Below are 72089 nucleotides of genomic sequence, written 5' to 3'. Positions count from 1 at the left end.
CATGAGTAGAAAATTACATAATTTAATACATTTTACAACTTTATTACAGTTGTAAGATAAATGAACTTATTTACATTTATTAATACAATTTTAAAACATATATTGGTGGAAATAGACTCATTTTTCTAATATTGTTTACAATTACGTGCATTTGCGTAGTTAATGAAATTCCATAACAAGGAAACGAAAACTTTCATGTTGTCATAAACAAGTAATAAAGTGATAAATAGAGTGTCGAACCCACAATGACTGAATATTAGTTACCAAGAAATTCAATTCTAACTATATTTGGTAAATAGATTTTTAACAAAAATTAAGAAATAAATTAAAGAAAAAAAATAAAACAAGAAAATAAATAGGAATATTTGCATAAAAAGTACCCAATGTTTGGGGTTTGAAACTAACATAGACCCAATCTTTTTTTAGCAAGTAAAGTACCTAAAGTCAGTAAAATAGTAATTATGTCAGTCTCCGTCCATTACAGTCTATTAGGTGCTGACCGGACCAACACGTGTCACTTCGTGAATGGTCTAGCTCATAAATATTTTAAAAAATTAATTTAAATAATTTTAAATTAGCTGCAAAAGTACCCAATATTTTCAAAAACTTATGAATTAGTACCCAATCTTTTTTTGTGGCAAAATTACCAAATGTCAAGTTCCATTGAGATCCGTCAGTACCTAGTACATTAGGTTCGTTAAAAGCTGACTGTGTAAACACATGTCAGCTTTTCATTAGTTAACCTCATAATTTTTATAAAATATTTATTTAAAATAATTTTAAAATAAAAATAAATAAAAAAATAGAAAAAAAATCTTTAAAAATTAATTTTAGTCATTTTAAAAATCTTAAAATTAAAGATAAATAATTTAGTTTTGTTTCTAAAATAAAAATTTTTAAAATGCATTAAAATCATATTATTAAATAAAATAATAATATAAATTATATCATACACAATGATTATTAATTGAAAATTAAATTCTAAATTTTTAATAATCTTTCTTGTTTTCAATTTAGAATTCAAATTCAATATGTGTTTTGAAAATTAAGTAAAAACGAAAAGAAAAAAACATATAACCAAACTTTCTTTCTTCTTTGCTTTAACATCCAAATTAGAATAGATTCAAAGCCAAGAGCACATAATCAACAAAACTCAGTTTAGAAAAAAAAAATTAATCATCAAATTTGTTAAAAAATCTATAAACACTGAATAAAAAGCATCTTTACTTTCACTCCATAAATATCCTATCTCTCACAACCCATAAACCCAAACTCAAGATCATACACAAACATAAATCGATCTTATTGCGTCTAAAAAAATAAATCCAGACAAAGCTTCATTTGATGAAACCTAGGCACAAAAGCGGCTAAAGCCCTCATTCACGACCAATCACGACCAATAAGGAAGAGTCAGATATGTTCTTCGTCTCCAACGCCGTCTGCAAGAAAGCATCGTCAACCCAACCATAGGAAATCCTTGTCGATCTGCTTATCCAAAAATACCCAAAAGAAGTTTCACATCGACCAATCCACACCCAAACCCAGATTCTGACCTCTGGCTGCCACCAAAGCTTTAGTTCCGAACCTTGCTCGGCGTCAACCATGCACAAGCCCAAACCCCAACCCCTGGCTACCACCCAAGCTTCAGATCCAACTTTTACTCGGCGTCAACTTCGCACAAACCCAAATTCCAACCCCTGGTAGCGACCCTTGCCTAACTTCAACCATGCACAAACCCAAATCCCCTCAGACCAAGCCTCACAAAGAACTCTCCCCAGCCCAATCGCACAAAGAAGAAATGAGGAAGAGAAAGAAAGAGATAGTGTTTAGTTTAGGGTTTATTTTTAATAAAACTATTTTTTTTTCATTTTTCTTTTTTGTTTGATCGGATTCTTTTTTACTTTTTATTTGGATATTTTTTTTAAATATTTTATAATTTTTTTCTTATTTTTATAACTATTTTATATTAACTTATAGTTTTTATTAATTAAAATATATTTTTAATTATTTGATTTGATTTTAAAATTATGAGGTTAATCAATGAAAAGCTGACATGTGTCTGCATAGTCAACTTTTAACGAACCTAATAGGCTTGGTACTGACGGATACCAATGAAACTTGACATTGGGTACTTTTACCACACACAAAAAAAAAGTTTGGGTATTAATTCACAAGTTTTTGAAAATATTAGGTACTTTTGCTGCTAATTTCCCTAAAATTAATAAAAACTTATAAGAAAAAAAATTGAATTTTTAAAAAATATGGCTTTTATACCATCAATGTGTAAAAATATGAGAATTATACTTTTCTTAATTTATATGGAAAAATTTATTAAAGAAGAAATTAAAATATAAGAAACACAATTAGTAGCTAACTAAAATATAGAAATGTCACATTTTTTATTATAGTTATATTTTCTTTGATTTTGAAAGTTATTTTATTTTTATTGTTTTCTTCATTTTTTAATTAATTTTTTCAGTTCTTTTTTTTCTTTTTTCCTTACTTTTTTTTTTTTTTCTTCTACCAATTTTTTTCTTTATCTTTTTTTTTCTTTCCATTTTTTCTTTCTTCTACTTTTTCTACTTCTTCTTCTTTAATTTATCAAATTTTTTATTTCATTTGTAATGTTTTGTTTTTTTTATATTTTTTCAGTTTTCTTTCTTTTTTTTTTCCTTTTTTCTCACTTTTCTTTCTATTTTTGTATTTATTATTTTCACCTCCTTTTTTTTTTCTTTTTTCACACATATGAGCTTTTTTTTTTTCTTCTTCCATTTTTTTTTTCATTTTTCACACATATGAGCTTTTTCTTTCTTTCTTTTTTCCTTCTTCATTTTTTTTTCAATTTTTTATTTCCATTTTCCCATTATTTTTCTTCTTCTTCTTTTCATTTTTATTCCTTCATCTATTTTTTTACTTCATCATTTCTTTTGTTTTGTTTTTTCATATTTTTTTTTAGTTTTCTTTCCTAAGTTTTTTTTTCCTTTTTTTTTTTACTTATTCTTTTCTCATTCCATTTTCTTTTTTCCTCTTTTTCACACATATTTTAACATTACATAATTATTTTACTATTTTTTATGTATTATATTTTATTATTGTAATTTTTTTATAATTTTTTCCACTATATGTAAAAAAATTCAAATTAATTTTTTCAATATTTTCTTTTTACTGTAACCGTTATAGGAACACCAAAATTTGAAAAGAAAACTAATAAAAATATGCAAATGTGAATGGATAACCAGTTACTCTGATGGGAACATTCAAATCTAGAAAAAAAAATTATAAGAAGAAGATGGGAGAGAAGGGAAAGGGGGTGGATCTGATTTTTTTTTTCTATCTTCAAATTTGTAGAAATTAGTTACTTTCCCATTATTTGTATGTATATTTCTGGGGTAACTGGTTACATTCACGTTATTCGTGTGTATATTTCTGTGGGTAATTGGTTACCTTCACATTAATATGTGCGTATATATTTTTGGATTCTTTATAGTAACTAGTTACCTATGTTACTAAAATCATAGTTATTTTTTTCCTTTTTTTAATGAAGTCTTCTTCCTCTTTTTCATTCAGATTTGATGTTTCTTTTTATATTTAATAAGAATAACTTGTCACCCCTAACGTACAATATAAAAACAAGAAAAAATGTTTATAATAAATAAAAAAATAATAAGCACAATTCATATCACAAAAAAAAAAAATTTGCAAAACAACCAAAGAAAAATTTAATATAAAATTAGTTATATAAAAATAATTCTAATTCAAATTTTGACTTAGGAGTCAAAGAATTCTAATAATGGGGAAGTTTCATTCCAAGTAATATATTGTGCTTGTTAAGAATGAGTAGTATATCAAATCATTTGGGTGGAGTGGAATTAAAGAAATTCGATAGACATTACAGAATGTGAAAATCAAGGGGATTGTTTGCTTACCTTTGTTTGGCTAACACAATTTTAGAGTAGGACCCTAGAATAAGAGTTGGCTAAGACATATAATAGAACCTCATTATCAACCTACCAAAAAACCCAAAAGGGTGGTCCCCATCGTGTATAATACTAAGACATTTTTTCCTAAATTTTGTAGTTTTGCACCGTTGATGAGGCTCTTGAGAAAAATAACCAATATTTTGTCAGAACTAATAAAAATCTCATCGACAGGAAAGGAAAATTATTATGAGAACTGGTTGATTTTAGTGGGCAGGATGAAGTTTTCAAGATATTTTTTTAAATAGTTTTAAAATACCAATGACAGTTCTTGCTTCATGTTTATTTAGTTAGTTTGATAGCAGCTAAAATAATATAAAAAGTAATATAAAAAAGTTAAAATAAAATAATATAAAAATATAAAATCTACTCTTTATAATAACTGAAAATGTAAATTTTTTTCCATGAAAAACGTAATATAGAAAAGTTAAAAAAATTAAATAAAATGAAATTTCAAAATTATCATTCTACATGAAAAAAAAAAAAAAAATTCAATAGTGATAAAGATATGGCATAATCAGAAATTTTGACAAAAATATGGAAAAAAAAAACCATAAAAATGATAAAAAAAAAAAAAAAAAGTATAAAAAGCCATAAAAAATTTATGTTGAAAAAAAAAAGGCATATTTTTTAAAACTTCAATAAAAAAGTCCATATGTAATTTCCACAAAAAAAAATGTCAATAATACAATTGAATCAATAATACTCAAACCCAAATCACAATTAAATGTCCAAGACCACCATGCCCAAAATCAAGAATCCCCACATCTAAACAAAATATATACCCAGATCACCGAAAGCAATTATAACTCCAAGTATCCAAAAAAAAAAAAATCAACGGTTCTAAGCAAAAAAGAACAAGAACAATGGAACAATCAACAAGCAATCCCCAATCCCCAATCTTTTCCAAGAAATACTTGGAATCAAACTAGCATAACCAGATTCAACCAAACTTCCATTCTAACTACATTGCAAACATTAACATTAAAATCATCCTAATTCATACCCATTTCAAGAAGAAAAATAAAACCCAGATTTTTATAACTCCAATTATCCAAAAAAAAAAAAAAAATCAACGGTTCTAAGCAAAAAAAGAACAAGAACAATGGAACAATCAACAAGCAATCCCCAATCTTTTCCAAGAAATACTTGGAATCAAATTAGCATAACCAGATTCAACCAAAACTTCCATTCTAACAACATTGCAAACATTAACATTAAAATCATCCTAATTCATACCCATTCCAAGAAGAAAAATAGAACCCAGATTTCAACCAATTCATACATACCCATTCAGTGGCTCTCTCCACCTCTTTGGTGACGTTCTCTCCATCTCGTCGGACGTCCATCTCCAGCTCTCCTCCGACCTTGCAGAAGCCACATACCCCATCGCTGTGGCTCGACTCCCACTCCCAAGGCCCAGCCCAGACTCGAAGCTCTTCGCGCCCAGGAGTGACTGTCGAAGCTCAGAGATCGTTCCCTAGGAGTCGCCGCCCAAGAGCCTCCATCGAAACTCGAAGCTCTTTGCCCAGGAGTTGTCGTCGAAGTTCATTGCCCAGGAATCGCTTCGTGTAGTGGAAGAAGAAGAAGAATGAGAGAGAGAGAGAGAGGGGTTATAATGGAACCCTAATACCAAAAATTTAAAATTTTTGTTTTGTTTAAAAAAAATCAATTTTTATGTAATATATATTTTTAATTGATTGTCTGTTTTAAAATATTTTTTTAAATTAAATACGTTTTATTATTTTAAAACTAATTTTTAATTATTTTTATAATTTAAAATCAATTAATATAGTTTTATTTTTAAAATTATCAAATGGCCGAATTAGGTGGTGACATGTATTATCCCAGTCATCACCTAATGGAGAGTAATTGAGGATACTCACTTTGGGTATTTTACTTGCTAAAATAATATTGGGTCTATGCCGGTTACAAACCCCAAACATTGAGTACTTTTGCCGCAAATATCCCAAATAAATAATGATCTAATTCAATGGATAAAATCTACGACATTTAATTTCATCAACTTTCCAATCTATTATTTCACTACTCATATTTTATAACTCTTCTTACTAAACTAACAGTGGATTAACTTAAACAATCCATATTCTTTCTTAGACATAAGAATCTCAACTTATGTGTGAATTGTTTACATCTTTGCAATAAATTCTAACATACAACATGCATTAATAACAGAAATCCTAAAAGCTACACAAACTATTCAGGTACCCTCGTCCAATATCAAAATTTGTGATTATTTAATTATAGCATATTCAATTATCACTTCTCATATTTCGAATCAAAATCATAAATCATATAAATGGTGATTAGACACTCACAAGCATTAAACACAAATTAAATAATTCAGAATAGAGATGAAGAAGAAAATATAAAATCCAAATAATAGATATTGAAGTGACTACATTAAAACACTAGAAAAGAAAATTAGTTCATAATCATAAAAGAAACCATAAACAACATATTAGAATTCATATAAAAGAATAGAAAAAGAAGTCTCTAAAATAATCTAAAGCATTCTTTTTATAGTGATAAAATACTGAAACTATTCCAGATTCAAAATATCTAAGATTTTTTTCAACAAATTAAGTTTGAATTCTCCTTAATCTTCTCCTATATGTAATTTATGTCTATATGATTATAGAATATTCAACTCTCCTTTCTTGGATCTCGAATCAAAATCATAAATCATGTCAATAGTGATCAATTATCCACACGCATTAAAAACAAATCATATAGAGAGAGGATAGAAGAAGAAGAAATTATATGAACTTCACAGAAAATTAACAAATATCCAAGTGAGTACATTAAACCCTAAAAAAGATGTTTAGTTCATAACAAACATGACTAACACAATAAAATGGATGTTCAGAAACATAAAATTAAGCTACTAAAATTGAGATAAAAACTGAAGAAAAATAAAGTATTAGAGTTTAACAGCTGCTAATCCCGTAATGAAAAAAAACCTCTTAACAAATGACTTAAAATTCGAACTTAAACAAAACATGTTTTCCCTTTTGGTGAGGTGGGTCACGACTTGCTCATTCCTGAGTCGTGGCCCGTGTATTTTCGTGCAACTTCACTCTGTCTCTGGAAGTTCAAGCGTTGCGACTTGATAGACCAAGTCACGGCCCGTGTCTTTTTGGTCCCCTTTGTTGATTCGCCTCTACCTCCATACGCGTCGCGACCCAAGTGTCCAAGTTGCGGCTCCTAGGATCCTTTGTCCTTAATGCCTCTGTCCTTTCATAGTCGCGACTTAATGGGCTAAGTCGTGGCCCGTGTTCCAAAAAACTTGATTTCACACCTTTTCAACATTCGTTTAACACCAGATTCATCTCGAATGTTGCTAACTCTCCCAAACTCACACAAAATGGCCAAAAGCTCCCAAAATACCCAATTTCATCACTAAATCCCCTCTTTTCCTCTTCATTCTCAAATTCATAGCAAAAGCCTGGAAAAAAAAAAAAAAAAAACACAAGCATAATACCGCACAAAGCCCACAATATGACTCGAAACTAAGACGAAAACACACTCTAAAACTACCCTGAACTAGACTTATCCAATTCCCCCAAACTCAATCTTTGCTCGCCCTCGAGCAAAGGACACAAACTCACATGACAAACAAACAAAAACAACACAACACTTTTTATGTGAACCCAATGAACAACAAATGTTTTTGTTAATGCCTCCAAATCATGAATGCAAGTCACATAATTCTTATAAAATTACTAAACATTATGCACATCCCATAATTTCAGTCAAACTACTCCTCTAAAACACTTTAGACTAATCACATCCAAGATTACCTAGTCATGCTCAACAAATAGAACACTTAACTCATTTATGCATACCAAATTTTTGTCAAACAAAGCAAACTGACCAATTATTTCATATGCTCACTTACTTGTCATTCTCCACTAATATAAATCAAAACATGCTTAGAAATCAATATGACTTTATAAGCTTGTAACGTTAGGCTTAGGTAAGGGTAGATGAGAAGAAAATTTTTAGGCTCAAGAATACCATAAGCACATGACCAATCCAATCCCAACTTCAATCCTGAAATATGCAAGCCAATGATCCCATGTTGTATTCTTCCTAACGCAGGCGCGCCGCAACTTTGTTGTAAGCAAGTCGCGACCCACCTCTTTTAACCCTAAATTCCAAAGTGCAGGCGTCGCAACTCAGATTTAGCATGTCACGGCCAACCTGTTTTAGCCCAAAATCTCGATTCTTCTCTGGTTTCCAAGCACCGCGACTTGATAAGCCAAGTCGCGCCCCCCCTCCACGCCTACAAACTCCGTTGCTTTCTGATTTTTCAAGGGTCATGACTTATAAGAAAGTCGCGACCCTAATTCCTACAGAGACTCCCAACTTTCCATTCAATTTTTGTAACTCCCAGGAGTCACGACTCAGCTTGAGCAAGTCGTGACTTGGCCCCCAAAGCGATTTTTCCTGGCATTTTTCATCTTTTCACAATTTGCATGGTTCCCAAATACAACCTGCACTAAAACTAAATAAAAATTAAACATTACAACTCCAAAACAAAATCCAAATCAAATTGTTCAACTGAAAAATTAAAACAAAAGCAAAAATAAATTATAGAAATGCCTCCTACAGCACTGTCGTTAACGTCATTTAGTCGGATGCTGCCTTCCCACTTGAATGGGACTAAGTATCACCACAGACTTGGCTTGATCCACTTGACCATCTATGTACTGCTTCAAACGTTGACCGTTCACCTTAAAATGTCCCGTCTTTTCACTATGAACTTGTACTGCACCATACCGGAACATTGTGACCACTATGAATGGTCTCGACCACCTTGACTTCAGCTTGCCCGGAAACAACTTCAACCGTGAATTAAATAACAGCACCTTGTCTCCCGGTTGAAAGTCCTTGGGAAGTATTCATTTATCATGAAAGTCTTTGCCTTCTCCTTATATATCTTCACATTCTCATAGGCCTCGATGCGGAATTCTTCTAACTCATTTAATTCCATGAGTCTATTTTGTCCTACCATAAACAAATCTGCATTTAACTTATAGACAGCCTAGTATGCCTGATGCTCTAATTCCACTGGAAGATGACATGCTTTCCCGAGTACCAACCGATAGGGCGACATCCCTATTGAAGTTTTAAATGTTTTTTATAGGCCTAGAGTTAATCATCGAGCCTTTTTTATCAATGTTTCCTATAAGAATTGAAAGTCTTTTCGATGATGCTTTTGATTTCTCGGTTTGATACTTTTGCTTGCTCATTAGCTTGAGGATGGTAGGGCAAAGCGATACTATGATGAACTCCATACTGAGCACAAAGCACGGTGAAACTTCTGTTGCAAAAATGACTCCCTTCATCACTAACGATTGCTCGGGAAATTCGAACCAGGTGAAAAATGTGTTTGTGAAAAAAATTAAGAACCACATTTCTGTCATTAGTAGGAGTTGCTACTGCTTCCACCCATATAGACATATAGTCAACAGCGAGAAAAATGTACCTATTGTTGAAGGATAACGGGAAAGGTCTCATGAATTCGATTCCCCACACATCGAACAATTCCACTTCTAGAACTCCAGTCATAGGCATTTGATCCGTTCTATAAATATTTCTGGTCTGTTGACAATGATCACATCCTTTTACAAATAAATTGGCATCATTGAGCAAAGAGGGCCAATAAAACCCCGACTGTAATACTTTCATCGCTGTTCTGGTTGCCCCAAAATGACCACCACACTGAAGAGTGTGACCTTGAGTTAAAATGGAGTTCATCTCTTCTTTGGGCACACATCTACGAATCACCTGGTCTACACAGTGCCGATAAAGGATGGGCTCCTCCCAATAATAGGTTTTAACCTCCGAATAAAAAAAATTTAATTGTTGTCTTGACATGTCTGGAGGTACAACCTTGGCCACTAAAAAATTTACATAATCTGCAAACCATGGTACCACTTCATTATCACTCATAGTAAATAGTTGTTCATCTAGAAAGTTATCATCAATCTATACTTTTCTCTTAGTGTGCCCTTCCTTAGTTTCTAACCTTGATAAGTGATATGCCACTAGGTTCTCAATCCTTTTTATCCTGAATCTCCATATCAAATTCTTGCAACAGTAAGACCCGTCGAATAAGGCGTGGCTTGGAATCTTTCTTAGTCATAAGATATTTAATAGTAGAATGGTCGGTGTAGACTATTACCTTATTACCAATTAGATAGGGTCGAAACTTGTCAAAACCGAACACAATAGCAAGAAGTTCATTTTCTGTAGTTGCATAATTTAGTTGAGCATCATTCAAGGTTCGACTAGCATAATAAATCGTATGTAATACCTTTCAAATTGCTGCCCAAGCACTGCCCCCACTGCATAATCACTCGAATCACACATAAGTTCAAAAGGGAGATCCCAATCTAGTGATACCACAATCGGTGCAGTGACCAATTTCTCATTCAAGGTGTTGAACGCTCTCAAGCACTCATCATCAAAATTGAAGGTCACCCCATTCATAAGTAATGTAGACAAAGGCTTCGAGATCTTAGAAAATTCCTTGATAAACCTTCTATAAAACCCAGTGTGACCCATTAATGGAGATCTTTGCACAGTCTACCTCAATGCCCTTGCTGGATATTTTATTGCCTAAAACAATTCCCTCAGTCACCATGAAGTGACATTTCTCCAAGTTCAAGACCGAATTCGACTCTTCACATATCCTTAACACCATCTTCAAATTTTCTAGACAATCGTCAAATGAAGAGCCAAAAACTGAAAAATCATCCATAAAGATCTATATACCTTTTTTCCACCATGTCAGAGAATATGGACATCATACATCGTTGGAACGTGGCTGGAGCATTAGATAATCCAAACGGAATTCTTCGGAAGGAAAACATATCGTAGGGACAAGTAAATGTGGTTTTCTCTTGGTCTTTGGGAGCTATCAGAATTTGGTGATAACCAGAGTAACCATCTAAAAAGCAGTAGTAAGGATGGCCCGCTAATCTATCCAACATCTGGTCCACAAAAGGCAAAGGAAAATTATCTTTTCTTGTTGCCTTATTAAGTTTCGGTAGTCGATGCATATTCTCCACCCCATCACAGTATGAGTTGGAATGAGCTCACTGTTATCATTTTTTATCACCGTCATCCCTCATTTCTTAGGGACCACTTGAACCGGACTAACCCACGCACTATCTGAAATTGGGTATATCACTCTCGCGTCCAACCACTTCAAGATTTCCTTTCTTACCACCTCTTTCATTGAGGAATTCAACCTCCTCTGAGCATCGATATTGGGCTTTTTGTCATCTTCCATTAAAACACAATGCATAACAGTTAAGGGGCTTATACCCTTTATATCAGCTAGAGTTCATCAAATGGATAACTTATGAGCCCTCAATACTCTGAGGAGTTTCTCTTCTTCCACAGTAGATAAAGAAGCAGAAAATAATGACAGAAAATGTCTCTTTCTCACCCAAATAAGCATAGCGGAGGTTCTTTATGGATGGGAATGGTTGCTCGGGCCCTTGCCCCAATTCTTCATACTTTTTCTTGTAAATCTGCTCAGCTGCGTTCAACCATTTCACATACTTAATGGCCTTAGTGCCATCATATTCTTCCAGGCTTGATATCAGACTCAACTCAAGAGGATCTTCTGTAGGCTTCCCCTTTGAACATTCTTCATCTAAAACACTGACACTGCAACAACTGTCACTTGCCCAAGGATAAGTCAAAGCCTTGAACACATTGAAGACCACCTCATCACCTTGAACCCTTAACCTCAACTCCCCCTTCTGTACATCTATCAAAACTTGCCCAGTGGCTAAAAATGGCCTACCTAAGATAATAGGAGCATCTTCTGTTGGGGTTTTATGCCCTAATTAAAACCCAAATTCTTTGTAATCTCATTTTATTATCAATAAAAGAATAGAAATCATTTTTTGACTTGGTCAATCACTTTGCTCACATGTTTTATTTTCATGATTATTTATTTAATATAAACTTCTATTAAATCCCGAGCATATAGCTAATCTTATTTATAGTGACGTAATCACAGTGGAATATAAATATGATTATATGTTCAAAAATAAGTTAGTCCTAAGATTAGTCAGTGCACCGGATTTACACTGACTTGCCAATCTACGATATGATCTACTTACACATTACAGTGTTATGTTCTTTCCAGAACATTAGCAAAGTAGATAAGATCGGATGTATTTGTTACATCGGACAGGACCGATATTGACAGTTGATAAGATAAGTAAACATACCGTTATTATCTATTCTAGTCATATCGTATAGTTGACCATAGGTCAATTCAATCTCAATTCTGAGTGGTTAGTATTCTAACTGATTGTATTATTTGAGTTCTTTGACTTGTTCGTTACCAGCTTACCCTACGGACTAGCCCATACTTACATCTTGGGAACTCGGTAGTATAATTGAGTGGGAGTGTTAATCATAGATATGAACATCTACAGCTTCTGATGAAGAAGTGAAACGATGGTTTCCTTTTAGTTTGGTTCAAGGTGATAAATGATAGAGATCTCATTTCAGTAATTAAATTAGTTTACTGAAATATCATTTACAAGGAACTAAGTGTTTTAAGGATAAAATACAATGAGGGGTAAAACGGTATTTTAGTCCTATCTCATTGTAGACCGTCTATAGAGGATTGAGTGACAATTATGGTTGTAACAATGGATAATTAATAGCGTATCTATATTTGTTATAGAGCGTTCTATGAATTCAAGAGTGCAATTCCAAGTCTATAGTGGAGTCATGAGGAATTAATAAGTTAGTAAATTTATTTGTTAGATTTATGATAACTTATTGGAGCTTGATTTCATAGGCCCATGGTCCCCATTGTACCTTGGATAAAATCATGTAGATAGTCTCAATTAATTGATTTAATCATCAATTAGAATTATCAAAGTTGACCAGGTCAATTTTGGATAGTTTCACAGAGTTGTGTAATTTTGAGAAGAAAAGAGAAATTATGGCAGATTTATTAATTAAGATAAATTGGTATCTAAATTAATAAATAAATTTAAATCAAGGTTCAAATTATAAATAATTAATTTGATAAAGGATTTAAATAATTGTTTAATTAATTAAATCAATAGAAAATAATACAGGCCTTGATTTTAAGTCCAATGGGCTTATAATCGAATGGGAAATTTCACGGGCCTATAGCCCATGATAATTTCGACCTAGGGCTTCAAAATGACTGTTATTTTATTGATTTTTTAATTAAATTAAATGGCCTAATTGAGTCTATAAAAGGAGTGCTTATAGAGAAGTCAAAAAAGGGTTTTTGATAAGTCAGATTTTCTGATAGTTTTATATTCTCTCTAAACACAAGTCCTTTTCTAAGCCTCTTTGTATTTTCTCTTCTTCTCTCTATATCTATCTCATGTGTTGAGAATTGCCCACACTAGTCTAGGTGGTTCTAAGGATACATTGGAAGATCGTGAAGAAAATAGAAGATCGGTTCAGTTTCTTGATAATACTCTGCGACAGAGAGGATACAAGAGTTAGAGAAACTGAAGGAAGGACTCTTAATTCCGCTGCGTATACTGTAAGTATTCTATTTTTGTTTCTCTTTGAATTCAATTTTAGAAACATGTTTTAGGCTATCTCGTATTAATTTGTTTAATATTAGATATACATGAAAATAAATAAAGATCCTGTATAAGTTTTTCCAACATCTTCATCTTCCTCCATGTCAAGTACTATAAAATCTGTAGGGAAGATAAAATTGTCCACCTTTATAAGAACATCTTCAATAATACCCCGAGGATGCTTAGCTGATATGTCTGCCAATTAAAGTGTGACTGTGGTGGGGCGAGCTTCTGACCAAGAGACATAACAAAGAACTCATAATGTCCATAACGAGTTCTAAAAGCTGTCTTAGAAATATCCTCTCCCCGCACCTTGAGCTGATGGTACCCGGACCGTAAATCAATCTTTGAAAATACAGTTGCACCTCGGAGTTGATCAAACAAGTCGTCAATTCGGGGTAACGGGTACTTATTCTTAATTGTTACCTTATTCAGCTCGCAGTAGTCTATACACATCCGCATTCTTCCATCCTTTTTCTTCACAAATAGAACCGGAGCTCCCCATGGCGAATGGCTTGGCCTAATAAAACCCAAGTCTAGGAGTTCTTGCAGCTGCGTCTTTAACTCCTTGAGTTCCGTAGGTTCCATCCGGTATGGTGCTTTGGAGATAGGCTAGGTGCCCGGTACTAATTCTATTGTGAAGTCAATTTCCCGAGTTGGCGGCAACCCTGGTAAGTCATCGGGAAATACCTCTGGGAATTCTCTTACAATACGGACGTCTTCAACCTTAAGTGGTGTTTCCTTTACCACATCTGTGATGCTGGCTAAGAACGCTTGACACCCTTTTTCTATCATCCTTTGGGCTTTGAGAGATGATATTAGCGGGGTGCGTAGTCCTGAAGCTTGTCCCATAAAGCATAGTTTCTGGCCATCAGGAGTCTCGAACGTCACCTTCTTGCGTTTGCAGTCGATGGTTGCGTCGTGCCGTGCTAGCCAGTCCATGCCTAGTATCACGTCGAAGTCCTTGATCTCCAGTTCTATCAGGTCTCCTTCTAGTTCTACGTCCTCAATCTTGATCGGTACGCCTCGTACTATCCGTGATGATAGAACTACTTTGCCCGAAGGCAACTCGGTTACAAACCTAGTTCTAAATCTTTCACAAGGTTTGTCTAGTTTTTCTATCATTCCTAACGAGATATACGAAAGAGTGGCTCCCGAATCAAATAATACATAACATACATTATTGAGGATAGAAACCTGATCTGTGACCACCTTATTGCTAGCATCAGCCTCTCATTGGGTTAAGGCGAATACCTTGGTAGGAACCATCTTGTCTTCCTTTTTCCCTTATGGCTTAAGCTTGGGAAAATGCCTCTTTTGGTGACCTTCCTGACCATAGTTGAAGCATCCTTTAGTGTTTGCACAGCATTCACCAGGATGTTTCTTCTGACACTTAGCACATGGCAGATATTCTACATAACCCGGCCTACTTCCTCCATTATTTGTCTGTGCCCTTTTATCGCTATCAGACTGTTTATTTTCAGGATGCCTTCTTTTCTGACCGTTATTGTTGTTGTTACTGGACTGATTGTGGTTGTTGTGGCTGGACTGATTACTGCTGCTATGGTTATTGTTCTGACTAGTCTGAGGTTGATTCTGCTGTCTAGGCTCAGGCTTACTGGCTTCTTCTTTACTAACATTAGCCTGCAACCTTTCTACTTCTATTGTCGTCTATAGAACGTCGGCATAAGTAGTGTTTCCTGGGTTTGCTAGCTTAACTCCTAGCTCGATCTTCGGTCGAAGTCCTCTAATGAACTTAGACACCCTCAGATAGTCGGTTGGAACTGAAGGGGCTTCATTGTTCATCGAAGCAGCGTTGGAGGCGTTTCCATTGGTGCGAGCAGATCTTCGGAGCGACATTGCAGCAGAGTTCTAACCGTTGGGAGAAACATGTCAAAACTTCACCCTAATAGGCTCTAAGGCAAAAACTTAATCTGAACTAACATATCTCGGACCTATTGATTATGACTTCTTATGAAAATTATATAAGTCTTCTTTATTATTAGAGTGGGTTTCTATACTTAGAAAAACAAACCATCTTTATTTTTTCTAAGTCTATTTCTAATCATCCCATATGACTTAATTCTTAGGCTCAAAACTCATCTTTGTTCCAAAGTTAACCATATTGAGGGAGGGCTGGGAACAGTAAAATCATTCCCACTACTATGGCCCCCTAACTCTCAATATAGAAACTTGGTTCATTGATTTGTATCCACCCTCACTGAACTTAGTCATTATTTATTTTATTTATTATTTATTATTTATTATGATTGCGAAAGAAAATCAAACTCATACATGTTAACAAAATAACATTGATATTAATTTGGAAAATAAAGTTTTCACTATTTACAACCATAAAAGAAAACAAATAATAAATAGAAACAAACAATGAAACTAACTATTCTAAAAATCGGGATCTTCTATATCCGATCCTTCATCTAGCATATCATCTTCTATTTCCTCATAGTTCTCATTATCATGTGCCTCAAAATGCCCTCGAGGAAGGTTCTTAAAAATTCTATGTTTTTGCTCATTTGTAAACTGAAACTCCATTTTTGAAGTGAACCTAATTAAGAGAAAATAATATCTCATCGCTATTGGCAATTCGCCTTCATTATCCATTGTCTCCCATATCTCCTCTAAGGCTGTAAAAATGGTACGATAATCTCTAAGTAGTCTTATTACTAAAACATATTGCTTCGTTGCTCTCATCATGATCTGCTTAGTTTCTTGGAGATGACCTATTTCTCTGTGGAATAAAACCAGCCTCCGAGTGATTCTTTCTAGCACTCCTATGGTGTTTCTTGGTTCTCTAATTCTTTTTAAAGCCTTAATGGCTCGGATATCCCCATAGGTTAATGCTCCGTTCATTCTTAACTGAAACATAAAGGCTACAATCGTTAGCTATACACATAAACATAATAACTATAACTTAAACACTTACTTGGCGGTTAGATTCAGAGCTTTGAGTGTGTGTATCGAGGAGAACTTCATGCGGATGAACCGTTTCTCTGATACCAACTGTAACGACCCAACTATTCTAGACCTTGGACCATTAATAACTACTATACTAATCTTAAGAAAACGTACATATGAAAACACCATAACTTTATTTTTTCCTGTAAAGTAAAGGTTTAAATACATAAAAGTCTTACTTAAGATATGGGATCCCATTGTTTTGAAAATAAAACAAAACATATCTTAAACAAATTGATTACAAAATTAAATGCGGAAGAATATTACATAGAAATCATAACTAAAAGGCTTAAAAACTTCATTCTCAATCGAACGCGCAATCCACTGATTCCATCCTGCCTCAATTCACATCCCCAAGCTGCCAAGAACCTTCCCGCCGCCATAACTATTTTCCTGCACATACAAAACATAAAGAAGTGAGTCTAATGCCCAACAAGGAAAATCTACTACAAGCATGAAACATATACATACACATAAACTATAAACTATAAATTGTAAACTATAATCATATAACTATATACATATATACAACATCTATTACAATGGCCATCATACTTCTTAGGACTTTCTAGCTAAGCAATCATATGCCCATAAATTTACGGGGCTAGTTATCTAATCATGTCACATAAATTTATGGGGCACGTTATCTAAACAATCATATGCCCAAGGAAACTACTATTGGGACTTGTTATCTAAACAAGTTATATATTTGTTATCTAAACAAATTATGTGATTGTTATCTAAACAATTCATATACCAAAACAACTAAAAACATACCATACTCATAAACATATATAAAAACATACAAATCTACCCTATTTTCCTTACCGAAAACCGGGATATGAGAACAAGATCGAGACTTTGGAACACTCCTAAAAACCATAATAGAGAGGTGAGTATACTAAAGAATAGAGATGAAAAGAACTAACTACACCATCGAAAAGATACTTACCAACAAAATCTTACATTCAAGATCTTAGATGCCTAACCAAGAATAGAGAATATGAGTTAAGATTTGAGTAGAAAACAATATAGAAAGGAACTAGAATTAGGAATACCTTGAGTGCTTCTATGATCGAACTACACCTCGAAACCAAAATATACTATAAACCTTACTTCCCAAGTGTTTATTAAGCTTATAATGATTAATCTTATAACCCCAACCCAAGTGTTTACACTCTAAAGTAATCCTAGCAGCTTGTAGGCTCTGAACTCAGCTTGATGAATGAAGAAATGGCTGGGTACTAGGTCCTATTTATAGAGTTCAAGAATGAAAAGATCTTCATTTAGCTTTAATAAAATAATGGCTTTTAATTGAAAAACATTTGAATAATCGTTCAGCAGAGGCTATGTAATGCCCCGAATTTCCTAATAAGGGTTAGGACCTTGATTAGGAGGCTGGGAGGGTCATAATTGAATTATGATGCTATTTAATGATTATATGCACGTTTATGTGAATTGTATTATTATATGATGGTAAATGCATGCATATGGAAGTATTTATAATTATAAGGGAATTTTGGTAATTTGGCCGCTGTGGGCGTAATTGTGTATTTTGGTGCATGTTTGTGATTAACTAGTATAACCACATTATAAGGTGGATTGGTTCGAGCTATTCGGCATGAGACGATCATGGAACGCAAGTGTTCGGTCTAGTCATAACGGGTTTAAGTTTGGGGTGAGTCTCGGGGTAAACTTAATGCTTAGAGCATTACCGGTAATTAAAGGGTAATGGGATATGGATTATTGGTGTTTGAGGTTATTGAGAATAGCGGGAATTGGAGGGTGTTAATTGTGATTAATGAAATAGGTGCGAAAGGCGATTTTGCCCTTGGTGGCTGTTAAGGTTTTATTTTAGACCTAAGGGCATTTAGGTCTTCTCACCGTAAGAGATTTATATTAGCCATTAAGGTTGTAGAAGAGTAACAAAAACAGAGCTTCCTTTCTCTTATCTCCCGATAGTTTTTTTCCTCCTCATTTCTCTTTGGATTTTCAATCTCTGTTTGAGGAATTAAGCCAAGGAACCAAGCTTTTCCAAGATAGGGTTATGCTTCACCATTGAAGAGGGTGTGTTGTTGAGATTGAGGTGAGTTTCTAGCCACTAGAACTCTTGATTTTGCTCTGTTTTCTAAGTTAAGTTTCAGCTGGTTTTTTGGGTTGGAAACTTAGGAATTGGTTGGAGTTTTGGCTAGGGTTCTTGGGGTTGTGGTCCCTAGGACATGTGGAGATGGTTTTTGGGTTCATTTGGCACCAAAAATGGGATTTGGAAGCATTGGAATCGAGTTAGAATTGAAGGAGTCGAAGAAGAAAGTTTCAGCGGTGGCTCTGTCTGGGGGTAGCGCTACAGCACCCATCAGAGGGCGCTATAGCGCTACACAAGGCTTCAATAGGACGGTTGTGGTTCTGTCTTGAGCGTCGGGGTGCTAGAAGGGCAGCGCTGTAGCGCTACCCTGTTCCTTCAGAACCCTATTTTGGGTATTTTTAAGGGTTTTTGGCTCGGGGTTTCAATCCTTAAGGCCCAGGATCGAATCTACTCACCGTGTGGGCATGTTTCGAGGTCCCGAGAGTGGTGCTTAGGTTAAGACCCTATCTTTGGTGATTTTCATTAATTAGAGATTGTTTTGGTTATGACTAGGTGACTGTTAAAGGATTAAAGATCGATCGTTCTCCAGGGTCGTTCTTGTTCTAACTCTCACTCAAACCGGAGGTAAGAAAACGGCACCCTATGTATATGTGACATGCATGGCTATTATCGGTGCATGTTGGATTATCAAATATAATGCATATGATGCACAAGAAACATGTGATTAAGACATGCTTTATATACTGGTATGATATCGTTCAGAGCTTGAGCCTCTGTGTTCGTGCATAGTCCTAATTGTACTAGTACTTGTTAAGTAAGCATGCTGAATGTCTTGTATATGGATATTGGATATGTGATATATGTTTGGTGGCATGGCTTATTTGTGTGTGGCACTGACTTATTAGTCTGAATCGGCAACGGTGTTAGATCCATCTGTGAAGCTGTGATTTACTAGTCAAGTTCACAATGAGTTGAACACTAGTCGTGTTTTACTGACCTAAGAGTCAGAAATGGCATAGCGTCATGAACGCCGAGCCAAATGAAGATTAGATCTAATCGATATCAGCGTTGAATGACTCATATGGGGTATTAATACTGGACCAACCAGAGGGTCGATGACAATTATAAGTGCTTCTAGTATTCAGAGCCAGGGCATATGGCCCAGGTGACTGCTTGTCACATGGCTAGGGAACGATGTTCCATAGTTATGACCCTAGAGTCATGAGGAATGTTATGTTGGTGACTAATCGCCATGCACCTATCCTACTAGAGCTAGTGAAATGCTCACTTATCTATTAAGCCCTGGTGATCCTATCGTCACATGGCTAAAGGGTGTTGTCCCCATATTAGCGACTTTTGCGATTGTCACCTATTTGTTTGGACTGAAAGTCTTGAATAACTGTTATGATCATGGTTGATATTATATCATGTTATATTGTATTTTCTTGCTGGGCTTCGGCTCACGGATGCTATGTGGTGCAGGTAAAGGCAAAAGAAAGCTGTACCATCCTTGAGTTGGAGAGCTTAGGTGATGAGGTGTACATATGCAGCTGCTCGTCCACCACGGCCGAGGTTTAAAGAGGAACTAGGGTTAAACCCTGTTTTGCCGCTTAGATCGGCATGTTTTAAATATTTTCTTATAGTAGACTCTGAAATTATAATTTTGGGATCCCAACATATATATTAAACGTTCTAATGAAACGTTACATCTTATCCAAAAAATTTAATCCCTAAACCGCTAATCATACTTAGTTACACAATTTTGGCCACTTGACTCGATTAGCGAGTTTAGCACTGTTTACAAGGCACACCGTAACGATCCCTGGAGTTTAGGGCGTTACAGGCTGAAGACTCGGTCAAAAAGATTCTGGACTTTTCAAGAGGTTAAGGATTAAAATGAGCTCGGTTTCAAAATAGTTCAAAAATCATGCACCATAGCCGATATATCGCCTAGGCTGATACACCCGAGGCTCCTCGAGGTTTTCGTGTGAAGCTACGTGTTTTTCGTATCCCCGTATGGCGATATATCGCCCCCTAGAGCTGCGATATATCGGTATACGCTGAAATATTATACACGTAATTATACTTTTTCAACCTAATTTGAATTGAGTAAACAGCATTGACTAAGTCCTTTAACGATTTCAAAGCTGCTGGCAGACCCTAGGATTTTCAAATATTGCTCTTAATAAACTTATTCCTCAAAAATATTTAATTCTCATTAAACATACACAAGACAAATGTTAATATCTTATTGGGTCTATCTAAACCTTATAGTATAATAAATATCACCTTCATAATCAGTCATATTAATCAAACCTTAGGTTATAATTAATATTCTTAAACTATATGTTAAACTTATAAATTCTACAAGTGTTACTATGAGTATCCAACTAAGTCCCGGTTTGAACCAAAATCCACAGTCATAAAAATACTACAACTATTACTATTACTACTACTATCTAACTAGCTAAGTAAAGTTCTTGGACTCTACATACTTATTCAAGTATTGTCCTGACCAAATAATGCGAAGATGCATCCACAACGATGAGGTGTCTAGTGTGCTGAATTTTTGCCACAATGATGCTTGTGGTGGTCACTTTTCTGTGAAGAAAACCGCTGCAAAAATCTTACTGTACGCCCTGGTTTTCCCACGGGCTGATTAGCAGGTCGAGCCTCGGATTAATCATGGTTAGTCCGTAAATTTCCCCAGGCCGGAGCTCCTGTTTTCGAGGTCGTACTTTATTAGCTCGAGGTATCCTCAAGGACTCGCCAAGGTTGCCCAAGACTGGGGGAAGGAGTCTGAAGGCTGAAGGTCGGGTCAAGGGAGCAGCTCGTGGTACGAGCTGCTCATGGATCTTTGACCCTTTGTAAAGTCAACACACGCAAGATAAACGTGCATATATCTGACATCACGTGTCCGATATCTCCCTGACTTCTCGGACACGCAGCAGGAACGTGCATGTTCTGAAACCCACGGCTGGATTGGGCCGTGCGGCCCAATATCTTCTTACCTATCGATTTGACCATACTTATGTGTCAGGTTTAGGAATTAATCATGAATGTCACAGAGTTGATATGACAAATAATAAGGTCACGGGATGACCTCCTTACCAACTTCCAGGTGCCTTCTCCTATAAATATGGAGACCCTGGGAGTTGATAAGGGTTGGAAAAAATAGTTTCTGGAGAGATATATACTCTGTAACCAAATACCCAGAATAGATCAATAATATTGACTAGTGGAGTAGAAGGATTTTAACCTTTGAACCACTTAAAAACGTGTCTTGAGTCACCAAGTTCATCCTCTAAGATTTCATATCTGTGACGGTTCTACTTTCAGCACTAATCCCTTTCTCTTCTTCTCTTAATTACCTGTTGGTGAAGAACCGCATCAACACTTACAATGCGGTCTTTACTGACCCAATTTGTTCAAAGACACCAATGATTTCTATCGTTCTTGTATAAGGTACCAAAGTTAGGTTCCTTGTCCCGTAGGCACATGAAGCCCTTGAACCCAATTCTTGTTATCAAAATATTTGATTGTTGGGGGATAGACTTTATGGGACCATTTCCAACTTATTTTGGCTACCTTTACATTCTTCTCGCTGTGGATTATGTTTCAAAATGTTCAGAGGTCATTCCTTATCGAACCGAAGATAGCGCTACAGGTGTCAAATTCTTGAAAGAAAATGTGTTATCAAGGTTCGGTACTCCTCGCGCTATCATCCGTGATCAAGGCACTCATTTTTGCAATAGATCTTTTGAGGCTCTTATGCGTAAGTACGATGTACTTCATAAAGTTGCAAATGCCTATCATCCACAGACTAATGGCCAAGCTGAGTTAGGCAATATGGAGATAAAACACATTCTGGAAAAGACGGTAAATCCAAACCACAAAGATTGGTCTACATGTCTTTTTGACGCTCTTTGGGCATACCACACTGCTTTCAAATCCCTTCTTCGGATGTGTCCCTATCGGGTTTTCTTTGAAAAAGCATGTTATTTACTTGTCGAGCTAGATCATATAGCTTATTAGGCTATCAAAGCCCTCAACTTTGATCTGAATGTCGCAGGTATCAATCGCAAACTCCAATTGTCTGAAATTGAGGAATTGAGAAACGATGCATATGACAATTCCATGATTTATAAAGCGAAGTTAACAATCGCTCACGATAACTAGATCCTACTAAAACACTTTGAGCCAAATCAAAAAGTGCATTTGTATGATTCTCGTTTGCACTTGCACCCCGATAAACTGAGATCGCAATGGACTGGTCCGTTTGTAGTGAAGCAAGTATTTCCTCATGGTTATATTGAGGTCAAGGACCCAACTGATGGGAGAATTTTTCAAGTCAATGGCTAAAGACCGAAGCGTTATATTGAGAGTGTGAGTCACGTTGAAGAGGTCCTTCTTAAGGTCCCCGTTTATACACTCTGAAATTATGAATGGTTTGTTTGTTTTTATTTTACTTTTATTTTTCTATCTTTCTTTTATTTTTGTATGTCTTTTCCTTCTTGTATTTTGTTTGTTTTGGGGTATTATTATCAGGTTATTTCAGCTCTCACCTCATGGACATTGTCATCATCCAGATGTTCTCTTGCCCTATATTTTTCATTAATTATTCATTTTGACATTGAGGACAATATCTGGTTTTTGCTTGAGGGCGGTGAGCATTCATTAGCATTCATTTGGAGAATCTTATTTTCTTATTGAATTTTTAAGTCAAATTTTTTCAAAATTATCCGAGCATGAGTACAACTTTTTGGTTTGAGTCAATTTTTACTATGTTTAGCTATTAAGTAGAGATTTCCAGACATGTGGTAAATTGGTTGTTAACACAAATAGTTGAGAGAAATTTCAAGTTTAAAATTTTTCATTTCTTGGTGAGTTGTGAGAGTTGAGAAAATAACTTTTTGAACTTTTATTGATCATTTGAGTTGTTAAAGTCACATCTTTGGAATTTAAAACATGACATTTACTACAGGGATAAATTTCATGATAGAATGAGCCTTTGTAATAATTTTGAACTCGTGTTTTATTTATTTTATATTCTTGTAATTTTTATTTATGTGCTGCCTCTTGTCAAAAAAAAAACAAAAACAAAAAATGAAAAATGAAAAAAAATAGAGATAAAGTACCAAAAAAAAAAAGAACAAGAGCAAGAGCAACACTTTTTCTTAGTATTTTGTAATTTTGTATTAAAAAAAAATCTTCCTATTATTATCTTGTTGTTTTTGTGTAAATATGTTAATGCAAATATATATATATATAATTATTATTATTAATGGTCTCCTTTTCTTATTTACCATTTCTAGTTGGTTGGCTCTTTATTCTTTTAGTTTTCTCTTGTAAATCTCAAAGGGTGTTTGTCATTTGAAATCCAATAAGTTGATTTGTTTATCTTGTGATCAATACTTGTTCAAACTGTTTGTCCTAAAAAGTTTATATTTTCTCATTTGAGCGTTAACTGTTACATTTCTAACTCCAAGAGTATTATCCTTCCCATAAAAATACTTTGAATGCTCGTGAGGAATCTGGAGTTGAGACCTTTATACTTTTGAGATTTACTATTTGTGTTATGACTTATGATAAAAAATTAATATAGTTTGGTGCACACACACACGACTTTGGAATTGCAACTGAACTAGTTTTGATAGTAATTGTTGACTTCTTGCTGATACTTTGAAATGCTTTGATGGTTTTTCTTGGTTTGACTTGATTATTCAACTTGATAATTTTCTTTTCTACTTGAATTGCTCGGGACTAGCAATAAGCTAGTTGGGGTTGTGATTAGTGGTCAAAAGCACACATTTATTCAATATAAATATCAAAATAAATTAAGTTTAAATTGATATTTTCTTGGAATTAATATGATATATTCTTACATTGGAAATATTTGATTTGAATTTAATTTATTTATATTTTTGTAGAAAATGAAGTATATTTTGGTACTTTGAGATGGACAGAAAAGAAAAGAATTAAAGATGAAAAGAGAATAAAAAATTGGCATTTTTGAAGTATAAAATCCCACAAGTAAAGCTGGTATTTTTGTAATCCAAAGCCCAAAAGAGAGTAGCCCAACCCATTCTCTCTTAGCCTCTGCACCTGCCAGCTGCGCTAGTTGGCGCTCCACGATTGGGCAGCCGCGTGCACTCTAGCCAGACCCAGCGACCCGCTCGCACCACCCTCACCCAGCCCGCCTGATCCACATCTGAACCCACCTTGCCTGCCCTTGCCAGCAGTGCCAGGTGGCGCTTCGTGATTGCCCAGTCGCCTGCCCTCAGCTCTAAGCTGAGCCACGTGGCTTCCCCCCATTGGCTGCGACTTAGTCAAAGTTTCAGCTGCCACCAGCCACCTTCCAGGCCATTTTGTGTGCACTTTAGGCCTTAGACCCTTCCATTTTGAGCTTTAAAGCTCACAATTTGTGTTGATTTAGAAAAATGGGCATGATGACCATTCACTAAATAAGCTAGGTTAATATTAATAATAAGATTTAATTTTTCAAAATTATATTTTATTATTAATGTTTCAGATTTATTTTGTAAACACCATTTGTAGTTTAATTTCTTTTTAGCCATTTTTTTCTTCTGTAAATAGGGACTCTTCTTTCACATTTGGTATGTAATTTTTAGAGTAAAAAAACTATAGCAAAATTTCTAGTCACTTTCTTCTCATGCTTTCTTCTTAGAATTTTGTGAGAATGATGAGCATAATGGCCTAATCTTCCTAGGAAGGTTAAGGATGATTTCATATGCTAGTGATATTATTTAGCTAATTTGATTTACTATATTCTTAATATAATGCATTTGAGTTGTTTATGTTCTTTCAATCTCATCTTTATTTTGTTATCTTTATTTACTTGTGTTAATAATATATAGGATTAGTCATGCTCTTTCTATGTATTTCTAATTAATAAAAGTAATATTGATACATAATTTTATATCTAATCTTCGATTATATTATTTCCCTTGGGTATTTTGTCATTTTTAGATTTTTCATAAGATTAACATTGTGCCCCTAAAGTAAAGAACTTTATAACTCAAATGGACTTTTGTTAAAAAAGAAGATGGACTTTAATGTTAGATTTTTCATGTAAATGTTAGGATGTGAACTATTTACTTGTGTAGTTTTGTAAATCAAGTAACTAAGAAACTAAACAAGCATATGGATGATTCTTGAAACATTTCTACTTTTCAACTCTAGATTACATCTTATTTTTATTTTACTTGTCTCATTTTATCGTTTCATCAAAAATACAACAACAAAAAATCTCAAATCTCCATTTCCATCACTTTGTACTAATCTTTTGTGTTTACTTTTCTACTCATACTTTTGTTCTTAGTTACCTCCTTGTGGAATCGACCGCCCATCTACACTACAACCATCGCTTAGTGGATGCACATTTTGGGCGTTAATCAGCTGTAGCAGCGTTATTGGCACCATTATTCAGAATTTGAGCCATTCTCTCTAACCGTTTCTGCCTTCTATTTCTCTTGTAGGTCTTTTCAATTTTAGGATCAATAGGTACTAGTGACTCCAATCCTTGACGTCGCATATACTAATTGACCCTGCAATTAAGAAACAAGTAGAGAAACACGTCAAAAAAACTTTTAAAGAAAAGCCAAAGTAGAACAAGAATCAATTATATTTGATATTGATTAAATAGTCTCTGGCAACGGCGCCAAAAACTTGATAGCTAAAATATAATGCGCAAGTATACACAATCGATTCAAGTAATATACATAGTAAATAAGAATCGTTCACAGGGAGACTATCAATCAAGTACCAATAACCAATTCTAGCTTTCTATTTGGCTGTCAAAAATAGAGTGATTTTTTAACTAAAACTTAAAATTGAAATAAAATGTGCAATTAATAAGATTGATTCAATAATTAAAAACCTAGGGTATTAACTTCATCAACTTTTCAACCCGTTAATTTTACTGATCAGTGCATATAATTCTTCAATTTCTATCCTAATAGCAGGTTAACTAAAACAATCCTAATTCTTTTTCAAGATAAAAAGATCTCAACCTATATGAAAACTTTCTACATATCTGTGATAAGTTTTAACATATAGCAGACATGAAGCATAGAAACCCTAAATGCTACACAAACCATACAAGTACTCTCGTCTTATATGCAATTTATGTCTATATGATTATAGAATATTCAACTCTCCCCTTTTGGATCTCGAATCAAAATCATAAATCATGTAAATATTGATCAATATCCACACGCATTAAAGCACAAATCATATAGAGAGAGGATAGAAGAAGAAGAAATTATATGAACTTCATAGAAAATTAACAAATATCCAAGTGACTACATTAAACCCTAGAAAAGATGTTTAGTTCATAATAGACATGACTAACACAATAAAATAGATATTCTGAAACATAGAATTAAGTTACTAAAAACTGAAGAAAAGTAGGGTATTAGAGTTAAACAAGTGCTAGTCCCGTAATGAAAAAAAAAACCTCTTGAAAAATGACCTAAAATTCCCATTTAAACAAAATATGTTTTCCCTTTTAGTGAGGTGAGCCGCGACTTGCTCATTCCTGAGTCGCGACCCGTGTATTTTCGTGCAACTTCACTCCGTCTCTGGAAGTTCAGGTGCCATGACTTGATAGACCAAGTCGCAGCCCATATCTTTTTAGTCCTCTTTGCTGATTCGCCTCTGCCTCCATGTGCGCTGCGACCCAAGTGTCCAAGTTGCGGCTCCAGGGATCCTTTGTCCTTAATGCCTATGTTCTTTCACAATCGCGAATCAATGGGCCAAGTCGCGGCCCGTGTTCCAAAAAACTTGATTTCACGTCTTTTCAACCTTCGTTTAGCACCAGATTCATCCTGAATGTTCCCAACTCTCCCGAACTCACACAAAATGGCCAAAACTCCCAAAATACCCAATTTCATCACTAAATTCGCTCATTTCCTCTCCATTCTCAAATTCATAGAAAAAACCTGAAAACAAAACAAGCACAAGCATAATATTGCACAAAACTCACAATTTAACTCGAAAATAAGACTAAAACACACTCTAAAGCTACCCTAAACTAGACTTATCAGCGCTATTTTCCGTACGAACATCGAAAACAAACATTTTGAGTAGGGTAAAAAGGTATTTTCATAAAAAGTCATGAGGTTTTTTATAAGGGAGGACTTAGTACGATTTTGGGTATGGATTTTCTCAAGGAGGTAAGGAGAAAATTTTGGGAGCAATTTCAGAGATTGAATCTATAGTTATTTTTCTTCTTCTTTAATTTTCTTTATGTTCAACTTTAGTATTATGGATTTCTTTGCTATGTTGATAAACTAATTTCAGATAGTGTTTTTAATTGAATCTCTTGAACCTCTATTATGAATTAATGCAAATTTTATGATTTCTTCTTCTCTATTAAGATTTGTTCTTTTTACATAATCTATGTGAGTTTGAATTAAAATTCTGAAAAGTGAGGTTTGAATATGCTATAATTGATCAGACATAAATTCAATCTTGAACGAGGGTATCACGGTTATTTGTGTGGCTTTTGAGTTTTCAATCTTAATGCTTCTTTTATGTGAATTTATCATAGAAATATAGAAAATTCACATTTAGGTCAAATTTTATATTTCATAAACTGAATATAAAATGTTTTGGTAAACTCGCTATCTTAAGAAAGAAGAAAGATTGTAAATCTTGCATTAGTACATAATAGAGTGGATAGTAGATAAGATTAAATTCCCTAATTTGTTCTTTTCTTGAATCAATTTCTTGTCTTAGTATTTTAGTTTCAATTTGAAGTTTTATAATTGTTTATGCATTTATTTTTAAGTTTTAAAAGAAAATTAAATTTTCATTAGCCAAATAGAATCAGAAGTTAATTGTTTGATAATTGATTAGTCAGTCTTTGTGGGACGATAATCAGATTTACCAAATTTTACTACAGTTGTGATTTGTATACTTGCGTAGCAAAAATTTCGCAACAAGTTTTTGGCGTTGTTGTCGGGGACTGAAATATTATCAATATCAAAATAGTTAATTTTATTTCTAATTTGGTTTGATCATTTGTTATAATTTGGTTTGTGTGTGCTTTGTGATCTTTATTTCAGGTACCAGTGTCATATGCACAGTAGAAGAGGAGCTGACAGTTTAGTTCTTATAAATCTTGAGATAGAGAAAACTTGCAAGCGGAACCGAAGAATACAAAGGGCAAAGAACAGTATGGGTGATAATGGGGGTAATACTGATGCTGCCGCTCAGGGCCAAGGCCAAGATGCAAGTACACTCAGAGATTATGTACTTCCTACCGACACAGGAGTACAGACGTGCATTAGAGCACCAACTGTTACTGCCATCAATTTTGAAATGAAGCTAGCAATCCTCCAAATGGTCCACTCCACAGTGCAGTTTGGTGGACTCCCCACAAAAGATCCTAATATGCACTTAGCTAATTTTCTGAAGCTATGTGCCACTTTCAAATACAATGGGGTGAGTGACGACGCCATTCAATTGAGGTTATTCTCATTCTCACTGCGAGATAGAGATTTGGTTGAACTCTCTTCAATCTAATTCTATCAATACCTATGAATAGCTAGCTCAAAAATTCCTTGATAAGTTCTTTCCTCTAGCCAAAGCTGCAAATTTAAGGGGTGAGATCAATAATTTCTATCAAAATGACAGAGAATCATTGTGTGATGCATATGAAAGGTTCAAGGTAATGCTGAGAAAGTGTCCTCATCACGGAATATAGAAGTGTATGTTTGTCCACAATTTTTACAATGGATTGTGCAATACTACCCGTAGACGCTACAACAGGAGGAGCTTTTATGAGTAAAAACGCTACTGAAGCATATGAGCTATTAGAGGAAATGTCCATGAACAATTATCAATGGCTTGTTGAATGGGATAGAAACAGAAAGGTAGCTAGTGTACATGAATTGGATGCTATAACTGCATTGACTGCTCAAATTACTTCATTGGCTAAGCAGTTGCAGCATAATATTGTGTCGGCTAACTCCATTCAGATGCAAACAAGGTGTGAAATTTTTGGGGGTCCTCACTCTTTTGATTAGTGTAAAGCAGTAGATTCTCATCATCATAATGGTCCTATGGATCAGGCTCAGGTTCAAGCCATAGGCAATTTTCAGAGGCCTTACAACAATCCTTACTCCAACTCTTTTAATCTTGGATGGAGAAATCACCCAAATTTCTCATGGAGAAATAATCAAGGCAAACAATCTCCATTCCAACCGTAGTATCAGCAGTCACTAGTTCAAGCTCCACAACAAGCCTCTTCTTCTCAGCAACCTAGGCCATCAGCTCCTCTAGAACAGCCTACTGAACTACAAGCTTCCTTATTGGCTCTAACCAATGCACAAGCTCAGTTCATGACAGAGACAAGATCTTCTATCAGGAATTTAGAGACACAAGTAGGTCAACTGGCGAACATGTTGAATACTAGGCCTCAAGGGAATTTTCCTAGTAAAACAGTGGTCAATCCAAAAAAGCAATGTCAGGAAATTACTTTGAGGAGTGGAAAGCAGTATGAGCAGCCTGAATCAAAGGAGGCAGCAAAGAAAAAGAAAGAAGTGGGGGAGAAGTCTGATTCAGTTTAGCAGGAGGTTACTAAAGACCTTCATTCCAAGACAATGTCTCCACCATGACTGTTGAGCATCACATCGGGATTCGAATGCATATACCACATTCATCTAATTTGAATTTGTGTTCTTTCATTCAAAAAGTTATTAAAGTTGAAGGAAGAAATAGTTTTTTATAATGGTTAAGTGTTATTGTTGTTTATAGGTTATGAATATGTTATATAATAGTTTATAGTTGTTTTTTGAACTGTTATGGGATGAAAACTTTGCCAAAAAAATGAATTTTATGTTGAGATGACAAATTCTTATGTGATTTAGGGTTTTCATGCTCAGACCAAATTCGGACATGGTTCGGACCAAGTTCGAACCTTCTTCAGACCTTGTTCTGACTTTGTTCAGACCTTGTTTAGACATAATAATGACCAAGTTCAGACAAAATTTGGACTAGGTTCAGACCATGTTTGAACAAGGTCCGAACTGGTCCGAAATAGGTCTGAACCATGTCTGAACTTGATCCGAACAAGTTTCAAACCATGTCTAAACTTTTTTCGAACGAGGTCCAAACTATGTCTGAACTTGGTCCAAACCATGTTCGAACCCAAAAACATGAAATCACAGATTTCATTAGAAATTCATATCAACATAAAATTCATATTTTTGGTGGGTTTCTAATCCAAAATTAGTGCGAAAAACAACCATAAATTATTTGATAACACACACATAACTTATAAAATAACAAAATGACTTACTTATTAGCAGTTGCTTCAAATACTCATTTCTCCTTCAACTTTGGGGAATTTTTCAAAAGAATGTTGATGTTATAACTATAAAGCATGAGTTTTTTTTTTTTGTCAATCAAATTCTATCTTTGATCTTTTGTGATTTAGATTTTGTTATGATGATTTGGAGAAGAGATGAGTAGAAGAAGATAGTTGTTGCAATGGACTTTTTCTCTTCAACATGGTGAGAATAAAAGGTGGCTGCTGCAAAACGTGCTAGGAGAAAGAAAAGGTGGAAAGAGAAGAGATAGTCCTAATTTGTGTTAAGGGTATTTGGGACTTTTCAAATGGGTTTGGGGTTATTTTTGTGAAAAAATTTGAAAGGGATATATGTTTATTGTAATGGAGAAAAAAAAAGTTAATAGGTGGAGTTACTTTTTTTTAATTGATGGCTTAGTCCTCAGTGGGTATATGCATTTTTCACTTACATACATCAAAAGTAAATAATTTACGATGATAATATCACATATACTATTTACAAAATTATATAGAATATATACAATTTTATTAAACATAATTATATAAACACAATCTCACCGTTTAAGCCAATTTCCTAATTTATTTTTATATATATAACTTCCCATATTTAACATTATAGCAATTCAATTAATAAATCAAATAGTAATTATATAATATACAAATTATTATCTCAATTAAATAAGATACCACAACCAACAGACAGCAATTCCATGAAATTTGAATCGCCACTTCTAAAAAATAAAAGAAATTGTCTAAATAAAATTTTATAATTTGATAAACTAATATAGTGAAAAAATAAACAATTCTATTTAAAAAATAAACATAAAAGTATTCGGTATAAAAGTACTCACTGAACAATAAATAAACAAAATCGTTTATATAACTATAACTTGTCATTCTAATGTATTATTTTTTTTTTATTTTATATGTAGGTAACCATTTAGTACCCTGTGATTTTGTAAAGTATCGTTTTGGTACCCTGTGTTTACAATAATGGTCATTCGGTACCCTGTATTTTGAAATCGTTCATATTTGGTACCATAGATCTTAAAAGCATACATATTTGGTACCCTAAACTTAAATTTAATTAATAAAATGTTACCAATTTAATCAAATTGTTCTCAATTATATGAGTTACAAATTCAAATTTAATTACTTAATTACATATAACTGATGGCAATTTGGTGATATTGAAAATAATTTATTTATCAAATCTGAGTCTAGGAAATCAAATATGTATGATTATAAAATACATGGTACTATATGAGAATTATTGAAAAAACAGGGTAACAACATGATGAGTAAATTCCCTTATTTTATTTATAAATGTTTAAAGAAAGGACAACTATATATAATTATAACTACTCTTTAACTTAAATATTTTTGTTTATTTTACTATATGTAGCGTCTCGGAATTTTACTTAGTTAGCTAGATAGTAGTAGTTGTAGTGTTTTAGATTCCGTGGATTTTGGTTCAAACCGAGACTTAGTTGGAAACTCATAGCAATAGTTATGAATTTTATAAGTTTAACCTATAGTTTAAGAATATTAATTATAACATAAGGTTTGATTAATATTGCTGGTTATTAATATGATAATTATTATAACATAAGGTTTAGATAGAGCCAATAAGAATATGACACTTGTCACGAGCATGGTTATTCCTAAGGTTTAGATAGAGCCAATAGGATTATGACACTTGTCATATGCATGATTATTAAGGAATTATTATTTTAATGATTAAATAAGGGAAATATAAGACTTAGTCTTCACCAGAATTTGTTAGGAGTATGACATTTGTCACAATTTTATTTATTTGTGGATTAGGTTGTTATTTAGATAATTAAATAGATTTTCCGTAACTTTAGGGTACTGTAACTTCCGACCTATTTTTGACCTAGTTATGTTATGAATTTCGAAAAATAGTATTTATAGAAAGTTGTAGATAATTTAATTATCTTTCTAACAGTATAAATATGGTCTAAATCGGAGTCCTACAAATACAGTTATGTTGATTTTACTGCAGGTGAGTTTTACGAGATTTAGGGAGTTATAAGTTAAGATTCTATTTGTTTTTATTATTTTTGTTTTTAATTTTAAAAATCAAGCCTTGACTCCTTAAACCTCTCTCTGAACATTTGACCAAGTCCTAAGCCTTTGACTGACGAATATTCAAATATCTTCAATAAAATTCATTATTTTTATTCAAGCTAAAAAGAAGATTTTTATTCCTAGAACTCTATAAATAGGACTTAGGATCCAGCCCTTTCACTTACTCTTCAGTTGTGATCAGACTCCAAGGTGCTAGTGAGACCATAAGAGTGATAAACACTTGGGTTGGGAAAAAGCTTTTCTATTCTTAAGCTTTATAAAACACTTTGGGAAGTGAGGTTAGAGTGTTTCGGTATTGGAGTTGGACTAATCCATAAGGTCAACTGAGGTACTCTTATTCTTAAGTTTCATTCTGTTTGATTCCTTAGTTTCTTTAGTTTTCATTCAGTTTCTAACCTTTGTTATGGTTTTGTGGTTAGGATTTTAAGTTCTTTGAACTTAAGGTGTCTTTTCGGTAAGTTTCCTCTTGGTGGTTTAGTTCTATTCCTTTCATCTCTGTCATTTAGAAATACTCACTATTTTTATTGCTCGTTTTAGGAGTGTTCCAAGTTCCGCATTTGTTCTCAATTATCCCGGTGTTGGTAAGGAAAATTAGATAGTTTAGTATTATGATCTAGTTTATGTAATGTATGATATAGTTTATGTTTGTATGACCTAACATTTCATGTACAATAAAGGGGTAAGTGTGTCTGGACCTAAAGTGTCCAATGATGTATGACGGACTATGTCTCGTAGGCTCGGTTGCCAAAACTTTATGACGGACCTATGTCCGGGGCTTAATTGCCACCCCTGTATAAGCATTTATCTTTTTATTATATCTGATTTGTTATTTTTAGTTATGATTATGATATATGACCTATAGTTATGATTTATGACCTATGATTTATGATCTATGACTTATGACCTATGACTTATGACTTAGAGTATGATTTATGATTTATGGCTTAGATTATGATTCAGAATTATGACTTAAGATATGATATGTTCTAGATGTTGTGTTTGTATGACTTTGGTTAATATATGTTATGTTTGATTATATGACTAACCCTTGTTTATATTTTCCTTACTGGGCTTAGAAGCTCACTCCTTATGATGTTGTTATTTCAGGGAATTATGGATAGAAAGCCGGTGGCGAGTGGGACCTAAGAGCTTCGTGATGTATTCATTGGGGACCATATAGTCGAACAAGATCAAGCGGGCCAAATTATTTATTTATTTTAAGATTTTAAAATTTTATTTTAAAGTTTGTTTTATTTAAATATTGCTCATTTTTATGTTAAAGACAAGTATTTTATTTTTATAAGACCATGGATCCATGTATTTATTTTTAAATTTTTATTAAATAAAATAGCAATATTTACGATTATGACCCAACGCTGTGTTCTCGGTAATCTATGAGAAATTAGGGCGTTATACTATACCATGATAAAAATAAATAAAAATTGTGTTTAATAATAGTGTTATTGTCTAACATATACATTGATGTTTATTTTATTAAAATAGGATACACAAATATGACAACTATGTATATTTACTACAATGGTATTTGGGAAGATCATTGTACTTATACCCTTTGCTCGTAAGCTTCAAATATGAGTTCTGTTGGAAAAAGCTTATACAGGATCTTTATTTATTTTCATGTATATCTAATATTAAACAAATTAATACGAGATAACCTAAAACATGTTTCTAAAATTGAATTCAAAGAGAAACAAATAATATAATACTTACAGTATATGCAGCGGAATTAAGAGTCATTCCTTCAGTTTCTCTAACTCTTGTATCCTTTCTGTCGCAGAGTATTATCAAGAAACTGAACCGATCTTCTATTTTCTTCACGATCTTCCAATGTATCCTTAGAACCACCTAGACTAGTGTGGGCAATTCTCAACACATGAGATAGATATAGAGAGAAGAAGAGAAAATAACAAAGTGGCTTAGAAAATGACTTGTGTTTAGAGAGAATATAAAACCATCAGAAAATCTGACTTGTGACTTATCTGCCGTCTCTGAAATCTTCTCTCTAAGCACTCCTTTTATAGACTCAATTAGGCCATTTAATTTAATTAAAAAATCAATAAAATAACAGCCATTTTGAAGCCCTAGGTCGAAATTATCATGGGCTATAGGCCCGTGAAATTTCTCATTTGATTATAAGCCCATTTGACTTAAAATCAAGGTCTGTATTATTTTCTATTGATTTAATTAATTAAATAATTATTTAAATCCTTTATCAAATTAATTATTTATAATTTGAACCTTGATTTAAATTTATTTATTAATTTAGATACCAATTTATCTTAATTAATAAATCTGCCATAATTTCTCTTTTCTTCTCAAAATTACACAACTCTGTGAAACTATCCAAAATTGACCTGGTCAACTTTGATAATTCTAATTGATAATTAAATCAATTAATTGAGACTATCTAGATGATTTTATCCAAAGTACAATGGGGACCATGGGCCTATGAAATCAAGCTCCAATAAGTTATCATAAATCTAACAAATAAATTTACTAACTTATTAATTCCTCGTGACTCCACTATAGACTTGGAATTGCACTCTTGAATTCATAGAACGCTCTCTAACAAATATAGATACGCTATTAATTATCCATTGTTACAACCATAATTGTCACTCAATCCTCTATAGACGGTCTACAATGAGATAGGACTAAAATACCGTTTTACCCCTCATTGTATTTTATCCTTAAAACACTTAGTTCCTTGTAAATGATATTTCAGTAAACTAATTTAATTACTGAAATGAGATCTCTATCATTTATCACCTTGAACCAAACTAAAAGGAAACCATCGTTTCACTTCTTCATCAGAAGCTATAGATGTTCATATCTATGATTAACACTCCCACTCAATTATACTACCGAGTTCCCAAGATGTAAGTATGGGCTAGTCCGTAGGGTAAGCTGGTAACGAACAAGTCAAAGAACTCAAATAATACAATCAGTTAGAATACTAACCACTCATAATTGAGATTGAATTGACCTATGGTCAACTATATGATATGACTAGAATAGATAATAACGGTATGTTTACTTATCTTATCAACTGTCAATATCGGTCCTGTCCGATGTAACAAATACATCTGATCTTATCTACTTTGCTAATGTTCTGGAAAGAACATAACACTGTAATGTGTAAGTAGATCATATCGTAGATTGGCAAGTCAGTGTAAATCCGATGCACTGACTAATCTTAGGACTAACTTATTTTTGAACATATAATCATATTTATATTCCACTGTGATTACGTCACTATAAATAAGATTAGCTATATGCTCGGGATTTAATAGAAGTTTATATTAAACAAATAATCATGAAAATAAAACATGTGAGCAAAGTGATTAACCAAGTCAAAAAATGATTTCTATTCTTTTATTGATAATAAAATGAGATTACAAAGAATTTGGGTTTTATTTAGGGCATAAAACCCCAACAAGTTCAACAACACACAACTACAAATCACACAAAACAAAGGGGAATGTTCAAGACATAAGAATCAGATTATGTTTATTTTATTAGTTATTAAAAAAAACTACTTATATTATACATGATATTGCTATACAAAATAAATTGCTATTATTAAATAAAATTAACAAAAATGTTTGTCTTTCCAGGATTCAGGTTAATATGGCAGGATATCAAAGACATGAACCACAATGGAATGAGGTAGCACATAATCTAGCAATGTCAATAATAAACAATGATGAAGAAAATCTGGCTGCAGCTGAAAATGATAATGATCCATTCTTGTATGGGGAGCAAGACATCACGAACATCAAAACAGGACATGTCTTCCAGGACAAGCAAAGTATGATAAATGCAATGAATTTGTGGTCCATATGATCAAATTACCAACACAATGTTGAAAGAACATCAAACAGAGATTATGAGTTGTGTTGAAATATAGTTCTCAAACCTGTGAAAAAAAAAGAATATTTTATTGAACAATTATAAAATAAACCATGTAAAAATATAAAAAGTAAACTAACATAAACATTACAGTTTATAATGAAGGTTTATATCAACAACATTTAAGAATCACATATACCAATTTAAAGTAGAAAATAACAATTAAAAAATAAACAAATCTGTTTAAAATAAAATATATTCATTCAACATTGACAAAATAAATATTGTTTTCCGAAAAATAAACATAAACATAACTGTATATTCATGGCAAGAAATATTCTTAAAAATAAATATAAACATAATTGTATATTCATAAAAATGGAAAAAATTTAACATACAAAACAATCCAAAAAATTAAAAATGACATTATGAGCATAAACATAAAAATAAATAAAATTGTTACTAACAATAACCAAGACATTAAATTTAAAATAAAAATATAATATTCAATTTAGAAAAATAAACAACCAATGACGTTAAAAATAATAATAAGCATATTTGTTTAGAAAAAAAAAACATATTTGTTTATAACAATGAACAATAATCAATAATCAATAATCAATGATTAATAAAAAATACAATCTTGAAATAAAATAACATTGGGAAATAATCATTTATGTGTCTTAGCACTCAAAAAATTCATGCTAATAAACAGTCCAAACACAAGTAAATAAAACATAAAAAAAATAAACATATGCTTGAAAATCAAAACTAATATAAAATTATGAATTAACTATATACAAAAAGTGAGGAGTAAATATAGATACACATATGCATGATAATAAAATCATTTCATTAAAATTAAATAAAAATTACAACTTGATAACAAAATAAAAAGAAACTAAACATAGGAGAATGTGAAACCCATGAAATTTTTTTAATGGAAACAAAAAAAAAAAACATCATTTTTTTAAAAAAATTGTAAAAAAATAAAGATAAACTAATAAAAATGATGAGTTGAAGAAACTAAACATAGAAGAATGTGAAACCCATGAAATTTTTTTAATGGAAACAAAAAAAAAAACATCATTTTTTTTAAAAAAATTGTAAAAAAATAAACATAAACTAATAAAAATGATGAGTCGTTTATGGTTTATAAAAAAAAAAACAAAAAGATATCAACTTTAATCAATAACAAAAAAAAAAAAAAAAAACCTTAATCAATGGAGAATCGGGGACATCGTCGGAATCGGACCCCGTGTCTGGAACCACAGCTGCCTTCTCCACCATTTTCATCTTCTTCGTTGAGAGACTGCAAAGGGAGGACTCTCCATTCTCATCGCTCTCTTTGGATTCTGACGCCTCCTCCATAGTAACCCCTTCTTCGGTGATTCTGTGGGGAGTGTATCACCGACATTCCTTGTTGAAACTATCGATGTTGGAAAAGGTAGAAGAAATAGCGTTTTTACTTTTTGTTTTGGAAGAGATAGAAGAGAGAGAGTCACAGTTTTGATACTTTTTTGGCAGATATGCTTTGGTTTTTTGAAATGCATGGGAATGTGAAAATGCTAGTATAATGGAAAGTTATCACTACAAATCAAACCTCTCTTCATGGTTTACAATAAATTGTATCAAAAAATAATATAAAGTAAAAAAATAAAAAGAATCTAATCAACTAAAATCTAAAAATGGTTAAGATTTGTTTAGTAATATAAAATATTATTGTAATGGATTACGTAAAAATCCCAACCATTTGCAATTGGCCACTTCAATGGAGCAGAAAATGAGAACATCGCAATTTATGAGAATTAGTCCAGGGAAAAGTTGGTAAATAATTATTTTATTCTAAGTTAATGACACATAACTTAATTATTTTATTGTAATTTAATCATGAATAGCCACATAAGTTATTTAATTTTAAACATATTACCTTCGTTTATATTGATTAGAACACAACTTTCTCTCTACATTTGCAGCATATTTTGATGTTTATGGATATTTTATGCTGTAAATGAAAATAAAAGGAATATATATTTGATGATTTTAATCTAGGTAACACTTGAATTAATACTCTAAAATAGGGTGGGTTGCACATGTCGTTGAGTTAACCAAATCTTTAGTTCAAACTGGCCCAACAAGTATAATTTGGTGCACCTAAAATGATATAACTTGAGAAATATCCAAATTTGCACATCTGATGGTCAGAATTAATTCCACTAGCACGAAAACTTGTATAAATTAAACTATTATATTAACATATTTATTAAGAAATGCAAAGATATTAACACAAAGTACTACAAGGAAATTGTTTGCAAATTAGTGACTCGGTCTGACTTAGTAGTCTGCGAATAAGTCCTGTCGTCATGAAGAACAAGCACCTTCAGTGTGCCAGATTCTTTCAACCAGGCAGCCACCACTGACCCCGATGAAGTAAATCTGCCTATGTTACACTTGGCCACCTGAAATGGTGCGCCCATGCTGATTAGAAGAGACTCGATGGCTCGTCTCAGAGTGCTGTCTCCGACTACTTTGCTGTGTTTGCCCCACCCTGTCAAAATGCTGTACCAAAATTTTAACACAAGATTCAAACTTTTTTGTGTTCTTGTTCTCATCACAGGCAGCACAGACAAAACATCAAAGATTTATTTGCATACCTTAATAGCTTTGGCAATTCTTGGCCTTCAAACACTACCGATCGTATGTTGAGCAACCAAGCATGGAGCATTGCCCGCGCAGCCCCAGAAGACATTAAATGCAGATCTAAGCAAGAATTGGACCACATACTCTCCCACACGTTCCGGCGTTTACCTTCGAGTACTACTAGTTGGGCTCCTCGTTTCTAATGAAACCACATAAAGAATATCAAGTTATTTCATTAGATCAATCATAGGTGGGCAAATGAGTAAGTTCAAGTACTTGGGCAGCAGCCATTAAAGGCCGGAACTTGGTAAACTTACCTGGCCAAAGTGCCATAACATATCTGTAAGGGCGTTATAGAAAGCAGATGCTGTGGAAGAGTCCGTCTGCTTTACTTCATCAAACAGAGACTGAGCTTGAACCCAAACATTTTCCCTGTAGCCCATAAGAAGTCCGTGGGCAACGCCATAGACCTGGTTGTCAAATAACCGGAGCTCCTCCAATAAGATTGAAGCTTCTTCAAATGAATTACATCGGCTGCATTTACAAGACAAATTATCCTCTTATTCAGTGAGATCCTTAAATTATGCAGTTTGAAATCAGAACATTAGAAGGAAACAGAAAGCACTTGGTGCTCATTATGCTCATTACATCAGATAATTAATTGTTATTCCATACTCTGTATCATCAAATATGGCTATTTCTCTTTCAAAAAAATATAAATATAGCTATTGCATTTCTAAAAAATCCATCATGCCAATTCAATTCACCAAACCCGACATTTAATTTTAGTCTGTTGAGTAATCTGTTTAGCTCTAGGATTGCTTAAACAAAAGGATATTTTTACACTAACACATACTTGTTACAAATAAAGTCCAGTTGAAACCTTCATGCAACAAGACCCTCAATATATTGGAAGATGGAATAGCATAAGAACAAGAAGCATACCTGCAAGCATTTAAAATTGCAGAAAAAGTGACAACATTTGGTTTGATATTCAACTTGTGCATCTTTTGAAAGACTCCTAGAATGCATAAGATTTCTTGACTACCCTTCTTATTATTCTTCCATTGCCCTTCTTTTCCCGCGGCAAGTTGCCCAAACATCTTTATAATTTGACTATCTGCTTTATTTCCAACCTCGTTTTCAATTGCATCCTCACGGGGATTTGAAACCGAAGCCTTTGTCTTTAACTTATTTCCTCCACTGGCAGCATCAAGTGAAGAATCTAACTCTTCTGGGCGACCAAACGCATCAATAATTGAATTATAAGTGATGACATTAGGCCTAATTCCTTCCTTTGTCATCTCATCAAGCAAAGAAACGGCTGACTCCACCATCCCATTTTTGCATAAAGCATTAATAAGTTCACTATAAAGAACAACATCAGCCTTTAATCCTGCTTGCTTAAACTCTCTAAAAACCTCCATTGCCTCCCTATACAACCCACCTTTCGAATACACATCAATCAGTGTTGAATAAGTTAGTAAGTTTGGAGATACACGATCTTCTTTCATGTCTTGGTACATTCTTTTGACTTCATCGTACTTTCCTTGCTTTCCATACCCACCCAAAAGGGCATTATAAGACACAGCATCCCTAGTGATCCCAGCATTCTCCATCTCCCTGCAAACACTCATTGCATCCTCAAACCTACCCAGCTTCGCATAAACCGAAAGAAGTATGTTATACAAAACTCGATCTAGAGCAATAGCTGAATACTTCATTTGGCTAAACAAATTCAAGGCATCTTCCAATCTATCGGCTTTAGCATAGCCATCAATCATAGTACTATAAGTCACCACATTAGGCATGATATTCTTTGATGGCATCTCTGACATAATCTGATGAGCCAAATTCATCTGCCCTCCTTTACAAATTGCATCCAACAGTGTGTTATAGGTATATATATCCTGGTCAATCTCCCTCTCCACCATCTCATTAAACAACTTCCTAGCAGCCTCCCACAGCCCCCCTCGACTACAAACCGCAAGGAGTGAATTATAGGTAATTCGATCAGGTTGCACTCCATTCCTCAGCATCTCATCAAAAATCTCCACAACCCTCTTAAAATCTGCTCCCCCCTTACCACACGCATCAATCACAGCATTGTAAGTAACCAAATTTGGCTTCAAACCCGAACCTTTCATCGACTCAAGCACTCTTTTTGCCTCCTCCCAATACCCACTTCGTCCGTAAGCACTAATCAAAGCTGAATAAGTATAAACAGTGTTTCCATAACCAGATTTTAAAGCTGTTTCAAACACATTTTTAGCAAGCTCAACCTTTCCTAACCTACCAAGTGTACTGATCATGGCGCTAGTTAATTTCCCTTGTTCAGTCTTCCTCCTCTCCCTCGAAACAGCAAACTCAAAACACCTAATCGCTTTCCTACACTCACCTCTATTCCCAAGCTCTCTCAGTAAAAAAGTGTAATCATCAGACCCACAAAGCTTGGACTCAAAACTAAGCAAAACACCATCAAGACCCACATCGTCCTTACCGAATAGGATAGCCTGCTGCAGAGCATCCTCAGCGAACGAAGTATGGCGGGATCCCACGGTGGTTTTGGGGCGGCCCCAATGCATTTTAGAGACGAACCGGGTCGACCGGCGGCCGGAGAAGACAGCAGCGAGCTCAGACTTCGGAGCAGGGAGAGGACAGAGAGACTGAAAGGCGGGATTTTGAGAAAGACTAGTCGGAGCAGAAGCGGATTTAGCCACGTTCCGAGGCGGAGGAGCCGGTAAAGGTTTAGTTAAAGAGACCTTCTGAGTAGCCCATTGCTGAGTTTGACGATTGCTCTGGCGCTGGCTTTTGAGGTTTGGGTTTTGACCGTATTGGTGGCTTTGATACGGCTTTGACGCCGTGATTGAGCAGTGTGGTGGTGTCGACGCCATTAATGTACTATTATGCTCTTTGAGAAGAGAAAGAGATAGAAAAAGAGAAGCTTTAATGGAGGTTTAGGTAGGGTTTGGTGCGTAGAAAAATAAGTTATGGAAACCAGCCCATAAAGATACGATCAGAGAAGGTTGTAGAGAGAGAAATAGATAAGAGAGAGAGAGACCCAGCTGAGTTGGGCTCCTGAATTTGTGTTTTTAGATTCCGACATTGAGATTTCCGTCTCTTTTTTAATTTATTTTGTTCCATTTTTTGAGATGAGATATATCTGGATATATAATACGAATCCAATTACCGCGAACAAAATTACTAAATTAGCCCAGCTGTCAGAACACTTAATTTTTTATCTCAACCGTTAGATGAGAACAAAACGCAGCGTTTTGCTGACGTGGATGATGATTCTGATTTCCGAGATATTTGCATTTTGTAATAAAAAAATTTATCCTTTGGGTTGGTGACATGAGTAAATTTTGTCCCATCCACATACGCAATTACGAAAGTAGCCTTATCAGATGGACGGGAGACCATCAAAACATGGTTGGTCTTACAAACAAGACTGTCATGTACGAGTAGTTTTTATTAAAAGAAAGGGATATTTGCCACATAACCCAAATCTTTCAACTTTATTACACATATACTCCCAATTAAAAAATTTGTTGGCATAACCCTTAACATTACATTTTTGTTGCATTTGAGCACTTTGGGCTATTAAGTATCAACTAGATCTATTAAGTGCCAGCAAAAAACACGTATCCATATTTTATTGAGTCCCGTATTAAATAATTAATTATTTATTTAAAACTTATTTTTAAAATAAATTTAATTCGTTAAAAATTAAAAAAAATTAACTTTAAAAAACTAAAACAAAACCAAAAAAACTTATTTCTGCTCAGTCTCCTTCATCTTCTATTTTTCTTCATCTTCTTTGTTTGTTCATTTTCTCTTCTATGTTTGTCCATCTTTTATGTTTTTCTTCAACTCAATGGCCCAAAAAAAATCTAATTTCATTCAAAATACAAACCCAAATTCAAACAAGCTTTCAAACACAAAAAATTCAAACTCATATATGTCGGTAGTCTCTTCCAACCTAGAAAAAGAACCAAATCTCACAATGAACACTAAAATTCATATCTCAAACGCACATAAAAAATGGATTCTTCCAAACAAATAATAAACAATACATATATCAAAAAATCAATTCTCACATTCCAAACAATAATAAGTAGAACCTATATCTCAAACTCATAAAAAAATCAATTCTCACCTCCAAACAATAAAAATAAAACTTATAAAAAAGAAAGAAAATGCTCGCCTTCCACAGAGCTTACGACACCGGAGTTGAGCATGGCGGGTGGATTCTGTAAAATCATTTATTGACATATTTGATAAAATTGACAAAACTAATTATGGAATGCATTTTCGAAATATATTGTGTGGTATTTTCGAAATTGGTAGTTTCTTGTTTTGTTGTGAAATGTTTTTTAAAATCAGATTAGTCTATATATGTTAAAATATATAATTTCCTATAAAAGATTATCTTGTCTTAACTTTTGTGTATATGGAAATTATTGGTATTTATTTCTTGATTTGATTTGGTTGTACAGAAACCGTGTAGAGCTTGCAGAGATAATGTATATATTGTTTCCTTATTTATTTAAGGAAACTGGGTTTAAAAACTGTCCAGGTTCAATGAATCTGTTTGAACGGATTGTCAGTCTATTTGAGCAGATTCTGACTTTCATTTTTGGGAAGATTTTTCATTTATTGGCTGATTGGTTTCTGATTTGTTTTCCACGAGATTCTAAAGGGTATGTAATCATCCTTAGGTCGTTGGTTTTTTGATGATCTCTCTTGATATATTATTTTCCAAATATTTTCAAGTTTTAGAGAGACGTTTTATTATGTGAAGAACTTGAGTCCAGCAAGTTCTTAGTGGTTTATTACAGTGTACTTATGTATTATTTTCTTTGTGTTAATTGTGCAGATTGAACACACTTGGACATTGTTCATCAAGCTTCGGGAGAAGTCTTGCTTGTGAGTCACTTTTCGAGAGGAAAAGTGCAAGTGTTATGATTTGAAGGGAGTTCAAGATCTTAGCACTTCAGAAATTTGATTAGGAGTTTAGATTACAACAGTTGTGACAAATTCAAGAGGGAGTCTTTATTTGTATAAGTCAATTTGGTTTTGTAATCGTTTAGATATTCTTCTAATAAATTTCATTCTCTGGGCGTGGCCCCGTGGACTAGTAGCAATCTACAAAGATTGTTGATACCACGTATAACTTCGTGTGTTCTTTATTTTATGTTTGTTTTTATCTTATGTTGATAAACTGTTTAAACATATCTGGTTTCTGTTGAAACAGTCTCTGTGTCCGTTTAAACATTTTTGTAATTGTTCAGCAATTAATTATTTAATAATTAAGTTGGTAATCATAAAAAAATGGAATTTCAAATTCAATGGCACCGGAGCTGGAGTAGACCAGATCTACATCCTTCAAGTTAGCCTTCGTCACCTCAACTCAGATCAGATGATAGCTAGTCTATTCCGATCTTCGTCGTCGTTGTCTGCAATCCCTGCCTCCATTGATGAGATCTACCACTGTCGCCATCCCTTTTTACATCTGCCAAGCATCGTTGTTGGAACTTATCAATATAAGTGTGAATTGTTAAAAAAAAATAGAAAAGGTGCTTTATTGTCTCCCTAGAGGAAGAGTCCCACATTGCTTTAGAATACTCATTTGTAAGGGTATATAGATAGTGGACTTGAGCATTGGGGTTGTGCCCCAAGGGGTACCCACTTTTGTGGAAGAGGGAGGAGTCACACAAAGGCTCACCTAAACACCACACGCGCGCCACCGCCACCGTCCGTCCGACCGAACTGAGCTGGCTGGTTAGTTGGTGAGGTGTGCACCTTATTATTTTTTGAAAAAAATTATTTAAATTTTTTTTCGTAAAACTGAAGACTTTTTCTCTTCAGCTTTTTCAGGGATCCAACTGGTGCGATTATTTTTTAGAAAAAAAGCTCTCAATATTTTTTTGATCAGAAAAATTGCACTGAGTTTTATCGATTCCGAGCAGTAGCATTCTTAAGGGTGTGGTAAACGACGGTTCTCTATGGTGCAGTAGAGGTCCGATACAATATTGACTGGGCTATTTTATCCTGGGGACGACGGGGCTGATAGTCTGCTTGCACATTTCTGGGCAGTGCCGCGAACGTCTTAAAGAGAGTGACCTAGTCCGTGACTTAACCCAGATTATTAATCGATAATTCCGTTCCTGTTTTTTATTTCTGCAGCAACTATCTCAACAATTTTAAGACGTTAAGTTTATGCCATGACTACCGATGATAACTCTGGTGTTGTTGACATTAATAAACCATTTCGTTTTGAGGGTAACCATTTTAAAAGATGGAAATAGAAGATGTTATTTTTTTTCTCACAATGAAAAAGGTTAACACTGCTTTGACTACTGATAAGCCTATTATCTCTGAAAAAGATGAGAACGATGAAAAAGACAAACAAACTAAGGCATTAGAGGCTTGGGTCGAAAATGATTTTTTATGCAAAAAATTCATTCTCAATGGTTTATCTGATGACCTGTATGATTATTATAATTCTGACAAAAATGCTAAGGAAATTTGGGACGCACTGCAAAAGAAGTATGACACTGAGGAGGCTGGAACCAAGAAGTACGCTGTTAGTTGCTACCTCAAATTTCAGATGACCGATGACAAGTCAGTGAAAGCCCAATCTCATGAACTTCAGAAAATCGCTCATGAAATAATTTCTGAAGGTATGTCTTTAGATGAACAATTTCAAGTTGCTGTGATTATTGACAAACTGCCCCCTGCGTGGAAAGATATTAAAAAATTTCTCCGGTACAAAACAAAAGAATTTTCACTGGAAAGTCTGATCACTCGCCTTCGTATTGAGGAGGAAGCTCGTAAACAAGACCAGAAAGAAGAAGTTCTTGTTGTATCCAGCAACAACAACACTAACAAAAAGTCCACTACGGTTCTGAAACCCAATGGGAAAAACTTCAAGAATCAGAATCGAAAGCAGAACTCAAACCGCAACAATCAACCTCGGAACAATAATCAGAATTGGAACCATCAAAGGAACCAAAATAGACAGCAGCAACACCCCCCTAATAATAATAATAATAAGAATAAGAATGAACCTGCTCCATTTTTGTGCTTTGTTTGCAACAGACCAGGTCATATGGCACGCAAGTGTAGGAACAGACCAAGCTCTGCACTGCAGGCTAACCTGACAACTGAAGAGCCTTTCACGGCTATCATATCTGAGATCAACCTTGTTAGTGGATCAGAAGAGTGGTGGGTAGACACTGGCGCTTCTCGCCATGTTTGCTATGATCGAACTATGTTTAAGACATATACTGCTGCTACTGAGGATAAGAAAGTGTTGCTGGGAGATTCACACACTACGATTGTTGCTGGTATTGGAGATGTGGAATTAAAGTTTACCTCTGGAAGAACTGTGATTCTTAAGGAAGTCGTACACACTCCAGAGATGAGAAAGAATATGATCTCGGGCTACCTTCTTAACAAGGCGGGGTTTACACAGACTATAGGGGCTGATTTGCTTACTTTAACTAAGAATGTGATATTTGTAGGGAAAGGGTATGCAACTGAGGGAATGTTTAAATTGAATGTTGATGTTAATAAAGTGAATGCTTCTCCTTATATGTTGTGTAATTTTAATACTTGGCATGCTAGACTCTGTCATGTTAACAAGTGCATAATTAAGAATATGAGTAGTTTAGGCTTAATTCCGAAATTATCTTTAAATGACTTTGAAAAATGTGACTATTGTAGCCAAGCTAAGATCACAAAAACACCGCATAAATCTATGACTAGAGAAGCTGAGCCTCTAGATTTTATTCATTCTGATATCTGTGAACTTGATGGAACGTTGACCAGAAATTAAAAACGTTATTTTATCACTTTTATTGATGACTGTTCTGATTTTACATATGTGTACTTAATGAAAAATAAAGTGATGCTCTCGATATGTTTAAATCTTTTGTGACTGAAATTGAAAATCAATTTAATAGAAAGATAAAGAGATTTCGTAGTGATAGAGGCACTGAATATGATTCTAGCATGTTTGTTGATTTTTATAACTCACATGGAATTATACATGAAAGAACTGCACCATACTCACCTGAAATGAATGGCAAAGCCGAAAGGAAGAATAGAACTTTTATTGAATCAATTGTTGCTATTTTGCTTAATTCTGGTGCTGCATCTTATTGGCGGGGAAAAATATTATTGGTTGTATGCTATGTGCTTAATAGAGTTCCAAAATATAAAAGCAAAATTTCTCCTTATGAAATCTTGAAAAATAAACAACCAAATATCTCTTATTTTAAAACTTGGGGTTGTTTGGCATATGTTAGAACTCCTGATCCTAAAAGGATAAAATTGGCTAGTAGAGCATATGAATGTGTGTTTATTGGCTATGCTGTTAATAGTAAAGCATATCGATTTTTTGATATGAAAAACCATGTTATTTTGGAATCAAATGATGTTGATTTTTATGAACATAGATTTCCATTTAAATTGAGAAATAGTGGGGGTGCATCATCTAGTAACATGCCTGTGATTAGGGACATTGAGCATCATGAGGGGAATGAAACTGAACCTAGAAGAAGTAAAAGAGCTAGAGTCTCTAAAGACTTTGGTTCTGATTTCTGTGCATATACTTTAGAGGAGGATCCTTCGAACCTCCAAGAAGCTTTGACCTCATTAGATGCTGACCTGTGGTAAGAAGCCATTAATGATGAAATGGACTCTCTTAAGTCTAACAAAACCTGGCATTTAGTTGATTTGCCTCCAGAATGTAAGACAATAGGATGTAAATGGATTCTGAAAAAGAAATTGAAACCTGATGGTACTGTTGATAAGTACAAGGCACGTCTTGTTGCCAAAGGTTTTAGACATAGAGAAAATGTAGATTTCTTTGACACATACTCACATGTCACTAGAATAACATCTATTCATGTGCATATTGCTTTAGCTTCTTTACATGATCTTGTTGTACACCAAATGGATGTTAAAATTGCTTTTTTAAATGGTGAATTAGAATAAGAGATTTACATGGACCAACCTGAGGGATTTGTGATCCATGGTCAAGAACATAAAGTGTGCAAATTAGATAAATCTCTGTATGGTTTGAAACAGGCGCCTAAGCAATGGCATGAAAAGTTTGACAATCTAGTTATCTCACATGGTTTTAAAGTGAATGAAAGTGACAAATGCATTTATTATAAATATGAGAATGACATTTGCACCATCATATGTTTATATATGGATGACTTGCTTATTTTTGGTTCAAACTTGCATGTCATAAATGATGTGAAATCTGTGCTATGTGAAAACTTTGACATGAAAGATCTAGGAGAAGCGAATGTGATCCTTGGTATAAAGATCACTAGATCTAAAAAGGGAATTTCTTTAAATCAATCTCATTACATTGAGAAGATTTTAAAGAAATACAATTACTTTAACTGTAAACCTGCGTGTACACCCTATGATCCCAGTGTAAAGCTATTTAAGAACATTGGTGATGGTGTAAGACAAACAGAGTATGCGAGCATCATTGGCAGTCTTAGGTATGCCACTGATTGTACTAGACCCGACATTGCCTATGTTGTGGGACTACTGTGCAGGTTTACTAGTAGACCTAGTGTTGAGCATTGTCGTGCTATAGAAAGGGTCATGAGGTACCTTAAGAGAACTATGAACCTTGGATTGCATTATCACAAGTTTTCCGCTGTCCTTGAAGGATATAGCGATGCTGGCTGGAACACCTTGTCAGATGAATCCAAGGCAACCAGCAGCTATATTTTTAGCATAGCTGGTGGAGCTGTTTCATGGATGTCTATGAAACAGACTATTCTGGCTCAATCTACAATGGAGTCAGAAATGATAGCACTAGCTATTGCTAGTGAAGAAGCAGGAGGGTTGAGAGGCATGCTAGCTGAGATCCCTTTATGGGAAAAACTGATACCAGCTGTATTGATCCATTGTGATAGTACCGCGGCTATTGCAAAAATTCAGAACCGTTATTACAATGGTAAAAGACGTCAGATACGACGTAAGCACAATACTGTGATGCCCCACATCACTATGGCTGCTTTCTGGAATGACGACTGGCCCTACAAACCAAGACAAGTCTTTCCAGCGTTCTTTGTCCTCAATTGCACACTTCCTGGGAAAACTTCCCAGGAGGTCACCCATCCCTAGATTACTCCAGGCCAAGCACGCTTAACCATGGAGTTCTCAAGTGATGGGCTACCGAAAAGAAGATGCACCTTCCTGATATAGGTAGTACCAATCAATCCATTTAAGCCCTCTTCAACTGTGTAGTCTCATACCTACACAGTCTTAGAATTATCACACTTGACCTTCCCCAGGCGGTGTGGGATTGCACAGCTTACCCGGTCTTTCCCCTTACGGATCACAGGATTCTGACTGTCACAATCACCCCCCCTTACGGGCCCGACGTCCCCGTCGGCCACACTTCTGGCTGGGTCAAGGCTCTGATACCATTATGTGATGCCCCACATCACTATGGCTGCTTTCTGGAATGACGACTGGCCCTACAAACCAAGACAAGTCTTTCCAGCGTGCTTTGTCCTCACTCGCACACTTCCTGGGAAAACTTCCCAGGAGGTCACCCATCCCTAGATTACTCCAAGCCAAGCACGCTTAACCATGGAGTTCTCAAGTGATGGGCTACCGAAAAGAAGATGCACCTTGTGTTAATTATGCTAGGGTTGAACCCTGTTAACCATGGAGTTGTAATGCCCCGAATTCTCCGATGTATTTAACGGCGTGAACAGTAGGCCGGGAGGGCCATACTTGTTTAATTATGCTATTAGTTGATTAAATGCATGTATATGTTGATTAGTCCAAGCTCTAGCCACGGCCGAGCTTAGTTGTAATGCCCCAAATTTCCTAATAAGGTTTAGGACCTTGATTAGGAGGCCGGGAGGGCCATAATTGATTTATTATGATATGTAATGATTATATGCATGTTTACGTGAATTATATTATTATATGATGGTGAATGCATGCATATGGGCTCATATGTTAATTATGAGGGTATTTTGGTAATTTGGCCACTGTGGGCGTAATTTATATTTTTGGGATCCCAATGTATATATTAAACGTTCTAGTGAAACGTTACATCTTAACCAAAATGTTTAATCCCTAAACTGCTAATCATACTTAGATCACGATTTTGGCCAAATGACTCGGTTAGCGAGTTTAGCACCATTTACAAGGCACACCGTAATGATCCCAGGAGTTGGGGCGTTACAACTTGGTATCAGAGCGAGCCAAGGTTTATGGTTCCTGAAGACAAGCTGGGCATGTACACTCATCACTGAAGATAGCTTCACTCAAGGAATGGTAACTATTTCTGTGGCTATGTGTATAGCTGTTTAAATAAATTGTGAATGATTTCCCTGCACCTGCACATTGTATTAGGGAGCATGAGATTCTGATAGAGCCTGGCTCTTGAATATATGATTATATGCTCCGTGAATATATATATGACTGTGATCATATGATTACCTGCTCTGTGAATATGTAAATTGTGTTATTGCATGCTGGAGTTGAGGCATGGTTTGAGTATTGGAAGAGCAGGGATTATGAATAATGTATGAATGCCATGGGCATGTTTGAGCACTGCAAGTGGATTATGATTGTGGTGTGGTAAGATTTATCCCATGGGGAAAGCCCTTGATATGGTTATTGTGATTAATGGGTCAAGTTATTGACTGCAGATTGAATCAGCAGGTTTATTCAAGGAAGATTATGAGGCCTGGTGATAGTTATACAGGGGCTGGGAGTTACAGCCAAGGTATTAGTTCTTCGTCTGCATCTTTGAATGTTCAGCAGACGCTTACAGATTTGCAATTAAGATTGCAGAGGCAGGAGGAAGAGATCAGGTATTTGAAGCAACAACGGAGTCTGTTGGGTAGTACCCCTTCCTTCGCTATGCCAGGGGTGGCATCAGTTTCAGCTCAACCTAGGGTTGAGAACAGATGGGAATTTCTCTGTGGAATATTCCTGAGGTTTTATCCTCCAATCTTTGAGGGAGGCCTAGATCCATTCAGAGCTGAGCAATGGATGGGTATGATCAGTTCCATTCTTGATAGTATGGGGCTGGTAGGTCACGATAGGGTGATCTGTGCTACATGTGTATTGCGGGATGATGCCCGGACATGGTGGGAGGTAGTATCCCAGACACGAGATACAGCTGTGATGGACTGGAAAGAGTTTAGGCAGCTGTTTAATGAGAAGTATTACTGTGACGCAGCTAAGACTGCCAAGATGAATGAGTTTCTAAATCTTGTTCAGGGTAATGCATCAGTGACTGAGTATGTTACTGAATTTGATGAGTTGGCCAAGTTTTCCTTAGACATGGTACCCACAGATATGGTTCGGAAGGAAAGGTTTATTCAGGGGTTGAATCCTGGAATAGCTCAGAGCATTAGAGTTGCCCCAGTGCATGAAGTCTCTACCTATGCTCAGGTGGTAGAGAAGGCTCTTGCTGTTGAGAGCATCAGAGATGAGGAAAAGAGTGCCATGAGGCATGGAGCTCAGATAGTGGTACCTCCACTTGGTGGGGCAAGCAAGAAGAAAAGCTGGAAGACTGATATAGTATGCAACCGGTGCAAGAGGCATCATCTGGGAGAATGCCGAGCAAAAGCATGTTTCCTATGTGACATGGTTGGACATTTCAAGAAGGATTGTCCAAGGCTAAGGGAGCTTGAGCTAAAGGGGATAGACAGCTTGATTCCAACTCAAGTGTTTGTTTCAGAGAAGTCAGAGACAGAGACTAGCTCCCCGGGGGTGACAGGTCAGTTTTCTAGTTCTGAGCTGTGGATTATGTTGTTTGGTTTTGGTGCCATGTTATTCTTTTGTTGGCATGTATACAGAGAAGGGTATATTGATGGTATATTTAGATCACATGGTTATGTTGATGAGTCTAGTTTTTATTATGTTTTGGTGAAGTTTTTAGTAGTCTTTTATTTCATTTTTCTTTCAATTAGTGCGGGTTTATGCTTTGTTTGGTTGTTTTTGTGAATGTCAGGAAGAAGTGAGCATGTGGAAGAAAATGCCAAAGAAAGGGAAGAAATAATCAAGTTTTTCATCTTATTTTGATAAAGAATGGTTCTCAACACAATTTGGAAGTGTTGGTGAAATTTTGGGATGAAAACTTGAAGAATTGAAAAATTCCTTAAGAGCCACGGCATGAGCAAAGTAGAGCCGCGGCTAGGGGGAGAAACAGAAGCATTGTTTTTGAGGACATCTTAGGGCCGCGGCATAGCTATGGAGGGCCGCGGCATAGATGGGCATTTTGCCCAGAATTCGTTGGTACGGGCCGCGGCATGGCTTCGGAGGGCCGCGGCATGGAAAGGGCTTTTTGCCCAGGAATGTGGATACAGGCCGCGGCATAGTGTATGTAGAGCCGCGGCCCGCCTCTTTAAAATTCGAAATCTTAGGTTTTTAAGAGGGGAAAAAGAAGAGAGAAGGACGTACGGACGAAGGGAGAAGTTCTGGTTTTGAAGGCTCAAGCTTAGAGTATTTTTACATGTTTTTCTTCCTGATGTTATCTTTAATTTCTGTTGTGATTAGCACTATGACTATGAACTAATTTTCTGTTTAGGATGTTCAATTGAATCTCTTGAATTTATGTTATGACCTAATGCAATTTTAATTTCCTCTTCTTCAATCTTCTTCAATTCCATATAATCTGTTCTTATAGAGTGATTATTGATTGGCCATCTTTAGTCATATTCATATGTTTTTAAGTCAAAATCTGAGAAGTGAGATTTAATTATGCTTTGGTTATATTGGACATAATTTTGATTTAGAACGAAAGTATCTGAATTAATTGTGTAACTGTTGTTAAGTTGTGGAAATTAATGCTACCTTTGTGGTTCAATTTACCATGGAAATATAGGAAATTGTCACCTAGGTTGAGTTTATAATTCATAGTATGATTATAGGCTGCTGTATCAACTTGTTAATTGAAGTAGGTAAAAATAAGAAGAATTCACATTTTGCATTAGGGAATAATAGGAAGGATAGTTGATGAGATTGAATATCCTAATTGTTTCTCAGTGATTAAAGTAAAAGTTTTACTATTAGTTTTTATTCCATTTAATTTCGATTATTATTTCTGCATTTTATTGTTACTTTTGCTGTATTTTACAAAAATCAAGAATTTCAATTCATCAAATAGAACAAGAAATTAATTGACTGGTAATTGGTAAATCAGTCCTTGAGGACGATACTTGGTTTTACCATTTTATTACGAATTTGCGACTGTGTGCACTTGCATAGCAAAACTATCGCAACAAGTTTTTGGCGCCGTTGCCGGGGACTAAAAATTATCAATATCAGTCTAATTAATTTTTATTCTAATTTGATTTTAATTTCTCTCGTTTCTAATCTGTTTAGTTGCTTAATTTGTCTATCTCAGGTGAATTTTGGTATATGCGTGGCAGAAAAGGAAAGGACACACTTGTTCCTCTGAATCCTGAGATTGAGAAGTCTTGCAATCAAATCAGAAAGAAGAAGAGAGAGGCCCATAAATCTGTAAAGATGGCACAAAATGAAGGGGATGGCAGGAATGTTCAAACTCCTGGAGTTGTACGAGGGGTTCAGGCTCAACCCAATGCTGAGAGGAGCCTGCGAGATTATGTGCTACCCACTCTGACGGGAGTACAAAATAGTATACGCCCACCAACTGTAGAGGCCAACAACTTTGAAATAAAGCCCGCTATTCTACAAATGGTGCAATCTTCTGTGCAATTCAATGGGTTACCCTCTGAAGATCCTCACACCCATTTGTCCAATTTTCTGGAGTTATGTGGGACCTTCAGATATAATGGAGTGAGTGATGACGCAATCAAGCTTAGGCTTTTCCCATTTTCTCTAAGGGACAGAGCAAAAATTTGGCTGAACTCTCTGCAGCCAAACTCTATCGTCACCTGGCAAGATCTAGCTCAGAAATTTTTGTCCAAATTCTTCCCTCCGTCCAAGGCTGCTAAATTGAGGGGAGAGATAAATAACTTTTGCCAGAATGACGGAGAGTCATTGTATGAGGCGTGGGAAAGGTTTAAGGAACTCCTGAGAAGATGTCCTCATCATGGCATTGAACAGTGGATGCTAGTATAGAATTTCTACAATGGTTTATGTCCGACAACCAGAACCATTATTGATGCTGCAGCGGGTGGCACTTTTATGAGCAAGAGCGCAACTGGTGCTTATGAGCTGCTGGAGGACATGGCTACAAACAACCATCAGTGGTCTGAGGAGAGATCATCAGGAGTCAGAAAGATAGCTGGGGTGCATGAGCTAGATGCAATTACTGCTTTAACAGCGCAAGTAGCCTCTTTGACCAAGTAGTTGCAACAGAGCAGTGTATCAGCTAATGCGGTTCAGATGGCAGTGAGGTGTGAAATGTGTGGTGGTGCTCATTCTGTCGATCAGTGCCCTATCTGTATGAATAACACCCCAATGGATCATGCTCAAGTTCAGGCGGTGGGAAATTTTCAGAGGCCACTCAATAATCCATTCTCCAACAACTACAATCCAGGGTGGCGAAATCATCCAAATTTTTCGTGGAAGAATAATCAAGGCCAACAACCTCAGTTTCAGGGCCAGTTTCAGAATAACATGCCTCAGCCACCTATGAATCAAGCTTCGTCATCACTGCAGCCTAGGCCTCAACAATCAATGCCTCAACCTGAGAGACCTAATGAACTGCAAGCTGCCTTGTTGACTCTTACTAATACACAGACTCAATTTATGACTGAGACCAGATCCTCCATTCGAAACCTTGAGACACAGGTTGGGCAGTTGGCCAATATGCTCAATAACAGACCCCAGGGAAACTTGCCTAGTAATACTGAAGTCAACCCCAAGGAGCAAGTTCAGGCAATTACTCTGAGGAGTGGGAAGCAAACAGAGCAGCCTAGACCTCCACAGGCAGTGGTTCAGAAAAAAGAGATGGGTGCACAGTCTGGTTCAGAAAGGGTTACTGAAGACCATCAGAAGTCAGAACAGAGTCCCCCAGTTGTCATTGAGCAGCCAGTTAGAGTTCCATACCCTCAGAGGCTTAGAAAGACTACCCTTGATAAACAGTTTTCTAAGTTTCTTGAGGTGTTTAAAAAGCTGCACATAAACATTCCTTTTGTTGAGGCCTTGGAGCAGATGCCCAGTTATGTTAAGTTCATGAAGGAGATTTTGTCAAAGAAAAGGAGAATGGAGAACTATGAGACTGTAGCACTCACTGAAGAGTGCAGCGCTATTTTACAAAGGAAGTTACCCCAAAAGCTGAGAGATCCGGGGAGTTTCACCATACCTTGCACCATTGGCAAGTTTGAATGCAAGCACGCCTTATGTGATCTGGGGGCAAGTATCAATCTGATGCCCTTATCTGTGTTTAAAAGACTTGGTTTGGGGGAGGCAAAACCAACAACTGTCACTTTACAGCTCGCAGACCGATCGTTAACACATCCACGAGGTATTATTGAGGATGTTCTTGTGAAAGTGGATAAGTTCATATTTCCCGCTGACTTTATTGTTCTGGACATGGAGGAGGACACAGATGTCCCTATTATTCTTGGTAGGCCATTTCTAGCCACAGGCCAAGCTCTTATTGATGTTCAAAAAGGAGAGCTTAAGCTTAGAGTTCAAGGAGATGAGGTGGTCTTTAATGTCTTCAAGTCTATGAAGTATCCGGTGGCTAGTGACAGTTGCTTTAGTGTGGATGTGATAGAAAAGGCAGTCTCCAAGAGAAGGATGAGCAGTGATGCCTTAGAGGCAGTATTATTGGGTGATGAAGGCGATGATGATGAGGATGCTGAGATCAGAGAATGTGTAAATTGGATCAACTCTTTTCAACCATATTGGAAGAAGTTTCAAGAATTAGCGGATGCGACTGATAAACCGCTAACCTCCATTCAGCAGCCACCACCGTTGGAACTAAAGGTCCTCCCAGATCACTTGCAATATGCTTATTTGGGAGAGAATGAAACTTTACCGGTCATTGTGTCAGCTGACCTGTCAAAGGTAGAATTGGAGAAACTGTTGAGGGTTCTAAGGGAGCATAAATTGGCCATTGGGTGGACCTTGGCAGATATTAGAGGAATAAGCCCAGCGACAGTGATGCATAAAATCTTATTGGAGGAGAATAGCAAGCCATCCATAGAGGCCCAGAGAAGACTCAATCCAGCCATGAAGGATGTAGTACTTGAGCAAATTCTTAAATGGTTGGATGTTGGGGTGATCTACCCAATTTCTGATAGTGCATGGGTGAGCCCTGTGCAAGTGGTACCTAAGGAGGGTGGAATGACTGTAGTGAAAAATGAGAACAATGAACTCATTCCAACAAGAACTGTAACGGGGTGGCGGATTTGTATAGACTACCGCAAGCTCAATAAGGCAACAAGGAAGGATCATTTCCCTTTGCCTTTCCTTGATCAGATGCTTGACAGATTGGTAGGCCACAGCTACTACTATTTCTTGGATGGGTATTCTGGGTATCATCAGATCGCTATTGCACCAGAGGATCAAGAGAAAACAACCTTCACATGTCCTTATGGCACATTTGCTTTCAGGAGAATGCCATTTGGACTGTGCAATGCCCCTGCAACATTTCAAAGGTGCATGATGGCCATATTTTCAGACATGGTAGACCGGTGTATTGAGATTTTCATGGATGATTTCTCTGTTTTGGCTCATCATTCGACCTCTGTTTGGGTAATTTGGAGAACGTGCTGCGTCGTTGTGAGATGGCTAATCTGGTGTTGAATTGGGAGAAATGCCATTTTATGGTGAAAGAGGGGATCGTTCTTGGCCATAAAATTTCAAGTGAGGGAATTGAGGTAGATAGAGCGAAAATTTCTACCATTGAAAGGCTGCCTCCACCAGTTTCAGTCAAAGGAGTTAGAAGTTTTCTTGGTCACGCTGGTTTCTATCGAAGATTCATCAAAGATTTCTCAAAGGTGTCTAAGCCTCTCTCGAATCTGCTTATGAATGGAGTTGTCTTTGATTTTAATGACGAATGTTTGAGGGCGTTCAATTTCTTGAAAGAAAAGCTGATTTCTGCTCCAATTGTGATAGCTCCGAGTTGGGAATTGCCTTTTGAGTTGATGTGTGATGCCAGTTATTACGCAGTGGGGGCAGTTCTGGGACAGCGGATTGACAAGGTGTTCAGATCTATTTACTATGCTAGTCGGACTCTAAATGATGCTCAGCTGAATTATGCTACTACAGAAAAAGAGTTGCTAGCTATTGTGTTTGCTTGTGACAAATTTAGACCATATCTAATTGGCAACAAAGTGATTGTCTACACTGATCACTCTGCCATTAAATATTTGATGTCAAAGAAAGATGCCAAGCCCCGCTTGATTAGATGGATTCTGTTGCTTCAAGAATTTGACATGGAGATTCGTGACAAGAAGGGCAGCGAGAATGTGGTAGCTGATCATCTCTCTAGACTTGAGGTGGAGGAGACTGAAAACAAGAAAGCAGTGCAAATCAATGATCATTTTCCTGATGAGCAGTTGTTTGGGGTAAGTGAAACCTTAGCTGTCCCTTGGTTTGCAGACATAGTGAACTTCTTAGTCGCAAAAATTGTGCCTTCTGAAATGTCTAAGCAGCAATTAAAGAAATTCTTTTCTGAGGTGAAACACTACTATTGGGAGGAACCTATTCTCTATAGGCACTGTGTTGATCAGATTATCAGAAGGTGTGTTCCTGAAGAAGAGATGCAGTCCATTCTTAATCACTGTCATACTCAACAATGCGGAGGGCATTTTGGAGCATCAAGAACGGCGGCTAAGGTATTACAAAGTGGTTTCTATTGGCCTTCATTATTCAAGGATGCCAATGTTTTTGTCAAGGCTTGTGATAGATGTCAACGAACTGGCAATATCTCGAGGAGAAACGAAATGCCTCTACAAGGGATTCTTGAAGTGGAACTGTTTGATGTCTGGGGCATCGATTTCATGGGGCCTTTTCCACCGTCTTACAACAATGAATATATTCTATTGGCAGTGGATTATGTATCCAAATGGGTGGAGGCTGCAGCAACTAGAGCCAATGATGGTAAAACTGTGCTTAATTTTCTGCATAAACATATTTTTACTAGATTTGGCACTCCCCGAGCTCTGATTAGTGATGAAGGGAAACACTATGTGAATAAGCAACTGGATGCACTTCTGGCTCGATATGGAGTTTATCACCGAAAAGCTTTGCCTTACCATCCTCAATCAAATGGGCAAGCTGAAGTTTCGAACAGAGAAATCAAGAGCATCCTTGAGAAGACCGTTGACAGTTCGAGGAAAAATTGGTCGAAAAAGTTAGATGATGCGATTTGGGCATACAGAACTGCATTCAAAACACCAATAGGCATGTCTCCTTACAGGTTGGTGTTTGGTAAAGCATGTCATCTACCAGTCGAATTAGAGCATAGGGCATTTTGGGCTATGAAAAAGTTAAATTATGATTGGAGTGCCGCTAGTGAAAGAAGACTGTTGCAACTGAATGAACTTGACGAGTTCAGAAATGAGGCTTATGAGAATGCCAAGATTTATAAAGAAAGAACAAAGGCTTGGCATGACAAGAACTTAATCAGAAAAGAGTTCCAACCAGGGCAGCAGGTACTTCTTTTCAATTCAAGACTGCGGCTGTTTCCTGGCAAACTGAAGTCAAGATGGTCAGGGCCATTCACTGTAGTTCAAGTTTTTCCATATGGTTCTGTAGAAGTTCGGGGCAACTCAGGTGATTCCTTTAAATTCAATGGTCAGAGATTGAAGCCCTACTTGGGTGGTAGTTTTGATCAAGCGAAGTCTATCCTCCTTCTGAAGCCTCTCTGAAGAGGGGTTCAGCGTCCGGCTAAATGACGTTAACGACAGCGCTTGTAGGAGGCACCCTATATTTTACTTGTTATTTATTTTACTTTTGTATTTGTAAACAATGGATATTTGGTTTATTTTTAGACTTTTAGAATCGTGAAAAACGTGAAAAATCAAAAAAACTTTAAAAAATCAAAAAAATCAAAAATTCCTTAAGGGCCGCGGCATAGCCATATGATGCCGCGGCATTGGGGGTTCCAGAGGCCCACGGATTTGGCAGTATAGGGGCGGGCCGCGGCATATGTTTGAGAGGGCCGCGGCATTCCAACCTGGAAATTTTATGCGGGCCGCGGCATAGTCAAGGTAATGCCACGGCCCTAGTCCGAAAATTGGGATAAAAAGCCCTAAATCAGCCATTGTCTCATTCATTCACTCACAATCTACATCACACTCCAAACTTCTTTTTCTCTCTATTTTTTTTTGAGACTTCCATCAGTCAAGGAGACCAAAAGAAGAATTTTTGTGCTATTCAAGTAAGTGTATCTTCTCTATTCTAATGCTTTTGATTGGAGATTAGATTGCATTGTGGTGTTGTGGATTGTTCTTTGTTGTTCTTGTGAGAAGATTAAGGATTTTTTTTCAATTGTTGATTGTGGTAATTAGTGTTTGGGGCCATTGATTGTGGTAATTAGTAAGTTTGGGGGGAGTGACAACAAAAGGAAATTATACTCAAGTTCTTGAGAGCATATTTGGGGATTTAGTTGGTTCTTTTTGAAAGAAACTATGGGTCCTAAGCGAAATCCCCCTAGAGGCACCTCCTCAAAGAGAGCATCATCATCACGCACTCAACCTCTACCAACACCACCTGCCCCAGCTGAGTATGACACTAATTTATTTGTTAATAAGGACGTTGCCGAGTTGTTTAAAAAGATTTATAAAAGATCGGTGGTAAGGGAAAGGGGGTTTGACTTTAATGAGGCCCCTGCTGTACAACACCCTGGCTATGAACTTATCAATGCTGAAATAGTGCGACGTAAATGGAATTTGTTTTGTGACTCGACCTATGTGGATTCAGCCAACTACTCTATTATATATGAATTTTTCGCCAACTTTTCATATCAAGATGCAGAGCAGAATAATTTTGTCAGGGGCAAATTGGTGCCTACAACAGCCTATGCATTCAACCAATTACTGGATCTTCCCTCTTTTTCTGCACAAGAGGATGAACACTGGCAGTTGGCCCATTTCGAGGAGCCAGACTATGATGCGGTGGCTGCGGTCTTGAGTATGGAAGGGGCACGTTTCAGTTATCATAATGGGAGGCCCAAAGAGTTGTTCAGGTGGCAGCTAAACCCATTGCGAAGGCGTGGGTTTATTTTGAAAGTGCACGTTTACTGCCGACGTCTCATCTGTCTTCTGTTGATCGAGAGCGTTGTTTGTTAGTGTATGCTATCATGACCCAAAAGAAGGTCGATGTGGGCCGCATTATTCGCTATAGCATTCGCAACATCAGTAGATTCAACACTACAGCTGGTGTCGCCCATGGTACCTTCCTCTCGAATTTATGCAACACTTATGAGGTACCAACCTTTCCCAGCGATCTAGTCTGGAGGCCAATGGGGGCAATCAATCAGACCTTGTTTACGGCCTTCCCTCCAGCTTCGCTTACGCAGCCTGTCTCTACTCAGCCAAATAAGCGCAGTCGGGCTGATGAAACAGGGGACCCTGATCAAGCTGAGGAGGAGGAAGTAGAAGAAGCGGGTCCCAGCAACCCACCTGAAAATTTGGCAATTGGAGGACCGATTGATGAGCACACACAGCGTACGCATGCTCGCTTGGATTACATTATTCAGCAAAATCAGTATTTAATCCAATCGCAGCAGGCGCAAAATCAGCACTATAATGACTTTATGGTGCAACATAATGAATATGGGCGGGCGCACATTGAGGAGTTGAATACTTTGGTCACGAGGTGGACTATGAGTTCAGCTGATGAGAATTATTTCACCCCATCGCCACAGTACACTCCATATCAGTGGCCACCTCCACCACCTCCACCGCCATACTGATGTGGCGTCAGGTAAGTTCTCTTCCCTTGTTCTTTTCTTTATCACATTGGGGACAATGTGCATCTTAAGTTTGGGGGGGAGCTTCTTTTGTTTTATTTTTGTTTCTGCGTTGTTTAGTTTAGTTTTCTTTAGTCTGTTGTGTTATTTTCTGTGGTTAGTGTAAATGTTAAACCATCATTCTTGTCTGTAGTTGCTTTGTCTTTGCTCGTGAAAAGGAAATTGAATTCAACTGTGTGCTTGGTTCAATTTTTTTAGAGTTGAATTTAGAAAGTTTTGTGGGAAATTTTTAATATGTTTTGAAAAGACAACATTTTGGATTGTATTATATGTGTTTGCCTAGGGTTGGTGGAATGACAATTTGAATCTAATAGAACTTGCATTATTTGGCTTTTGAGGCGAAATTCGTGATGACATGTGTTTAGAAAAGTGATTTAGGCAATTTTATTGGATCGATTGTGCCTTTCAAGCCGACCTTGAGTTAATTATCCTTAGTTACCCTTTTGAGCCTTGAACTTGGTTTTTGTTCTTGATCATACTACTTGAGCCTAAATTTCTTAACTTCTTTATTTTTGTTTTCCTTTCCTTTTGTTATCATAAGCATATAATCTGTGGGAAAGAAGAAGGAAAAATAGTAAGAAGTTGGTATGATTGGAATATAGTATGATTGTACAAAAAGAAGAGAGAGAGAGAAGTCTTTGAAAAAAAATAATATCACTTTGTCACACTCCTTGATCATATATATATATATAGAAAATAATAAGTTTGGGGGAGTGTGATTTTAAAAAAAAAAAAAAAAAGTGATAAGTCTAAAAAAAAAAAAAATAGAAGAAAATAATGAAAAGTGTTGTAATCTCTCTCTCTCTAATTGTATAAAAGGGTGATTTTTGGTGTGGTAAAGAGAAATTTGGTGGGTTTCAAGATTTTTTATGCTTATGGTATCGACTGAGCCTAAATGAGAATTTCATCTACCCTTACCTAAGCCTAACACTATAACCTGTGAAAGTCCTTTTGATTTCAAAACATGTGTTGTTGATATTAGTGGAGAAGGTCAAGTAATGCAAGCATATTGTAGAGTTGGTTTGTGGAATTGTCTGGAATGAGTTGAGCATATATGATAGAATCCAAGTGTTGTAGTCATTTTTATGATATATTATTGATTTCCCTATTTGAATTGTATAAGTTGGACTTTAAGGCAATTGAGCTGAAATTCTGGTTATAAATATTGCAATTGAGATTTCATGAGTTTTGGCAAAGCAGTGTAGATGGTGATGATGGTTTAGCTTGTTCGTTTGTGTTTGTTTCTTTTTGTTAGTGTAACTTGGTCTTTACTCGAGGGCGAGTAAAGGTTAAGTTTGGGGGAGTTTGATGAGTCTAGTTTTTATTATGTTTTGGTGATGTTTTTAGTAGTCTTTTATTTCGTTTTTCTTTCAATTAGTGCGGGTTTATGCTTTGTTTGGTTGTTTTTGTGAATGTCAGGAAGAAGTGAGCATGTGGAAGAAAATGCCAAAGAAAGGGAAGAAATAATCAAGTTTTTCATCTTATTTTGATAAAGAATGGTTCTCAACACAATTTGGAAGTGTTGGTGAAATTTTGGGATGAAAACTTGAAGAATTGAAAAATTCCTTAAGAGCCACGGCATGAGCAAAGTAGAGCCGCGGCTAGGGGGAGAAACAGAAGCATTGTTTTTGAGGACATCTTAGGGCCGCGGCATAGCTATGGAGGGCCGCGGCATAGATGGGCATTTTGCCCAGAATTCGTTGGTATGGGCCGCGGCATGGCTTCGGAGGGCCGCGGCATGGAAAGGGCTTTTTGCCCAGGAATGTGGATACAGGCCGCGGCATAGTGTATGTAGAGCCGCGGCCCGCCTCTTTAAAATTCGAAATCTTAGGTTTTTAAGAGGGGAAAAAGAAGAGAGAAGGACGTACGGACGAAGGGAGAAGTTCTGGTTTTGAAGGCTCAAGCTTAGAGTATTTTTACATGTTTTTCTTCCTGATGTTATCTTTAATTTCTGTTGTGATTAGCACTATGACTATGAACTAATTTTCTGTTTAGGATGTTCAATTGAATCTCTTGAATTTATGTTATGACCTAATGCAATTTTAATTTCCTCTTCTTCAATCTTCTTCAATTCCATATAATCTGTTCTTATAGAGTGATTATTGATTGGCCATCTTTAGTCATATTCATATGTTTTTAAGTCAAAATCTGAGAAGTGAGATTTAATTATGCTTTGGTTATATTGGACATAATTTTGATTTAGAACGAAAGTATCTGAATTAATTGTGTAACTGTTGTTAAGTTGTGGAAATTAATGCTACCTTTGTGGTTCAATTTACCATGGAAATATAGGAAATTGTCACCTAGGTTGAGTTTATAATTCATAGTATGATTATAGGCTGCTGTATCAACTTGTTAATTGAAGTAGGTAAAAATAAGAAGAATTCACATTTTGCATTAGGGAATAATAGGAAGGATAGTTGATGAGATTGAATATCCTAATTGTTTCTCAGTGATTAAAGTAAAAGTTTTACTATTAGTTTTTATTCCATTTAATTTCGATTATTATTTCTGCATTTTATTGTTACTTTTGCTGTATTTTACAAAAATCAAGAATTTCAATTCATCAAATAGAACAAGAAATTAATTGACTGGTAATTGGTAAATCAGTCCTTGAGGACGATACTTGGTTTTACCATTTTATTACGAATTTGCGACTGTGTGCACTTGCATAGCAAAATTATCGCAACATATGTTGTGATGGGAAAAGTAGCACGGTATTGGTAACTTAAGGGGTAAGTTGAGTTATGGCAAGGACTCATCGTTGGTTTCATGAGTTAGTTATGACTGGCTATGGTTGATCTAAGGTGTGGATCGGTTAAATAATTTTAGAACAGTTTTGAATAGCAAGGAAAGTATAGTAATTCTTGAGCTTGTGAGCAGAAAGTCTTGTGACAATTGGCACTGTGCATGGATTCAATATATTTATGATACCGGATGTGAGGGCTGAAGTTTGTGCAGGGAGGTGCATGAAGCTCTTAGCCAGTGTGGTGAATACCACCTAGATTGTGTTAGTGAGATCAAGACAGACTGGGCTAGTCTGTGAGTTCTGCATGTGTTCCCAAGTGGTCTGCCAGGGCTCTTTTTTATGAAAAGAGACTAGAATGGTGTTTGATTTAGTGCCAGAGAGGGAATCAGATGTCAACATAGTTTTGAGTGGCTCAGTGGGGTTATAAGAATTAAAGAGTTAGTTGCTGAGTAAGATGGAATCTTTTAAGGTGGATCTTGGATCTGGTTAAGACCAGTTAAAGATCTGAGTGAGAAAATCAAGTAAAGGGTTGTGTTGGTATCGGATTGGAGCACTGCGAGTGCTGAGCATATCTTGAGAATTGTTTGATGCTAAGTGTTTGTGAATAAGATGTATAGCGCATTCAAGGGTAGATTTGAATGGGATTTATGATCGTCTTGGACGATGGTATAGTGGTGTTTTCTCTGCGGAGAATTGCCAAGAGTGAAGAGTGCCTTGGGGACAGGAGTGTCCATGGATGGTAAAGTTATTGTAGGTGCCTTGGGAAGTGTGCTGGGTCTTTTATAGACCAGGATTAGTTTGAGGATTGTTATGACATCCTAGTGATAGAGAAAAGTGATTGCCTATGTAACATGTTGATTAAAGAATCAGACCAAGACTGGGTAAAGTTTCTGGTGGGCCGAGTGGCCAGTTTATTGTTTGAGATTATTATCTTAAGAAAGAAAAAAAGGAAAGATGGTTGAGTGAGCCACAGACGGGCAAGGTTGAATGGAAAGCTTTAGCTGGATTAGCTAAAGGTTGTATAGTGACAGACATGAACTTATGGTGATATAGAGATCGGACTTGGGATCCGATGGACATTGAGATTAACTGAGAGATTCTGGATGAATCTCATGCTATTCTTTTGTTCGTTTCATTCAGGCATCGTGAAAGGGGAACATGACATGGAAATCTTATAGTGATGGCCTGAGACGAAGAGGCGTGTATCGAGGTATGTGTAAAGCTCTTACCTGTTAACAGATTGGGACAGTGTACTAGGAAACAGCAAGGTCATTACAGCCTTTGGGTATTTCATAGTGGGAAAAGTGAGCATCGTGATGGGTTTCGCGGTGGGATTCATAGGTTGATGGATCGAAATGATTTGGCATTAAGTTATTGTGGACTGGTAGTCCAAGTGAGTTATTTTATCAATAAGGATAGAGAGCCTTCGTGAACTCAAGGTCTATTTTATCAGATGAAGACTTTATTGTGACTTCCAGGTTTTGGAAGGGTTAGGAAGGCGATGAGTATATAAATGGAACTCAGTACAGTTTATCACTCTCAGACTGGTGGTAAATCAGAGAGAGAGGGTTATCCAATTATTATTGGAGGAACATCTTATAAGATGAGTGAGGAAATATATATATATATATATGTCTGGATCCTGAGGTGGTTCAGGGGATTTATGAGATTGCTGGAGCTTGAATTTTGGTTGCTCATTCCTCAGAATAGACAGAACAATATTATTGAACTGGAAAGTAGGAATGTGGAATTCCAAGTAGGAGAATGTGTTTTCTCTAAAGTATTACTACAGTGAGAAGTGAGGAAACCCCAGTTCAAGTTAAGCCCTAGTTTGCTTCAATAATTGGAACCTAATTGGGTTAGGGCAGGGTGACTCTGAATCAGTTTTACTTTTGGCACTGACAGTTGTATACAGTGAGTTATGTGCTTCCGTGCAGTGGGCATGGGCCGAAGGAATTTATAAATTGAATTATGAGAATCTGAAGTTTAGGTTAAGTATTCCGGTAAGGAATAGCCAGTTCAGATTGTAACATAAGTAATGAGGTTCTGTTGAACCGAATATACCTCGGGTTAAGGTAAGGCTATCGAAATACTGAAGTCAAGGAATGACTTAAGGAATTTGTGACAAGTAAGTGGAATTCTAGTTCCGAGTTGTTGAGTAAATTTCGAGGACGAAATTTCTATAAGGGGGGGATAGTTGTAATGCCCCAAATTTCCTAATAAGGTTTAGGACCTTGATTAGGAGGCCGGGAGGGCCATAATTGATTTATTATGATATGTAATGATTATATGCATGTTTACGTGAATTATATTATTATATGATGGTGAATGCATGCATATGGGCTCATATGTTAATTATGAGGGTATTTTGGTAATTTGGCCACTGTGGGCGTAATTGTATATTTTGGGTGCATGATTGTGATTAATTAATATAGCCACACTATAAGGTGGATTGGTTCGAGCTATCGACATGAGACGATCATGAGATGTAAGTGTTCGGTCTAGTCATAACGAGTTTAAGTTCGGGGCTCGGGGTGAGTCTCGGGGTGAATTTAATGATTAGAGCATTACCGGGAATTAAAGGGTAATGAGATATGATTTATTGGTATTTGAGAATGTGGAGATTAGCGGGAATTGGAGAGCGTTAATTATAATTAATAGTATAGGTTGGAAATGACGAATTTACCCTCGGGAGTGTTTAGAAGCTTTTAAGTTGGTCTAGGGGCATTATGGTCTTTTGACCTTAAGGATTTATATCAGTTTTTGGGGGTTTGGAAGGCTGTAGAAACAGAGCAAAACAGAGCCTAACCTCATCCTTTCTTCCTTTCTCTCCCGTACAAACTTTCCTTCACCCTTTTCTTTGAATTTTTAGAGCCACCTTGAGGAGTTAGGCTTGGAGATCAAAGGGGGAAGCTAGGGAACTTGTCACAACCATTAAAGGGGATTCAAAACCGTGTTTGAGGTGAGTTTCAATTATGAATTTAAGGTGTGCTCTGTTTTTGTTAGTTAAGTTTTGAGTTTCTTAAGTTTTTAAGCCTAGGATTGAACTTTGTGAATTGTTGAGTTTTTGGTTGGTTTGAGCCTCAGGTTTTGGTGGTTTTGGACCATTAAGAAGTTTGGTAATATTGATTTGATGATTTGGAGATGTTTAGATGGGTTTTTGGAAGGTTTTAGAAGTGGAAAAACGAAGAAAAATGGCTGGTGCGAAGTTGGGTCGCGGCCCTGTTCTTGGGCGCCGCGGCCCTAGCTTGAAGAAGGTGGTGGAGGTTCTGTCAGGGGGGCGCGCCGCGGCATGGTCCATGTAGGGCCGCGGCCCTTAAGGGAAAAAAAATACTAAATGGTGGTTTTGTGATGGGAACTTAACTCTAAGGGCCTAGGATTGATCCTACTACCTAGTTGAGTGGGATTGGATGTTTTGGAGGCTTGGGTTGGGTTTGGAAGTATTTAATTACTCTTTTTGATGAGGTTTTATGTTTGGTTATGACTAGGTGACCGCTAAACGATTAAAAGCTGATCGTTCTCAAAGGTCGTTTCTTTTATTAATTCTCGCTCGAACCCAAGGTAAGAAAACTGCACCTTGTGTATATGTGACATGCATGGTTATTATGGATGCATGTTGGATATTTAAATGTAAACATTGTTAGCATAATGAATGCTTGGCAATCTTACCCATTTGCATATGACTGTTGTTGAGGCATGCTGGATAATTAAGTGTGGTGCATGTAATGCACGAGAAACATGTGTTAGGGCATGCCATGAACGATGAATATGAGATTGGTCAGAGCTTGAGTCTCTGAGTTTGTGCATGATCATGACTGTGCTAGAAACTGTTTAGTAAGCATGCTGAATGCCCTATTCTTGGATAACTGGCATATGATACATATTGATAGCATTGCTTACTTGTGTATGGTACTGACTAACTAGTCAGATCGACAAAAGTGTTAGTATCAGCTGTGAAGCTGTGACTTACTTGTCAGGTTCGGCAGTGATACTGGACACAGGTCAGGAAGCGCTGACTTACTTGTCAGAACGACCTTAGCGTGAATCACGCAAGCCAACAGAGATTAGATCTAATCGACTACTAGCATTGAATGACTCAAGGAGCATTGATGCCTGACCGAACCTGAGGGTCGATGAATAAACAGAGCTTGAAGGCTAGTGGCTTACCTATCAGCCACTCTCTCGCTAGAAAACAGAGCCTGGAGGCTAGTGGCTTACCTAACAGCCACTCTCCCGCTAGAAAAGAGAGCTTGGAGGCTAGTGGCTTACCTAACAGCCACTCTCCCGCTAAATCATGTGATGTTCATTTGCTTGTTTGAAAGCTTTATGTTTAATGTGATTATAATGATAATCATTTGATAATGTTTATGAAAAGTGTTATGTTTTCTTGCTGGGCTACGGCTCACGGGTGCTATGTGGTGCAGGTAAAGGCAAGAGGAAGCTGGACCATCCTTGAGTTGGAGAGCTTAGGTGATGACGTGTACATATGCAGCTGCTCGACCACCACGGCCGAGGTTTAAAGTGGAACTAGGGTTGAACCCTGTTAACGGCGTGAACAGTAGGCCATGGAGTACTATGGCTGGAAATGCATGCATATGTGTCTATATTTCTTTATACAAGGGTGTGATGGTAATTTGACCCGTTGAGGGTAAATTGATTATTTATTCACATGTTGGTGATATAATTTGAGACCACATTATAATGTGGGTTTGTTCGAGCTATTTGGCATGAGACGATCAAGGAATGTTAAATATCGGTTTGGTCATAACGGGCTTAAGCTCGGGGCTCGGGGTGAGTCTCGGGGTGCTTTTAATGTTTAGAGTGTTACCGGGTATTAAAGGGTAACAGGAGGTGAAATATTGGTGTTTGAGGATATTGAGATTAGCGGGAATTGGGAAACGTTAATTATGATTGACGGTGTAGGTGGAAAATGTCAAAATTGCCCTTGAGTGGTTTTAGAAGCTTTAGTATGCTTAGGGGTATAATGGTCTTTTGGTATATGGATATATATGATGTATGGAAGGCTGTAAAACAGAACCCAAAACAGAGTTTGCTTCATCCTTCCCGTACCTTCCCTTCCCTTCATTTTCTTTGCTTCCTCTTTGGAGATTTTGAGCTCAAGGGGTGGAACTAAGCTAGGAAATCAAGGGGCTTAAGCTATAGACTTGGTTCAGCCATTGGAGAGGGTTCTATTCCAGGTTTGAGGTGAGTTTTATCCATTGTTTTACTGGTTTTGCTCTGTTTTCGTTCATGGATTTCAGCTCTTAATTTAGGTGTGGAAAGTTGGAATTAAGGGAAGTTCTTGGGATGTTTTACTTGGGTTATGATGAGGGATAGCTATGGGTGATGTTTGGTGGTTTAGATGGGTGTTTGAAAGAGGTTTGGGTGGTGTTTAAACTGGGTTTGAAGGGTTGGTTCTAAGAGAAATCGTAGAGGAAGAAAAACAGGGTTTTTGGCTGAACTGGGTGTTGCGCCGCGGCATGGCAGGGGTGAACCGCGGCCCTTGGTGGCTGCTGGGTTTAGGCGCCTCTGTCTGAGGGGCGGGCCGCGGCATGGCCAAGGAGGGCCGCGGCCCTTAAGGTATTTTTAGGCAAAATGAGCTTTTAAGCATGGGGATTCAAGTCTAAGGCCTCGGGATTGAACCTACTACCCGGTTGAGTAGTGTTTGAGGTCCCGGAGGTTACGTTTTGGTTTGGGAACCTTTTATTATTCATTTTATTGATGGAATCCCATAATTTGGTTATGACCAGGTAACCGCTAAAGGACCAAAAAGTAAATCGTTCTCAGGGTCACTCTATTATTTGTTCTTGCTCGAACCGGAGGTAAGAAAACTGCACCCAAAGTGTGACATGCATGGATATTTGTGAGGCATGTTGATTGTATAAATATGGACATGGATTGAATACAGAATCGACAAAAGTGTTAGTATCAGCTGTGAGGCTGTGACTTATTTGTCAGGCTCGGCAGTGTTACTGGACACAGGTCAGGAAGCGCTGACTTACTTGTCAGAACGGCCTTAGCGTGAATCACGCAAGCCAACAGAGATTAGATCTAATCGACCATTAGCATTGAATGACTCAAGGAGCATTAATGCCTGACCGACCCTGAGGGTCGATGAACAAACAGAGCCTGGAGGCTAGTGGCTTACCTATCAGCCACTCTCCCGCTACAAAACAGAGCTTGAAGGCTAGTGGCTTACCTATCAGCCACTCTCTTGCTAGAAAACAGAGCTTGAAGGCTAGTGGCTTACCCATCAGCCACTCTCCCGCTAGAAAAGAGAGCTTGGAGGCTAGTGGCTTACTTAACAGCCACTCTCCCGCTAAAATCATGTGATGTTCATTTTCTTGTTGAAAGCTTTATGTTTAGTATGATTATAATGATAATCATTTGATAATGTTATTGAAAAGTGTTATGTTTTCTTGCTGGGCCTTGGCTCATGGGTGCTATGTGCTGCAGGTAAAGGGAAAGAAAAGCTCACCTAGCCTTGAGTGGAGAGCTGATGTGGTGGTGTGTACATATGCGGCCGCTTGACCGCCACGGTCATGGTGTTCTCAGAGGAACTAGGGGGTTTACCCTATTTTTGCCGCTTAGGTCGGCGGGATTGTAAATTTAAAACTATAATGACCATTTTGAACTGAAAACCACTTGTAAATGTTTTGTTTAGCTCTGCAGAGCAGTTTGTAATAAAATCTCCATTTCCTTTTTATTGGTTTTATACCTTAACCTGTTAATTACACTTAGAGCACGTTTTTGACCAAAGGACTCGGGTAACGAGTCAAATTTCCGGTCCACCGTTCACCGTAACTGTTCTGGGGTAGCCAGGGCGTTACAAATACTGTTAGAGAGTTCCTCTCTACAAGAGCTGTAAGAGTGGATCATATACGCACTGATGAAAATTTAGCTGATCCTTTGACGAAAGGATTAGCTAGAGAGAAAGTCCTTAAAACATCAAAAGGAATGGGACTATTGCCCTTAGAATGATGAGTCACACATGATGGTAACCCGACCTATGGACTGGAGATCCCAAGAAATAGGTTCAATGGGTAATAACAAGTTATGATGTGATATGAGATAGATCATGCTATTACTTAAAGTTAACTTGAAGCATGAATTCCTAAAGCGACATAAGGATGAGTTAATAGAAACTCTTAATGAGATCTATACTCTATGTGGAGTGTAGTACCGAGCTACAGGAGTACTCTTGATAGACTCACCTACGTGAATGTGGAAGTGGGGCTGCTTCCTATGAAATTTTGGGCAAATTTCTAGAGCGTTCACTATACTGGGATAGACGTGCATGGCTATTAAAGCACGGGCTTTTGGACTACACCCTAGAAAGATTGTGTGTGGTGCAATGTTAGAGGTAGAGTTCAAGACTACGTGTCACTCTAGTATATTCTAAATTCCATTCACTATGCAAAGGTTCAAGTCGAAAAATACCTTTGTTTATGCTCAATCTTATTGTTTTTAGGTTACTGCTCGATGAAAAATATTTTTTTAATAATTCAAGTGGGGGATTGTTGGAACTTATCAATATAAGTGTGAATTGTTAAAAAAAATAGAAAAGGTGCTTTATTGTCTCCCTAAAGAAAGAGTCCCACATTGCTTTAGAATACTCATTTGTAAGGGTATATAGATAGTGGACTTGAGCATTGGGGTTGTGCCCCAAGGGGTACCCACTCTTGTGGAAGAGGGAGGAGTCACACAAAGGCTCACCTGAACACCACACACACACGCGCGCCGCCGCCGCCGTCCGTCCGAGCAGAGCTGGCTGGT

The 72089-nt window shown here is 36.3% G+C and overlaps 2 protein-coding genes and 2 non-coding genes across 7 annotated transcripts in view; all 4 read right to left on the bottom strand.

Annotated features, from left to right (window-relative positions):
- LOC133790249 (uncharacterized) overlaps nt 1-5630 on the bottom strand; it is a 19113-nt gene extending 13483 nt beyond the window's left edge. For all 4 annotated transcript variants that reach the window (XR_009873965.1, XR_009873966.1, XM_062227828.1 and 1 more), the window contains exon 1: nt 5267-5630. Coding sequence is in view for 1 of the 4 variants with exons in the window: in XM_062227828.1 (XP_062083812.1) it covers nt 5267-5326 (60 nt within the window). In the remaining 3 variants the exon portion in view is untranslated. The remainder of the gene's footprint in view (nt 1-5266) is intronic.
- Nucleotides 5631-29292: 23662 nt separating this feature from the next.
- LOC133813144 (small nucleolar RNA R71) lies at nt 29293-29399 on the bottom strand. The gene has a single exon (XR_009884185.1). It is a non-coding gene; the product is annotated as a small nucleolar RNA R71 (small nucleolar RNA).
- A 9792-nt stretch (nt 29400-39191) lies between these two features.
- LOC133790243 (pentatricopeptide repeat-containing protein GUN1, chloroplastic) lies at nt 39192-42769 on the bottom strand. The gene is made up of 4 exons (XM_062227804.1): nt 40579-42769; nt 39951-40167; nt 39648-39832; nt 39192-39552 (listed from the first exon to the last, which is right to left on the bottom strand). Exons 1-4 carry the CDS (start codon nt 42525-42527, stop codon nt 39288-39290), a joined length of 2616 nt encoding a protein of 871 aa, XP_062083788.1. The 5' UTR covers nt 42528-42769; the 3' UTR covers nt 39192-39287.
- An 11852-nt stretch (nt 42770-54621) lies between these two features.
- Nucleotides 54622-54728, bottom strand: LOC133813712 (small nucleolar RNA R71). Its single transcript, XR_009884715.1, has one exon. It is a non-coding gene; the product is annotated as a small nucleolar RNA R71 (small nucleolar RNA).
- Between the last annotated feature and the right edge of the window lie 17361 nt (nt 54729-72089).

This window comes from Humulus lupulus, chromosome 1 (genome assembly GCF_963169125.1).
Source record: "Humulus lupulus chromosome 1, drHumLupu1.1, whole genome shotgun sequence".
Lineage (NCBI taxonomy): Eukaryota > Viridiplantae > Streptophyta > Magnoliopsida > Rosales > Cannabaceae > Humulus > Humulus lupulus.
This window is presented reverse-complemented; position numbering and strand designations above follow the sequence as displayed.

Excerpts from the sequence above, each read along its gene's own strand:
- LOC133790243 (XM_062227804.1), bottom strand. The coding sequence starts at position 42,527 with ATGGCGTCGACACCACCACACTGCTCAATCACGGCGTCAAAGCCGTAT. Across the intron at positions 40,168-40,578 it reads GCAATTTTAAATGCTTGCAG|CCGATGTAATTCATTTGAAG; the intron begins GTATGCTTCTTG and ends TTGTAAATGCAG. Across the intron at positions 39,553-39,647 it reads GAATTGCCAAAGCTATTAAG|CATTTTGACAGGGTGGGGCA; the intron begins GTATGCAAATAA and ends ATTTTGGTACAG.